The 68,603-nt window shown below is 59.9% G+C and overlaps 3 protein-coding genes across 3 annotated transcripts; 1 reads left to right on the forward strand and 2 right to left on the reverse strand.

The window, feature by feature from the left end:
• The first annotated feature begins 284 nt into the window (after positions 1-284).
• On the forward strand, positions 285-8,320 carry CNN1 (calponin 1). The gene is made up of 7 exons (XM_007525972.2): positions 285-450; positions 2,411-2,532; positions 5,064-5,130; positions 5,214-5,351; positions 6,326-6,436; positions 6,796-6,942; positions 7,818-8,320. Exons 1-7 carry the CDS (start codon positions 388-390, stop codon positions 8,058-8,060), a joined length of 891 nt encoding a protein of 296 aa, XP_007526034.1. The 5' UTR covers positions 285-387; the 3' UTR covers positions 8,061-8,320.
• A 1,970-nt stretch (positions 8,321-10,290) lies between these two features.
• Positions 10,291-16,304, reverse strand: ELOF1 (elongation factor 1). Its single transcript, XM_060181785.1, has 4 exons — positions 16,203-16,304; positions 12,037-12,170; positions 11,006-11,076; positions 10,291-10,852 (listed from the first exon to the last, which is right to left on the reverse strand). The coding sequence occupies exons 2-4, from the start codon at positions 12,150-12,152 to the stop codon at positions 10,788-10,790; spliced, it is 252 nt and encodes an 83-aa protein (XP_060037768.1). The 5' UTR covers positions 12,153-12,170; positions 16,203-16,304; the 3' UTR covers positions 10,291-10,787.
• Positions 16,305-24,397: 8,093 nt separating this feature from the next.
• Positions 24,398-31,213, reverse strand: ACP5 (acid phosphatase 5, tartrate resistant). Its single transcript, XM_060181786.1, has 6 exons — positions 31,198-31,213; positions 29,866-29,961; positions 28,682-28,942; positions 27,385-27,512; positions 26,293-26,638; positions 24,398-24,858 (listed from the first exon to the last, which is right to left on the reverse strand). Exons 3-6 carry the CDS (start codon positions 28,940-28,942, stop codon positions 24,616-24,618), a joined length of 978 nt encoding a protein of 325 aa, XP_060037769.1. The 5' UTR covers positions 29,866-29,961; positions 31,198-31,213; the 3' UTR covers positions 24,398-24,615.
• Positions 31,214-68,603: the final 37,390 nt, after the last annotated feature.

Raw genomic sequence — 68,603 nt, forward strand, 5'->3', positions numbered from 1 at the left:
GGGGGGGGGGAGGCTCCCCTCAAAAATTAGGGAGGAGGCCAGGAAGCTTGGTCTTTGTCTAGCCAAGACACCCCCTGCAATAAAATACAGACCCCCCCCCCAGAGCTGCCCCCCTGAGGTGGAAACAATGACACCATCGACTTCCAATACCAAGGCTCTGACATCACAGGGGGGGGTGGATGCTGGCTGAAGTTTGGGGGGGGCGCCCCGCCCCTGGGCCCGCCCCCCAGCCCGATGGGCCGGCAGTGGGAGAGGCCTGAGGCTGCCTCCAGAGCTTCAAAAACGTGCAGGAGGGAAGCGGGGCGCAGGGAGCCACCACCGAGCCGGGGTACCCTCCAGGTTGCTGCTTCTGCCCCTGTGTCAGCAGCCCCCCGTCCCCCCAACACCATGTCCTCCGCTCACTTCAACCGGGGTCCTGCCTATGGGCTGTCGGCAGAGGTCAAGAACAAGGTAAGCCTGGACGGGGTGTCCCCCCTGCACCCCATTCTTCCCCCTGTCCTGCCAGAGACTCTGCTTTTTTTTTTTTTGGAGGTGGGACGATGGTCTCCCCCCAAACCTCCCCTCTACATGTCCCTTTGAGCCTTGGACCCCAAAGCGGGGGTGCATGGACAAGTTTGGGGGTGCAAAGAACCCTCAGCTCTTTTTTTTGGGGGGGGGGAGGGTGCAGGGAGTGGAGGGCTTCTCTGTCCACCTGCTCCACTTCATTTGCAAAGACCCCGCCCCACCAGAATCTCCTCGTTAACCCTCCGTGATGGGACGCTGGCTGAGCCAGGGAGGGAGAGGTTTGGTCATTTCCCTTCCCTGCCCCCCCACTCACCCCCAACTTGGGTGCACTTAGAGCTTGGGGGGGTCCCGGATGGTGGGATCCAAGAAAGACGGGGGGTGGGTGGAGAGGGGAAGCGAGGCAGCTGGGGGAGGGGAGGCAGAGTGTGGGCATTTGGAGGGTGGAGGGCCGACCTTCGAGCCTTGCACGGATGGGTAAATTGAGGCACAGGCGGTGGTGGCGGGGGGGATCCAAGCAGCCTGCGGAGGGAGGGGGTGCTGGGAGGGGGCTGGCTGGTCACGCCAGGGCAGCTCTGAACTGAGACCCCCCCTTACATCCCCAGCACAGCCCCCCCATCCCGCAGGAAGGGCTCCCCTGTATGTGGGGGCGGGCACCCCGAGTTCACTTGATGGAGATCAAGGGGAGCCCCCCTCCCCAGGGCGCAGGTGGCTGATGTGAGAGGGGTTGGTCTGCAGGGTGGGGGGGTGCTGGGGGAGGGGACAGGTGGGGGGGGTCGGGGAGGCCCCGCGGCGCCCCCTCCCCCGCCGCCCGCGCCGAGCCGCCGCGCCTTATAAGGCGGCCTCGGGGAGCCCGGCCCGCGGCTATATAAGGCCCGGCGCGCTTTATAAAGCGCGGGAGAGGGGGGCCAGGTGAGGGGCGCCCCCGCCCCCCCAACAGCATCCTGAGCCCCCGGCAGCCGGGTTCCATCCCCCAACACTCCCTGGGTTGGGGCCACCAGACCTCACCCCCCACCCCTCCCCTCACACACATACACCCCAGGGTGGAGGTGCCCGGGTGGGGGGGGGTCTGCTTGGCATTTTTTTGGGGGGGACGGGGATATAGAGGGACCCTGAGAAAGAGGGGGGGCCATGGGGAGAAAAAGAAAGCAGAGAGACAGCTTCTGGGAGCTGGGGATGGAGGGGGAAGAGAGAGAAGAGAAATAAGGGGCTGGGTGGGGCGACCCCCACCCAACCAGAGAGGGCCCCTGCAGAGGCTGGAGCATCACGCCCACCCCAGAGAGGCCAGAAAGGACCCCCCCCAATAAGAACTGAGTATCTGAACACAAAGAGGGCCTCCCCCCAAAAAAAGCTCAGCTAGATAACGGGGTGTCTCCGAGAGCATGCCCCCAACCCCAGCACAGGTCCAACAGGACCCCCACCTCTGACACACCACAAGCAGATGGGGGTAGCAGGTCCTGAGCCAAATATAGAGTTGGGGGACAGAAGACAGGCAGAGGTGGGGTGTAGGGGGTGGTCCCCGAGACCCCAACAGAGAGAGGGTCCCCTGGTGGGCACAGCGAAGGTACCGCCCCTGCTGCTGGGGACGCCCAGTCTGCAGTGAAGCCCAAGTTTGGCCTGGAGCGGGCGGCCAGACGCCACCCCCACCCCCCAGATCCCAGCGCCTCCCCTCTGAGGAGTTCTGGTAGCAGACCTCAGAATGCCTGGAATGGCCCTTTGGCAGGTGCCCCCCCCAACTCTCCCCCACCCCAACATGCTCTGGGGCGAGATCGCCTTAGTTGGGAAGAGACGGAGAAGGAGGAGGGAGAGCAGACTGGGGAGCCCAGCCTGCACCCCCTCCCCTCACTGCCCTCTCTCTGCCCCCCCTCCCCGTCCCCCTGCACCGCCCCCCACCCCTGCTGCCCCCCAGCTGGCCCAGAAATACAACCAACATCGAGAGCAAGAGCTTCGTGAGTGGATCGAGGGGGTGACGGGGCGTCGCATTGGCCCCAACTTCATGGACGGCCTCAAAGATGGTATCATCCTTTGCGAGTGAGTGGGACTGGGGGGGCTTTCCCCCACAAACCTGGCGTCTCCTCTCTGCCCCTCGTCACACACACCCACGCGGACTGGGTGCTTGGAGCTGAGTCCTGCAAAGCTCCCGGCCAGGCCAAGCACTCAGCTGTCGTAACGGAAACTTCTAGAACCCCAAGCCAGACTCTTTCTCTCTTTCTTCTTTCTCTTTCTTTTTTACTTTTTAAAAAATTTATTATTGGGGCGGGGGGGCAGGTGGTAGGGCAGCGAGTAAAGGTGGCACAAAGCACAGGACTGGCATAAGGATCCCGGTTCGAGCCCCCGGCTTCCCCTCCTCTCTCCATCTCTCTCTGTCCTCTCCAACAATGGCAATAGCAACAATAAGAGTAATAACGACAACAAGGGCAACAAAAATGGGAAAAAAAGATGGCGTCCAGGAGCAGTGGATTCATGGTGCAGGCACCCAGCCCCAGCAATAACCCTGGAGGCAAAAAAAAAAAAAAATATATATATATATATAATTATAATTATTATTATTGGGTAGAGACAGAAATTGAGAGGCGGGGGAAATAAATAGATGGCAGATAGATTGACAGAGACAGACAGACAGAGACACGCTGCAGCCCTGCTTCACCACTCCTGAAGCTTTCCCCCTACATTTGGGGACCGGGAGCTTGAACCTGAGTCTTTAACCTGGTAACCACCACCTGGCCCCCCTCTTTTCCCTCTCTCTCCCTCTCTCTCTCTTTTGTGTGTGTATACGAGAGCATTGCTAAGGCTGATATTTCAGAGACAAACAGAGAGAGCGAGAGGGAGAGAGAAGTCTGGGAGGTGGTGCAGTGGCTAAAGCTTTTTACTCTCAAGCATGAGGTCTTGCGTTCAATCCGCAGCCCTAACCTGCCTCGCAAACAGGGCAAAGCAACTTACTGTCCAGGTGAGCTATTCTGTCACATTTAAAAAATATTATTATTATTATTATTATTATCATCATTTCAGGGCCCTGCTCAGCTCTGGCTGATGGTGGTGCTGGGGACTGAACCTGGGGCCTCAGACAGGAGAGTCGCTGCAGAGTCATTATGCTGTCTACCCTGCCCCCACTTTTTCCTTCTCTTTCTTCCCCTTTTCTCTTTTATTTTTTAAAAATATTTATTTATTTGTTCCCTTTTGTAGCCCTTTTTATTGTTGTAATTATTATTATTTTATTAATATTTATTTTATTTATTTATTCCCTTTTGTTGCCCTGGTTGTTTTTTTTATTGTTGTAGTTGTTACTGTTGTTGTCGTTGTTGGCTAGGACAGAGAGAAATGGAGAGAGGAGGGGAAGACAGAGAGGGGGAGAGAAAGACAGACACCTGCAGACCTGCTTCACCGCCTGGGAAGCGACTCCCCTGCAGGTGGGGAGCCGGGGTTCGAACCGGGATCCTTATGCCGGTCCTTGTGCTTTGCGCCACCTGCGCTTAACCCGCTGCGCTACAGCCCGACTCCCTATTGTTGTAATTATTATTGATATTGTTGTCATTGTTGGATAGGACAGAGAGAAATGGAGAGAGGAGGGGAAGACAGAGGGGGAGAGAAAGACAGACACCTGCAGACCTGCTTCACCGCCTGTGAAGCGACTCCCCTGCAGGTGGGGAGCCGGGGGCTCGAACCAGGATCCTTGCGCTTTGTGCCACGTGCGCTTAACCCGCTGCGCTACCGCCCGACCCCCATGATTTATTTATTAAAGGGGGGGGAGCAAGCATCATTCTGGGACCGGCAATGCTGAGTTTAGAACTTGTGACGGCACACACAAAGTTGGCCACTTCACCACCTCCCAGGCCACAGCAAATAAATCTTAGGAGAAAAAGAGATGAGGGCCTGGCTGTGACGAACCTGGTCAAGTGCACATAGTCTGAAGCACAAGGACCTGGGTTCGAACTCCCGGCTCCCCACCTGCGGGGAGGGGGGGGGTCGATTCACAAGCAGTTAAGCACAGCATCAGGCGTCTCTCTGTCTCTCTCCCTCTCTATCTCCCTCTCCTCTCTCAATTTCTCTCTGTCCTGTCCAATAAAATGGAAAAAAATTGCTTCCAGGAGCAGTGGATTCGTAGTGCTGGCACTGAGCCCCAGTGATAACCCTGGAGACAAAAAAAGGGGGGGCACAAAGCACAAGGACAGGCGTAAGGATCCCAGTTCGAGCCCCCGGCTCCCCACCTGCAGGGGAGTCGCTTCCCAGGCGGTGAAGCAGGTCTGCAGGTGTCTGTCTTTCTCTCCCCCTCTCTTTCCCTCCTCTCTCCATGTCTCTCTGTCCTATCCAACAACAACAACAACCATAATAATAACTACAACAATAAAACAACAAGGGCAACAGCAGGGAGAATAAATACATAAAAATATGAAAAGACTCTCCAGCCTGAGGCTCTGAGGTCGGAGGTTCCATCCCCAGCCCCACCAGCAGCCAGAGTGGAGCAGGGCTCAGGGGGTCGGGGGTGGGTTGCTGAAAGCAGATGGCCGCTGCAGGATGTGGGGGTGCCCCTCCGCCACCCAGATGGCCCCCCCGACCCCCGCCAGGTTCATTAACAAGCTGCAGCCCGGCTCCGTGAAGAAGGTGAACGAATCCACCCAGAACTGGCACCAGGTGAGCCGGGCGGGAGGGTCCCCTGGGAGCCCCGCCCCGCGCCCCTCCGGGGACTGACCCCCACTGCCCCGGCCCGCACGCAGCTGGAGAACATCGGCAACTTCCTCAAGGCCATCACCAAGTACGGCGTGCGGCCGCACGACATCTTCGAGGCCAACGACCTGTTTGAGAACACCAACCATACGCAGGTGCAGTCCACGCTCCTGGCGCTGGCCAGCATGGTGAGTGGGGGCGGGGGCACGGATGGACAGGGACCAGCGCCCCCCTGGCCCCCAGTTCCTACTACCCCCCGCAGACCACTCCCCTGAGTTCCCCTCAGTCCCTGACCCCCAACTCCGGAGCCCTCTGCCCTATGTCCCCTGTCCCCCCAGTTCCTACTACCCGCCCTGGCAGCCCAATCCCCCTAGTTCCCCAGTTCCTACTACCCGCCCTGGCAGCCCAATCCCCCTAGTTCCCCTCAGTCCCTGGCCCCCACCCCGGAGCCCTCTGCCCTACGTCCCCTGTCCCCCCAGTTCCTACTACCCGCCCTGGCAGCCCAATCCCCCTAGTTCCCTTCTGTCCCTGGCCGCCCACCCTGGAGTCCTCTCTTGACAGCCACGCCCCAATATATTGGAAGCCCCGCCCCTAGAGAGCTCTCCCCTGTCGGCCACGCCCCCAAGTCCCTCTAGGCCCCGCCCCAGGGCCCTCTCCCCTGATGACCACGCCCCCAACCAGCCCATCCCAAGACTCTGGAAGCCACGCCCCTACGCCACGCCCCGAAGTCCCTGGAGGCCCCGCCCCCAGACCCTCTTCCCTAACAGCCACGCCCCCAGAGACCTCTTCCCTGTCAGCCCCGCCCCCAAGCCCGTGGAAGCCCCTCCCCAAGTCGCCTGACGACCACGCCCCCAATCAACCCGTTCCTGGGACCCTGGGAGCCCCGCCCCCAGACCCTCTTCCCTAAGGGCCATGTCCCCAGAGCCCTCTCCCCTGTAAGCTACGCCCCCAAGTCCCCGCCCTAGGGTCCTCTCCCCTGACGACCACGCCCCCAATCAGCCCTGCCTAAGACTCTGGACACCCTTGGCCCCCAGGGGCCCTCTTCCCTAACAGCCCCGCCCCCAGGATCCTGGAAGCCCCGCCCTCTAGGCAGCCCCTCCTCTCCTGTGCCCCCCCCCCCACGTACACACACTCCAGTCCCCTCGCCTCACCTCCCCCCCAGGCCAAGACCAAAGGGAACAAGGTGAACGTGGGCGTGAAATATGCAGAGAAGCAAGAGCGCAAGTTCGAGCCGGAGAAGCTTCGAGAAGGGCGCAACATCATCGGGCTGCAGGCAGGAGCCCCCCACTTCTCTCCCTCCCGGGCGATGGCGGGAGGGAGGTCGAGGAAAAGGGGCGGCATCCGGTCCCTGCAGGCCAGGGTGGGGGGGTAGACAGCAGAGTGGTTTTGCAAACAAGACTCTCCTGCCTGAGGCTGAGAGAGAGAAAGGGGGAGAGAGAGGGGGGGGGGTCTATCTGCATGGCGTGCCCATGTGATGCTGGGGCTCTACTAGATGAGATAATATTATTATTATTGTGATGATTATTTCTGAGTGTTTCAGAGAGGAGGGCTGCTCAGCTCCAGCGGTGCTGGGGACTCAGCCCGGCCTCCGGGTCTTGTACTCTGACGCTGAGCCGCCTGTCGCCCCCCCAGATGGGCACCAACAAGTTCGCCAGCCAGCAGGGCATGACGGCCTACGGCACCCGGCGCCACCTCTACGACCCCAAGCTGGGCACCGAGCAGCCGCTGGACCAGGCCACCATCAGCCTACAGATGGGCACCAACAAGGGTGCCAGCCAGGTGGGGGCGGCGGCCTGGGGCCTGACGCTCTTGCTACCCCCCACCCCGCTCCACCCCTTGATGGCGCCAACCCCTTTGCAACTCGCTGCCTTCCAGCCGACTCCCCCCCCCCCCCCCGTTCCCCACTTCGGAGGACCCTCCACAGCTGAGCCCCCACTGATCACCTTCTGACTCCTGTCTGCTGACCCCTCCCGCCCTCGCCCCCCCCGGGTCCGACTCTGTCCCCCACTTAGGCCTCTGTCACTGACCCCGCTCCCTGGCACACTGACCCCGCCCATGGGGAAGCCCCTTCGTTGGCTGCCCCTTATGACCCCCCCTCACTGACCCCACCGCCACTAGCCCCGCCCCTGCTGCCCCCCACCACTAGCCCCGCCCACACCTGTCATTCCCTCCCGCCCCCTGCTGGCCCCACCGCCACTAGCCTCGCCCCTCCGATCACGTCACTGGCCCCGCCCACCCCACCTGGCTGACACCTGTCATTCCCTCCCGCCCCCACCGCCACTAACCCCGCCCCTCCGATCACGTCACTGGCCCCGCCCACCCGCCCCGCTGACACCTGTCATTCCCTCCCGCCCCCTGCTGACCCCACCACCACTAGCCCCGCCCCTCCGATCACGTCACTGGCCCCGCCCACCCCACCTGGCTGACACCTGTCATTCCCTCCCGCCCCCACCGCCACTAACCCCGCCCCTCCGACCACGTCACTGGCCCCGCCCACCCGCCCCGCTGACACCTGTCATTCCCTCCCGCCCCCTGCTGACCCCACCGCCACTAGCCCCGCCCCTAATGTACGTCACTGACCCCGCCCCCATCACACCGTCACTCGCTCCCGTCCCGCCCCTGCGATGACGTCACTGACCGCCCCCGCCCCCCAGGCGGGCATGACGGCGCCGGGCACCAAGCGGCAGATCTTCGCGCCCGCGCTGGGCATGGAGCACTGCGACTCGGGCACCGTGAGCCTGCAGATGGGGAGCAACAAGGGCGCCTCGCAGCGCGGGATGACGGTGTACGGGCTGCCCCGCCAGGTCTACGACCCCAAGTACTGCCTGCACCCCGACCTGGAGCTGGGGGACCCCGCCCACAACCACGTGGGCCACGGCTACTACAACTCCGCCTAGGGGGTCCCCACCCCACCCCCCCGCATGGCGACACCCCGCGAGGGCGTCAGACTCACCGGACCCCCCCAGCCCCACGCCGCTGCCCCCTCCCAGCACCCAGGAGCAGAAGCCCACCCCACCCCCAGCGAACTCCCCTCCCCGAGCCCCCTCCCCGGGTGCCCCAGGCGGCTCGGATGGCGGGAGGTGACTGAGGGCAGCGACCCGAGCGGAGCGCTTTCTTTTTCTATTTCACTGGAGCACAAATAAATGGTAGCAACATCTTTAGAAAGGGGGTCTCCTGGGGGTCTGGCGCGGCCATACACACCGGGTCCCCCACTTCCGGAGGTCCGGAGGGGGGCGCCGTGGGCTCTCAAGGGTCCCCCTCCTTCCTGTTTTGTTAATATTCAAGGATAAATATGGGGCGGGGGGGTAGGTAGCATAATGCCAATAGATTCTCCTGCCTGAGGCTCAGGAGTCCCAGGTTCAGTCCTCTGCACCAGCAGAAGCCAGAGCTGAGCAGGGTTCTGGTAAAAAAAAAGAAAAGAAAAAAGAACAATGCAGTTATTGGCTAGAGACAAGTTGAAAGGGAAGGGAGGGAGAGAGAGAGAGAGAGAGAGAGAGAGACGCTAGATACCTGCTCAGCTCTGCTTTCTGGAGATTCAACCTTAGAGCGTCAGGGAGAAGTCTGCTTGCAAGAGAATTAATAATAATAATGACAATTATTAGAACCCCTGTGCTGTCTCCCCAACCCCATTTTATATTATGATGACCCTCTCCTACAAGCCAGTGACTTTAGAAAAAAAGAGAAAAAGATGGGGGCCGGGTGGTGGTGCACCGGGTCAAGTGCAAGGACCCATACAAGGATCTGGGTTTGACCCTCCGGCTCCCCACCTGGAGGGGGAAGCTTCACAAGCGGTGAAGCAGGGCTGTGGGTGTCTCTCAATTTCTCTCTACGTTCCTTCTCTCAATTTCTCTCTGTCCTATCCAATAAAATGGAAAAAACGACCACGGAGGGGGGATCCGCTTCCCAGGCGGTGAAGTAGGTCTGCAGGTGTCTGTCTTTCTCTCCCCCTCCGTCTTCCCCTCCTCTCTCCATTTCTCTCTGTCCTATCCAACAATGACAACATCAATAACAACAATAACTACAACAACAATCAAAAAATGACCACAGGAGCAGTGGATCTGTAGTGTCAGCACCACACCCCAGTGATAACCCCAGAGATAAAATAAATTCATTTATTGTTTGATAGACACAGAGAGAGAAGCAGAGCCCATATGCTGGTGGAATTCAAACTCAGGACCTCAGGCTTGAGGACTCTCTACCACGCCCTGTTCCCAGGCTTCGAGTGTTTGGATTTTTCTGTAGCTCTGGGCTCAAGTTGAGCTTCTGGGGTTGCAAGGCTGTGGCTCCCCAAAGCTGGGGATGAGACTGGAATGACCGACCCCAGAGGATCCCAGACACGTTCGCAATGCCTGGGTGCGTCACAGACCAGATTCCAGGCGCTCTTGGCTGGGTTATTGCTGAACCCCGAACCCCAATTCCCAGGGCTGCTGGGCTGGGACCCATCCAGGGCTGACTCAGGGCCCCGCCTGCTGGGGAGATGGGGTGCCAGGGGACTGAGCCCCCCCCCCCCCAGCCTGGAGGGGGACTGCCCCCGCAGCCAAATTAAGACTCACCACCTAGTGCCCCGGAGAGGTCTCTCCCTGCGGGTGCAGACCAGGGGTTTGAACCCTGGGTCCCTGTGCAAGGCGACATGTGCACTGTACAAGTGCACCACTGCCTGGCTTTTGTCCTTTTTAGTGAGAGGGACGGAGGACAGACAGACAGAAGTGGAGCCTCACTCCAGAACAGGTGATGCCCAGATTTGAACCCAGGACCTCAAGCTTGTTCACGAGACCAACACTTTATCAGCTCGTGGTGGGGCTGTGGGGACTCCAGGGGAGAAGCAGGCAGAACTCAGGCAGGGCAGTGCCTCCTCCTCCAGGAAGCCTTCCCTGACCATTCCGGCCCTCTCCGTGTGTTTTTTCCTCATTGTCACAGCTGAAAGGCTTGACCCGAAGCCAGTAGTTTTGTGGGGTCCTTGGTGCCCCGCCCTGCCCTTCTAGGCCATCCCAAATATGTCTGTCCTTCAAAATGACTGGACACCCCCCCCCAATCCTGGTGGCCTGCTGGGCTCACTCTCCCCTCTTGTGATTTCTTTCTTTCATTTTTTTTTGCCCCCAGCGCCAGGAATCCACCGGCAGCCAAGAGTCCTGTGGGTACACTTTATTGAAAGGCGCGTGACACATTCGCAGACCCCCACCCCACCCCATCCCACCCCGTTCCTACAAAAGTGATTAAAATGCCCTGCCCGCAGCCCTGCAGAGGGAGAGGGCAGCGCCAGGAGCTTGGTCTCGGGTGACTCGCCTCCTAGGAAGACGGGATCCCCCTCTTGGGGTCCTCCCCACAGCCGGAAGTGCGGGGGGAGGGGAACCGCAGGAGGAGGGAGCGTCTCAAAAGGCTTTTGGGGGGTGGTGGGCCAGGAGAGGCAGCTCCGGTGTTCTGGGGGTGTGGGTGTCACCGCCAGAAAGTCACCCCCACAGGCATCGCAACACACACATGCACACACACGCTCACACACATGCACACACACACTCACACACATGCACACACACGAATGCGCACACACACACACTCACATGGACCCACCCCCCACAGGTGGAGTTCCCGGTGGGCGGGGCCTCAGAGGGGGCGGGTCCTCGCAGTCGCTACTGATTGGCCGCCTCGCAGGCGTCTATCCAATCACTGTAGACGTCCACCGGCTCTGACAGATCTGGGCGTGGCCGTCAAGGAGGCTAGCGCGGTCGGTCGTGGGGTCAGGTGCCGGCCCAGAGCCTCCAGCTCAGGCCGGGGTCCCAGGTCCCAGGCCCGGTTCCCTCGCCCTCTCCCACCCCCCGCCCCCCAAAGCCGCGATCCCCAAGGATACAGGTGATGGGCGTCTGGAATTCCTCCAGGCACACGGTGCAGGAGATGACTCCGGTGTTCCGGGCGCGGTCCCTGGGGGGCGGGGGGCTTAGGGACGCGGAGACGGGGCCCCCCCACGCTGACTCCGCCCCGTATCGTATCCGGGGATCATTAGAGTTGAGACAGAGACAGAGCGACAGAGGCACAGAGCAACCGCAGCCCCCCCCCCCCCCAGCTTCCTGCACAAGAGGGGCCCGGGTCACAGCACACGGCAAAGCAGCGAGAGTTAGTCTAAGGGACCCACTTTGCCAGCCCGTTTAAATGCGTTTTTGTCGTTGTTTTAAACATATATATATATATATATATATTTGCCGTTTTGTTTTATATTTTTTTAAAGTACTGGAGAAATGTTTTAGAATCTTTTTATTATCATTATTTGTTGGCTAGAGGCAGCCAGAAAGCGAGGAGGGAGGGGGAGATAGAGACAGAGAGACACCCGCAGCCCCGCCTCACCCCTCGGGATGCTGTCCCCTGCAGGCGGGGATGGGGGCTCGAACCCGGGTCCTTGTGCACTCAACCAGGTGCACCAGTGGCCTGGCCCCCCGATTATTCTATTTTTGGTGACTGCCAGGCCCTCACTTCTCTGGATTGACCTGAGAACTGGAGGATATTGGAGAGAGAGAGAGAGATGGAGGGAGGGAGGGAGGGGTGCGAGCCTGGCCGCGCAGGAGGTGCAGTGGATGCAGTGCAGGATTTTCAGCTTGACGTCCTGAGTTCCATCCCCCGCACCGCGAGTGCCAGAGGGAGGCTTGCTTCTCTCCATCTCTCTCTCTCAACTATTAAATAAATAGATATGGTGTGGGGGGGAGGCTTTCCCTTTCTCCCTTTCCTCCTCTCTCTTAATAAGTAAACACATCTTGAATTAGAGAGAGAGACAGGGAGGGGGAGAGAGAGAGAGAGAGTGGGGAGGAGACGCACCCAGCGCACTGAGCTGCCCACCTCGCTGTGGGGCTCCTGTATGGGGTTGCCGGCAGGCGCCCGCCCCCAACTCACATCTTCACGTCGCAGGACTTCTCGTGGTTACAGAAGGGGCAGGTGAACTGGGTCTCCAGGGTGCCCGTCATCTTCTTCTTGGGGGGCGGTTTCCGCTTGGACTTCCTGCGCCCCATGTCTGTGGGAGGGTGAAACTGGGGTGGGGGCGAAGGGTGAGTGGCAGGCTGGGCACCAGCACCCTCCCGCCAGCCGGGGGAGCGCTGCCCCCACAGGAGAGTCAGCTTGCAGAATAACAGTTACTGCGATTGGTTCCTTCTATTATTTCCCCCAGAACCCTGCTCAGCTCCGGCTGATGGCGGTGCTGGGGGTTGAACCCGGGATCTCGGAGCCTCCGCTGGGAGCGTCTGTTTGCAGAACCGTCATGCTGGTTCCCCAGCCTTCTCATTTCTTTCCTTTCGCCTCGTGTGTGGGTTCTATCAACCACTCCCGGGCTGATTTCTCTCCTCTGTTTCGGGGTGGGGTGGGAGAGGGAGAGATATCCCAGCGAGGGATCTTCCCCCAGTGCTGCGGCCCAGCCATGTGGTGCCCGGCTTTGAGCCCGGACTGCGTCCTGGTAAGACACGGGCCCTGGCCAGTGAGTGGCCTCTAGCTCCTTCTCATCTTGAACCGAGACACTTATTTGACCTCTTGTTTCCTGCCGTTCTCGGAGCAGCGCTAATTTATGTGTGGAGGAGAGAGGGAGAGAGAGGAGCGGAGCCTCCCTCTGGCACCTGCGATGCCTGGAGCCCAGCGCTTTCTCCACTGTGCCCCTCCTGGGCTGCTATTCCATTTTCTATATTTGTCAGACAGAGACAGAGAGAAATCGAGAGAGGAGGGAGGGAGAGAGGGAGGAAGAGAGAGAGAGACACCTGCAGCCCTGCTCCACCGCCCAGGAAGCTTCCCCCCCTGCAGGTGGGGACCAGGGGCTCGAACCCGGGTCCTTGCACTCAGCAGGTGCGCCTCCCCCACCCCCACCCCCGCGTCCCAGCTCCTGCCCCTGCCCCGCTCCCGCACCCCTGTAATTACACCTGCCTCTGCCCGCGGTGCCTCCCTGTCGCCCCAAGTCTCCCGAGGGCTGAGTCAGCGCGGGGCCTCGCCCACACGCTCAGCTACCCCAGCTCCTGGGCCCTGCGAGGGGGTGCAGAGGTGGGGTGCAGGCCCCCCGCAAGCACCAGGCTCTGAGGTCCCGGGTTCGATCCCCAGCACCACCAGCAGCCAGCGCTCAGCAGGCTGTGGGCTCTCTCTGTGCATCTTTCTCTTTCACTGGGTGACAATGAAGACACAGGCTCTCAGAACACTGGGGACCCGGCTAAGCCAGTACTGAGAGGGGCACATCAGGCAGCAAGCAAAAGCTCAAATCAACCGCCTGACCGCACACCTCGAAGACTCAGAAGAGGAGGAACAAAGGCACGCAAAAGCCACCCGAAGGAGAGAGACGACTAAAGTCAGGGCAGAAACACCTAACACTGAGAATGAGACACCCATCCAGAAGATCAACGAGAGGAAAGGAAAGGAAAGACTACTTCCGAAGAGTGAACAGAACTGACAGACTCTTTCAGCCAGACTCGCGAAACAAAACAGGGGAGATGGCCCAAATCAGTCGGGTCCAAATGAACGAGGAGACACGGAGTCGTGGGCGAGTCGCTAGGTACCTAAAACTTCCCAAAGGAAGCAACCAGGAGCCGGTAATATGAACAGGCCCCTCACAGCCGAAGCAACCAGAACAGTGATCAGAAACCTTCCCAAGAATAACAGTCCTGGACCACATGGTTTTACAGGTGAATTCTACAGGGAGACGGGGGGTGGCGCAGCGGGTTAAGCGCAGGTGGCGCAAAGCACAAGGACCTGAGTAAAGATCCCGGTTCGAGCCCCCGGCTCCCCACCTGCAGGGGAGTCGCTTCCCAGGCGGTGAAGCAGGTCTGCAGGTGTCTGTCTTTCTCTCCCCCTCTCTGTCTTCCCCTCCTCTCTCCATGTCTCTCTGTCCTATCCAACAACGACGACATCAATAACAACAATAATAACTACAACAATAAAACAACAAAGGCAATAAAAGGGAATAAATATTTTTTAAAAATTCTAGCTGTCTCTATCTAATAAATAAATATATAAAAAGAGAGCAAGCCAGCCAATCCGTCTCATCCTTAATGCCCACGACTTTGATCTTCTTTTATTATTGTAATATTTTTATATTTCCTTTTATGTTGTTTATGTTGCCCTTGATGTTTTTATTGTTGTTGTTGTTGGGTAGGACAGAGAGAAATGGAGAGAGGAGGGGAAGACAGAGAGGGGGAGAGAAAGACAGATGCCTGCAGACCTGCTTCACCGCCTGGGAAGCGACTCCCCTGCAGGTGGGGAGCTGGGGGCGCGAACCGGGATCCTTCCGAGGGAAGGGGAAGAGAGAGACAGAGACACACAGACACCCGCAGCCCTGCTTCACCGATCATGAAGCTCCCCCCCCCCCCGCAGGTGGGGACGGGGGCTTGAACCCGGGTCCCAGTGCCGGCTGACGTGTGTGTGCTCAACGGGTGCCCACCGCCCTGCGGAGGCTCCCTTCTTTCTGGCTCTCCTCTCCGCCAGCCCTGAACCCGGGGCCAGTTCGCCCCCCGGTACCAGGTGCTCTGCCCGACCCCAGATCCAGCTTTTCCGCGGAGCCGCTGCCAGGGGATGCGCCCTGCTGCCCCCTCATCCCTCAGCAGCAGCTAAAGAGTCCTGGGGGCGGGCACAGCAGCATGGCTCTGAGGCCCGGGTTCCATCCCCACAGGGCACCAGGAGCCCAGCCAGGGGGTGAAGACAACAACAACAAAGTAAATAAATAACCCTTCTGCTAGTCCCGCTTCTTTCTCTCTCTGTCCCCAGGCTGAGTAAACACTTTGGGGAGGTAGGGGCTGGAAATGACAGCCACCAAGGCTGCATGAGAGATAGACAGACAGACAGACAGAAGTCGGGGTACGGCTGGGGCGCTCTGTGCTTGTCCACGTTCAGGCCTCGGGAGCACCAAGCACAGCACCCACCGGGGGAAGCTCCGCCAGTGACCAGTGACGAGGCGGTGCCCTAGCGCCTCTCTCCTTTCACCAGCTCTGCCTGGCCGCTGTCATTGAAAAGAAAGAACAGGAGGAGAGGGAGAGAGAGAGAGAGAGAGAGAGAGAAGAGAGAAGAGGGGGGGGAAGGGCTGGGGAGACAGCAGGACGGTTCTGCAGAGAGGCTCTGAGGTCCCAAGTGCAATCCCCAGCAGCCAGAGCTGAAAATAATAATAATAATAATAATAATGAGGAGGAGGAGGAGGAGGCTGGGGACGCAGCACAGGGGCTCTGCAAACAGACTCTCCCGCCTGAGGCTCTGAGGTCCCGGGTTCCATCCCCAGCACCGCCAGCAGCCGGAGCCGAGCAGGGCTCTTTGCCCCCCCCTCTCTTTCTCTCTCTCTCTCTTTCTCGCTCTCTCTCTCTCTCTCTCTCTCTTTCTCGCTCTCTCTCTCTTTCTCTCTCTCTCTCTCGCTCTCTCTCTCTTTCTCTCTCTCTTTCTCTTTCTCGCTCTCTCTCTCTCTTTCTCGCTCTCTCTCTCTTTCTCTCTCTCTCTCTTTCTCGCTCTCTCTCTCTTTCTCTCTCTCTTTCTCTTTCTCTCTCTCTCTCTCACGTAGACCCGCAAAGCCGATGGGGTCTGTACACGTTGAGAAGTCAAAGCAATCGATCCGCCGACGCCTCCCCCAGCCGGGGTGGACGGGCTGCCAGCTGGCAGGGAGCCCCCTCATCTTGGGGGCATTTCCAGACTGCTCCCCCAATGCGGCTTTGGGGCCCCAACCCGCCCACCCCCCCCCCAGCGCCCCGACCGCCCGGCCCGCACCTGCGCCCCGCAACTACATGTTGCACGAGGAAAATGGAGCCTTTCCCTGCACCCCGATCCTCGCTCCCTCCCCCCCAACAACAACAACAACAGTAAAGATGGGGGGGCGTGTGGATTGCAGAGACTCGCGGGGCCCCGAGCCTGCGGACCCGCTCACCGCGGCGGCGGCGGCATCGCCTCCCGAGGGCCGGGGGCCGGGGGCGCCCTGAACCCCGGGAGCCCGGCCCCCGCAGCCGGGAGCGCTCGGTGTCTCCTCCAAGGCGACGGGGTGCGACCCACCCCCCACCCCCCCCCCCCCCACGGCCGCCGCTCCCCTCCCCCCACCCCAACGGCCCGCCCCGCGCGCTCACCTGCACCCGCCCGACTCGCTCGCGGCCGCCGAATGACTGGCGGCGCCCGAGACCGCGGCCTTAAAAGCCGGAGGAGGAGGAAGCGGAAACCCCTCCCCTCGCGCGCACGCCCCGCCCACCGCGCGGCCGGCCCCGCCTCCTTCAGCTCGGTTGTATTCAGGCGTCCCGGCTGGCGCGGTGGCACTGCGCATGAGCCAGACGGCTGGACGGCTATTGGGCGATTCAGACAGGTGGGCGGGGCCACTGTGAGGATGGGCGGGGCCTCGCTCTAAGATAACCACGCCTATTGGTGAGCAGGGAGGTGGGCGGGGGCACGGCGGCTTTTTAAACGGTGGCCGCGCTCTGTTTGGCTGCTGGGGGGGGGCTGTCTCCCATCTGTGTAGGGGGTCGTGTGCGTGTCCACAACTTCGGATGCATTTTAATGTCATGGAGCGGGCTGGGGAGACAGCACAGTGGCTCAGCAAAAAGCTTTTTTTTCCAGTCTGAGGCTCTGGAGGCCCCAGGTTCAATCCCTAGCACCACCTTCTGTTACAGCTGAGCAGGGCTCTGGGGAAAGAATGATGAATTATTATTAGGTTATTATTATTCATTATTACAATGAATGGGGCTGGGGAGACAGCACAATGATTCTGCGAAGAAAAACACAAAATGACTCTCCTGCCTGAGGCTCTGAGATCCCAGGTTCAGTCCCGAGCACCATCGTCAGCCAGAGCCCTCTCTATCGCCCTCTCCCCTCTCAATTTCTGACTGTCCCTACCGAAGAAATAAAAATTTTTAAAAAATGGGGGGCGGGAATCAGGCGGTAATGCAGTGGGTTAAGTGCAGGTGGCACAAGCGCAAGTCCGGTGTTAGGCTCCCGGTTCAAGCCCCCGGCTCCCCACCTGCAGGGGAGTCGCTTCCCAGGCGGTGAAGCAGGTCTGCAGGTGTCTGTCTTTCTCTCCCCCTCTCTGTCTTCCCCTCCTCTCTCCATTTCTCTCTGTCCTAGCCAACAATGATGACAACAATATCAACAACAATAACTACAACAATAAAACAACAAGGGCAACAAAAGGGAATAAATGTTTAAATTTTTTTCTTTCTTTTAGAACTTGGGGAAATAGCATAATGGTTGTGAATCAAAAAGCCTTTCACATCTGAAACCCCAAAGCTCCCAGAGCTGAGTGGTGCCCTGGTGGGGAAAAAAAAAGAACATTAATTTCTTGTTTAGATTTATTTATTTATTTATTGCCTCCAGGGTGAACGCTGGGGCTCCATGTCAGCACTATGAATCCGCTGCTCCTGGAGGCCATTTTCTCCATATTTTTGCCCTTGTTGTTGTCGTCGTTGTTGGATAGGACAGAGAGACATGGAGAGAGGAGGGGAAGACAGAGGGGGGCAGAGAAAGACAGACACCTGCAGACCTGCTTCACCGCCTGGGAAGCGACTCCCCTGCAGGTGGGGAGCCGGGGGCTCGAACCGGGATCCTTATACCAGCCTTGCACTTTGTACCATGTGCGCTTAACGTAATATGCTATTGCCTGGCCCGTATTTATTTATTTATTTATTTATTTATTTATTTATTTATTTATTTATTATCAGAGCCCTGCTCAGCTCTGGCTCATGTTAGTGCTGATGATTGAACCTGGGATCTTGAGCCTCTGGCATGAAATCGTAAGATCACAGGGGTACAATTCTACATAATTCCCACCGCCAGAGTTCCGTATCTCATCCCCTCCATTGGAAGCTTCCCTATTCTTTATCCCTCTGGGAGTGTGGACCCAAATTTTTTATGGGGTGCAGGAGGTAGGCATTCTGGCTTCTGTCATTGCTTATCTGCTGAATAAGGGAGTTGGCGGGTGGATCCACACTCCCAGCCTGTTTCTGTCTTTCCCTAGTGGGGCAGGGATCTGGGGAGACGGGTTCCAGGACACACTGGCAAGGTCGTCTGCCCAGGGAAGTCAGGGTGACATCATGGTAGCACCTGGAACTTGGTGGCTGAAAAGCATTAAGATATAAAGCAGAACAAACTGTTTAATAATCAGGAACCTAAAGGTAGGACTAGAGCAAATGAAGGTAGGGGTCTTCATGCGGGAAGAAGCTAGGAAGTCTGTTTTAGATATGTTCCTAGGGGCCCATGGCTTTAGTCATTTTTGCCTGAGCCTGACAGCTAACATGCAGGTGGGCTAAAGGTATTGTCTGGGGAGATGATGTCAGAGTTGAGAACAGGGCCTAGAAAGCTGGATCAGGGCAGAGAAGGTCCCTAATATGGTAAAAGTATATAAATACTTTTAATTGCAAACTCCATTTATCTGACCCAGGGCCCACGTCTATTTACATTCAACCCAGGAGCCCATGTGACCTCTGAGTCCCTGTCACTCTGAGCTCGCATGCCATGGTCACAGCTGGAGACATTCTAGGCTGCTCTCATGTCAGGCCCCGTCTTCCCCGAGGGGCAGAGTGGGCTGACCCAGCCTCCCTTCAGAGTGGGGGTGTCCCCACCATGGCTGCTCTCCAGTGAGGGCCAGAGCCTGGAGAGTATATATAATATAGTGAACCCCCACGAGAGGGTTCACTATATTCCTGATGGACATGACCAGTGATGGTGGAGAGACCAGTCTGTTAGAGGTCTAGGCCCATCAAATATATAATTTTTTTTTTTGAAAGACAGGAGAGCGGTTAGCTGCGTCATCTGTGGCTGGGAGCCGTTGACTTTCACAAGTATTGCATCACTGGCGCAATGATTGAAGTCCCACCCTCACGGTAAAGATAATATTTAACTTGATCCCTCCTTAAGTGGTGTTGCCAACTGACTGCTCCCCAGTGTGGCCACCAGAGGGCAGTGTAGCCCCAGGATCGCCTCTGCTGGTCTCTGCTCAGCTCTGGCTTGCGGTGATGTTAGGGCTTGACCCTGGGACCTTTTAATAACTCAGGCAGGAGAGGTTATTTATTTTATTTATTTATTTATGCCTTCAGGCTTATCACTGGGGCTCTGTGCCGGCACTACGAATCCACTGCTCCTGGCGGACATTATTTATTTTCTTTTTATGTTGCCCTTGTTTTTATCATTGTGGTGGTTATTATTATTGTTGTTATTAATGTCATTCTTGTTGGATAGGACAGAAAGAAATGGAGAGAGGAGACAGACACCTGCAGACCTGCTTCACCGCCTGGGAAGCGACTCCCCTGCAGATGGGGATCCGAAGGCTCGAACCGGGATCCTTACACCGGTCCTTGCATTTCACGCCACCTGTGCTTAACCCGCTGCGCCACCGCCCGACTCCCCGTGGGCATTTTTTAATTACATTCTATTGGATAGGACCGAGAGAAATTGAGAGGGGAGGAGGGAGAAAAAAAGAGACATATGAAACCTTGCGTCACTGCTCATGAAGTGTCCCCTTTGCAGGGAGGAGTACGGGGCTTGAACCTGGATCCTGGCACGGGTCCTTGTGCTTAGTCTTATGTGTGCTTATCTGGCACACCACCTCCAGACGCCTGGGAAAGCTTTTTTTTTTTTATTTAAATTTTTTATTTAAGAAAGGATTAATGAACAAAAACATAAGGTAGGAGGGGTACAACTCCACACAATTCCCACCACCCAATCCCCATATCCCACCCCCTTCCATGATAGCTTTCCCATTCTCTAGCCCTCTGGGAGCATGGACCCAGGAGGGTCGTTGAGGGTTGCAGAAGGTAGAAGGTCTGGCTTCTGTAATTGCTTCCCCGGGAAAGCTTTTTTAAAATTATCATTATACTATCTTCCCTGGCTCTCTTTCTTTTATTCTGCTATTATTTTGATAGAGACAGAGATATTTAGGGAAGGGGGAGATAGAGAGGAAGAGAGACAGAGACACCCACAGCCCTGCTTCACTGCTCATGAAGCTTCCCCCCTGCAGGTGGGAGCCAGGGGCTCGAACCCAGGTCCTTGTGCACTGTGATGTGAGCGCACCAACACCTGGTCACAGCTTTAATCTTTATATTTATCTATGAAAAAGAGATAAAGAGGGGGCCGGGTGGTAGTGCAGCCGGTTAAGCACACATGGCACCAAGCGCAAGGACAGGCCGAAGTATCCTGGCTCCCCACCTGCAGGGGAGTCGCTTCCCAGGCGGTGAAGCAGGTCTGCAGGTGTCTGTCTTTCTCTCCCCCTCTCTGTCTTCCCCTCCTCTCTCCATTTCTCTCTGTCCTGTCCAGCAACGACAACATCAATAACAATAACAAGAAGAGCAACAAGGGCAACAACAATGGGGAAAAAATGGCCTCTAGGAGCAGTGGATTTGCAGTGCTGGCACCAAGCCCCAGCAATAACCCTGGAAGCAAAAAGTAAAAAAAATAAAGAGATAAAGAGATAGAGGAGGTGGGGAGAGGAGGTGGGGAGACAGAGAGACAGACAGAGAAGCGGTGGCAGGGAGGGAACTCAGGACTTCAGGCTTGAGGGTCCAATGCTTTGTCCACTGTACGCCATCACTATTTTTTTTCTTCCCCACAGCCCTGCTCAGCTCTGGCTGCTGGCGGTGCTGGGGATGGAACCTGGGACCTCAGAGCCTCAGGCAGGAGAGTCTCTTTGGAGAACCTTCATGCTCTCTGTCTCTCTCCCCCACCTCCATCTCTCTATGTGTCACTGTATATATATCTATGTATATATATATATATATTACTCTGTATCTCTCTCTCTATATCACTGCTACGTAATAAATACAACACGTTTTTTGAAGATTTTATTTATTTATGAGAAAGAGGAAAAAAGAACCAGACATCACTCCTGGTCCATGTGCTGCCAGGGACCAGACATAGGACCTCATGCTTGAGAGGCCGATGCTTTATTCACTGCACCACCTCCCGGACCACAGTACAACACATTTTTATTGGGCTGGGGAGACAGCACAGCGGTTTTGCCACAGACTCTCCCCCCTGAGGCTCTGAGGTCCCAGGTTCAATTCCCAGCACCAGCAGCAGCCAGAGCTGAGCAGTGCTGAGAGCGAGAGAAAGAAAGAAAGAAAGAAAGAAAGAAAGAAAGGAAGAATGAAAGAAAGAAAGAAAGACAGACAGACATTGTAACAGAGACCAGGGCCCCATTCTGCTCCATGTGGTGCTTGGGGATCGAACCAGGAACTTCAGAGGTGCAAGTCTGCTGCCCTACCCACTGAACTGTCCTGCCCTCACCGTGGCTGGACGCTGGCTGACTGACCTTGACCCCAGCACCCAGTATGTCCACACAGAAGCAGCAGGGGGCCTTTCTCCCTGTGGAGGAGGGGCTGCGGGGGACAGCCCCCCATCTTTGTCGCTCTCCCCCCACACCCCAGGGCCAGCTTTGAATGTGTCACTTCCCCTTTCCACTTGGGGTCCCTGTGAACCCAGATGGAGGGCTGGCTCCACGCTCCGCGTCCCCTGAGTCAGACTCCAGCCTGGCCCGTGCCCCTGAGTCAGGTTTTGGGGACCCCCAGGACTCACACGGTCAGGACGAGGGGTGACCGCTTCCTGGATGTCACCTCGGGTCCACTGGTCAGCGTCTGTGGCGTCTGGGGGGATGGGTGGCAGGGGGACATGCTTCTATGCTTAGATACCGGTTCATTTATTTTTTGGAGTTTCTCTGGAATAGGAACAGAAACTGAGAGGGAGTAGGGAGATAGAGAGACAGAGAGACAAAGAGATACAGCCCTGCTCCACCCTGCAGATAAAAAATTGGGGACTTGAACCTGGGGCCTTGAGCACTGTGAGGTGTGCTCTACTGACCTTACTACCTTCCAGCCTCACCATTTCCTTATTAATGAGAGAGACTGGGAGAGACAGAGAGACAGAGAGAGACATGAGACCAGAGCCAGCCCTACTGAGCTCTGGCTGATGGTGGTGCTGGGGACTGAACCTGGAGCCTCAGAGCTTCAGGCAGGAGAGTCTCTGTGCAGAACCAACATGCTGTCTCTGTATTATTATTATTACCATTATTATTATTGTGAGTCACTAGCAGATTTGAACCTGAGACTTTGGGCCTTCAAGCCCGAGAGTCTTTTTTTTTCTAATTAAAAAAATTATCTTTACTTATTGGATAGAGACAGCCAGAAATCAAGAGGGTAGAGGAAGAGAGACAGAGAGATCCCTGCAGCCCTGTTTCACTGCTTGTGAAGCTTTCCTCTTGCAGGTGGGGACGAGGAACTTCAGCTTGGGTCCTTGTGCATCGTAACATGTGTGCTCAACCAGGTGCACCACTGCCTGGCCCCCCTGCTTTTTTTTTTTTTTTGGCTTTTTCTTTCTTTTTTAAATATTTATTCTCTTTTGTTGCCCTTGTTGTTTTTAGTGTTGTAGCTATTATTATTGTTGTTATTGATGTTGTCGTTGTTGGTTAGGACAGAGAGAAATGGAGAGAGGAGGGGAACAGAGAGGGGGAGAGAAAGACAGACACCTGCAGACCTGCTTCACCGCCTGGGAAACGACTCCCCTGCAGGTGGGGAGCCGGGGGCTCGAACGCAGATCCTTCGGCCGGTCCTTGCGCTTTGCACCACCTGCGCTCAACCCGCTGCGCTACCGCCCGACTCCCTTTATTGGCCTTTTCTATCAAGGTCGTTATCGCTGGGGCTCAGTGGTAGCACCACGAACCCACCATCCCCAGTGGTCTTTCCTCCATCCATCATTTTCCTTAAAGAAACAGACATGGGCAGAAGGGGAGAGAGAGAGAGAGACAGAGAGACACCTGCAGCTCTGCTTCCTGGGTCCTTGTGCACGGTGCTGTGTGGACCACCACCACCCCTTAAAATTAATTATCTTCTGGGAGTCGGGCGGTAGCGCAGTGGGTAAACACACATGGCACAAAGCACAAGGACCGGCGTCAGGATCCCGGTTCACGCCCCCGGCTCCCCACCTGCAGGGGAGTCGCTTCCCAGGCGGTGAAGCAGGTCTGCAGGTGTCTATCTTTCTCTCCCCCTCTGTCTTCCCCTCCTCTCTCCATCTCTCTCTGTCCTAGCCAACAAGGATGGCATCAACAATAATAACAACAATAGAAAACAAGGGCAACAAAAAGGGGAAACTAAAAATAAAAAATTATATTCTTTCTTTTTATTTGCTTATTTATTTTTACCAGAGCCCTGCTCAGCTCTGGCTGCTGGTGGTGCAGGGGATTGAACCTGGGACCTCAGAGCCTCAGGCAGGAGAGTCTGTTTGCAGAACCATGATGCTATCTTCCCCACCATTAATTGTCTTTTTGAAACATCAAAGCCCTGCTCAGCTCTGGCTGCTGGTGGTCCTGGGGATTGAACCTGGGGCCTTGGAGCTTCAGGCGGGACAGTCTTTTTGCAGAACCCCTGTGCTGTCTCCTGAGTCCCCAAAGGATTTATTTACTTCTTTATTTTAGAAAGCTGTCTGAATGGCCTGGGGGTGGGGGGTGGCACAGTGGATAAAGCACTGGATAAAACCTGTGGTCCCGAGTTCCATCCCCAGCATCGCAGGTGCCTGAGGGTGGACACTGTGTTTCTCTCACGAATACACAGAGAAATATTAAATTTTCAAAGCAATGAAACCCTCGTCTGAAGCTGGCTGGCTGTAGTTGGGGATTTGTACAGAAAGACCAGTTTTTAGAAAATCATTTACTTATTGGCCAGAGAGAAATTGAGAGGGAAGGGGGAGATAGAGAGGGAGACAGAAACACCTGCAGAATGCTTCACCACTGGTGAATCTTTCCCTCTGCAGGTGGGGACCAGGGGCTCGACCTTAGGTCCTTGCATGTGGTTAACACATGTGCTCTATATCGAGTGTACCACCACCCACCCACCCACCCAGCCTCATGAACCCAGTTTTTTTTTGGGGGGGCCGCTGGTGGAGCCTCGATATTTAATAACCCAGGTGACATGGTTTAAGACAAGGGGGTTGAGCGGTAGCGCAGCGGGTTAAGCACACGTGGCGCAAAGCACAAGGACCGGCATAAGGATCCCGGTTCACGCCCCCGGCTCCCCACCTGCAGGGGAGTCGCTTCCCGGGCGGTGAAGCAGGTCTGCAGGTGTCTGTCTTTCTCTCCCCCTCTGTCTTCCCCTCCTCTCTCCATTTCTCTCTGTCCTACCCAACAACAACAATAATAACCACGACAAGGCTACAACAACAAGGGCAACAAAAGGGGGGGGGATGGCCTCCAGGAGCACTGGATTCATGGTGCAGGCACCGAGCCCCAGCAGTAACCCTGGAGGCAAAAAAATAATAATAAAAATAATAAATAAATAAATGACAAGACAAGCGACAGTTTCAGAGGTTCTGCACCTGTTCCTTTATTGATTTTGACTCCAAGTGGGTGTGTGGGGGAGGGCCCCACACCCAATCTCAGGCCCTAGGATGGGGGCCCCCCATAGGCCCTCTGGCCGGGTCCCCCATATTTGCTTGACTTTGTTCTTGGCGCCCAGGTCACCGCGCTCTGTCCGCAGATGTGATTCCCCTTCCTGACTGGGGGGGGGGGGGCTGCGCTCAGGTCCTGGGGCGTCGAGGCAGCTTGGTCTTGTAGAGGGACTTGCCTGAGGCCTCCAGGTAGGTGACGGCCATCTCTTTGGGGGTGATCTCCACATGCACGAAGCCGCCCAGAGAAGTCTCCTCTCCATAGTGGAAACGCAGGTAGCCTTTGGGGACCTTCCGGGCATGCTTCTTGGAGGGGTCCATGAAGTTGCCTGCCCCGCTCAGCACGAAGCCCAGGCCCTGCTCGTCCTGCAGGAACTGTAGGGGTGACAGGGGGCCCCACACCCCAGGACCCCGTCAGACGATTTTGTATTTTGTGATCATGGGAGGAGAGACGGGGGTTGGGGGGGAGGCTTCACTACCCTGGGATTCACTTTCCTTTTTTCTTCTGATAGAAAGCGAAAGCGTGGCGGGAATGAGCTTCCCCAGGTGCTGCGGGGCCTGGGTTGGGACCTGGGTCTCAAAGGAAGTGGAATCCTTAGGTGAGCTATTTCGCTGGCTGTCCTTTGCTCTCTCTCTTTTACTGGGTGTTTTGTCTTTATTTTCCAGAGAAAAGAGAAATTGAGAGCAAAGGGGGGGGGTAGAGAGGGTGAGAGACAGAGACCTCCCCAGCCCTGCTCCACCGCTCACGAAGCTTTCCCCCGGGGCAGGTGGGGACCAGGGCTTGAACCCGGGTTCTTGTGCACTGTGACCTGTGCTCAACCAGATGTGCCACCACCACTAGGTTGCTCTTGTAAAGATTTGTATTTAATCGTGGGGGGGGAGAGAGACAGAGAGGGAGAGAGAGACCCCAGAATGCCATTCTGGTACATGTGGTCCTGGGGAATTGAACCAGAAATCTCAAAATGTATTTTTTTCTTAATTTTTAAAAATTTATTTATTTATTCCCCTTTGTTGTCCTTTCCTTGTTGTTTTTTACTGTTGTAGTTATTGTTGTTATTGATGTCATTGTTGTTGGATAGGACAGAGAGACATGGAGAGAGGAGCGGAAGACAGAGAGGGGGAGAGAAAGACAGACACCTGCAGACCTGCTTCACCGCCTGGGAAGCGACCCCCGTGCAGGTGGGGAGCCGGGGGCTCGAACCGGGATCCTTACGCTGGTCCTTGTGCTTTGCGCCACGTGCGCTTCACCCGACTCCCCTACTATGTAAGTTCTGGCCTCCGGCAGTGGGACTCTGTCTGCCGTCCATCCATGTCAACTGTCTTTTCTTTTCTTTCCTTCCTCGCTTCTTTCTTTTTTAAAAAAATTTTTATTTATTTTTTTATTTTTGAGAGAGATGCAGAGAGAGAGACACACAGAAACACCAGAGCCCTGCTCAGCTCCGGCTTATGGTGGTGTGAGGGATTGAACCTGGGATTTAGGAGCCTCAGGCAGGAGAGTCTGTTTGCAGAACCGTGATGCTGTCACCCCCACCCCCTTCTTCCCGCCTCCCTCCAGGGTGATCGCTGGGGCTTGGTATGGGCATTATGAACCCACTGCTCCTGGAAGCCGTTGTTTCCATGAGCAAGGACCCAGGTTCCAGGCCCCAGCAGCCCCCCGGAAGCCCACCATCCCCAGGGAACCTGTTCCCATGCACCCCCAGCCCATCCCCCAGCCCCCTAGCCCATCCCCCTGCACCCCAGCCCCCCCAGCCCATCCCCCTGGCACCCCAGCCCCCCCAGCCCAGCCCCTGCGCCCCCGCCCCCGCCCACCTGCAGGTTGTGGTCGTGTCCGCACAGGTAGGCCGTGACGCGGTGCTGGGCGAGCAGGGGCAGCAGGCGACGCTGCAGGCAGTGGGTGGGGCCGTGCTCGGCCACCGACCACACCGGGTAGTGCCCGGCCACCAGCACGAAGTCGTCGCGGGCCGCCGCCAGCTGCGCCCGGAGCCAGGCCCACTGTGCGCGCGCCGCCTCGGGGCTGCGGGGTCCGCGCGGGAGGCCGTCGGCGAAGTCGTCGGAGACCCCGCACAGCGACACCGTGTCCAGCAGCAGCAGCGACACGGACGCGTTGGAGCTCGGGACGCGGGCGCGCAGCCGGTAGTACAGGCTGGGGAAGTGCCTGGGGGAGGGGGCGGGGGCGGGGGTCAGGGGGATGGGGTGCAGGGGGATGGGGTGCAGGGGGATGGGGTGCAGGGGGGATGGGGTTTGCAGGGGGATGGGGTGCAGGGGGGATGGGGTGCAGGGGGATGGAGGTACAGGGGGATGGGGTTTGCAGGGGATGGGGTGCAGTGGGGATGGGGTGCAGCGGGATGGAGGTATAGGGGGATGGGGTGCAGTGGGGATGGGGTTTGCTGGGGGATGGGGTGCAGGGGGATGGAGGTACAGGGGGATGGGGTGCAGTGGGGATGGGGTTTGCAGGGGAATGGGGTGCAGTGGGGATGGGGTGCAGCGGGATGGAGGTACAGGGGGATGGGGTGCAGGGGGATGGGGTGCAGGGGGGATGGGGTTTGCAGGGGAATGGGGTGCAGTGGGGATGGGGTGCAGGGGGGATGGGGTGCAGTGGGGATGGGGTTTGCAGGGGGATGGGGTGCAGTGGTGATGGGGTGCAGGGGGGATGGGGTTAGCTGGGGGATGGGGTGCAGGGGGGTGGCGTGCAGTGGGGATGGGTTTTGCAGGGGATGGGGTACAGTGGGGATGGGGTTTGCAGGGGGAGGGGGTGCAGTGGGGATGGAGGTACAGGGGGTTGGAGGTACAGGGGGATGGGGTGCAGTGGGGATGGGGTGCAGGGGGATGGGGTACAGTGGGGGTGCCTGGGGTAAGCCTGCTGTGGGGAGGGGCTGCAGGGGGGATGGCGGTCGCACTCACCAGCGCCTGGACACCTTGGAGTAGGCCATCTGGGCGGAGACATTACCCAGGTGGTCGTGGTTCCCTGCCAGCACGTACCAGGGCACGTTGCGAAGCGCAGGGTCCGAGAACACATCCTCAAAGGTCTCCTGCAGGGGCGGCCGGCCGTGCTCAGCGGGGGCCTGGGTTCAAGCCCCGGCACCCCGTGGGGGCATCACCAATGACGGGGAGGGGGGGGCCTCCACACAGGGTGAGTGGTCTTGTTCCTATGTCTCTCACCCCAAGTCAAAAAAAAAAGGGGGAGAGGTCATCCCCCCAGCACCAAATAATCGTGAAAAGGGTAAAATGTGTGTGTGTGCTTGTGGGGGACTGCCATCCAGCAGTGGCACAGCTGGCTGAATGATATGTCACTGTGCGCAAGGACCCGAGTTCGAGCCCCCCCGGGCCCCACCTGCAGGGGGAAAGCTTTGTAAGCAGTGGAGCAGGGCCGCAGAGGTCTCTCTCTCTCCTCTCCCTTTCTTTTTAAATTTCCTTTTTTTTTAATTATCTTTATTTATTGGCTAGAGACAGCCAGAAATCAAGAGGGAAGGGGTGATAAGACAGGGAGAGAGACAGAGAGACACCTGCAGCCCTGCTTCACCACTCGTGAAGCCTTCCCCGTGCAGGTGGGGGACCGGGGGCTCGAACCCGGGTCCTTGTGCACTGTGACCTGTGCTCTCCAAACAGGTGTGTCACCACCTGACCCTTGGATTTCTCTGTCTCTATCTAAAATACATACAGTCTTTTTTCTTTTGAGGGGCCCACCAGGGTTATCGCTGGGCTCGGTGCCTGCACCATGAATCCACCGCTCCTGGAGGCTGTTTTTTCCCCTTTTGTTGCCCTTGTTGTTGTACTGCTGTTGTGACTATTATTATGGTTATCATCATTGTTGGCTAGGACAGAGAGAGATGGAGAGAGGAAGGGGAGACAGAGGGGGAGAGAAAGACAGACACCTGCAGACCTGCTTCACCGCCTGGGAAGCGACTCCCCTGCAGGTGGGGAGCTGGGGGATCGAACCAGGATCCTTGAGTCGGTCCTTGCGCTTCTGCCACCTGCGCTTAACCCGCTGCGCTTCCGCCCGAGACTCCCCATTCAATCTTTTAAAAAATTTCTTCACTTATTATAATAAAAGGGGGGGAGAGAGACAGACACATCCCCACTAGAGCGCTGCTCAGCTCTGGCTGCTGGTGGTGCTGGGGCTCCAACCTGGGGCCTCAGAGCCTCCGGCAGGAAAGCATTTCCCACACCCCTCCCCCCGGCCGTCCCCCCGACTCCCCACCTGGAACCTCTTGTCCTCAGCATCCCTCACGCCCGTGAAGTAGAAGTTGTCGCCCAGGGAGAGGATGAAGTCAGCCCCCAAGTTCTTGACGGCTCTGGCCATCTCCTTGGCGTTGGCCGTCTCCCGGGCGGTGTAGTAGGGGGCGTTGGGGACCCCACCCCAGTCCCCCACGGCCAGGAAGCGCAGAGCGGGGGTCAGGGGGTACCCCAGGGCCAGACTGGCCTGTAGGAAGAGCAGCACCAGTGCCGTCCAGGGCAGCATCTGAGGCAGGGAGAGGGATGGTCCTGTTGCAGGGGTGGGTGGGTGCCCCAGAACCCCCTGGCTGGGCTCCCCAGACCCCCTGGTGGACACCCCCAGACCCCCCTGGGTGGATGCCCCCAGACCCCCTGGTGGACACCCCCAGACCCCCTGGTGGACACCCCCACACCCCCTGGTGGACACTCCCTCACCCCCTGGGTGGATACCCCCAGACTCCCTGGTGGACACCCCCACACCCCCTGGTGGACACCCCCTCACCCCCTGGTGGACACCCCCAGACCCCCTGGCTGGGCACCCCCAGACCCCTTGGGTGGACACCCCTAGATCCCCTGGGTGGGCTCCCCAGACCCCCTGGTGGACACCCCCAGACCCCCCTGGGTGGATACCCCCAGACCCCCTGGGTGGATACCCCCAGACCCCCTGGTGGACACCCCCAGACCCCCTGGTGGACACCCCCACACCCCCTGGTGGACACCCCCTCACCCCCTGGGTGGACACCCCCAGACCCCCTGGCTGGGCACCCCCAGACCCCCTGGCTGGGCACCCCCAGACCCCCTGGTGGACACCCCCACACCCCCTGGTGGACACCCCCTCACCCCCTGGCTGGACACCCCCAGACCCCCTGGCTGGGCACCCCCAGACCCCCTGGGTGGGCACCCCCAGACCCCCTGGTGGACACCCCCAGACCCCCTGGTGGACACCCCCTCACCCCCTGGGTGGACACCCCCAGACCCCCTGGTTGGGCACCCCCAGACCACCTGGGTGGGCTCCCCTAGGGCCCCAACTCTAGCAAGAGGAGGGACACAGCCCCTGCAGGGCCAGCCTGCCGGAACCCCAAGGTCCCCCAGTGCCCGAGGCCCTGGGCGGGGGTGTGGGGGGTCCCCAGCAGAAAGCCCAAGTGACACCCAACTGTCCCGGCCACTCACTCTGCTGGAGACCGGAGCTGGTCAGTCGTCCAGTCCAGGGGACCCTCCGAGGCAGGTGAATGCCGGCCAGCCAGGTCACCCCGATTTTATTCCCTGCTGGGGGGGGGGGAGTTCAGGCTGGAAGTGGATCACTGATGGGGGGTGGGGTGGGTGATGTGTTTTTTCCAGGGAATATTCCAGAAGCCACCCTCCTGGTCATGCTCCAGGGTGGGGGGTGGTGGGCAGTGGCCCCTGCCTCCCTCCTGCTGTCCCCATCGCCGGGCATGCAGGCAGGCGGGGGATGGGTGGGACACCCCGTTATCTGTGTGTCCCAGACACGTGCGTGGGGGGGCCCTTTCTGTGGGGAGGGGCCTGTGTGTGGGTGTGACCGTGTGACTTGCAGCTTCCTGGGTGCAGCCCGGACTGTCTCGCGGCCCTGTCACATGTCTCCCGAGAGCTGAGGGGCCTGGAGCCGTGTTGTGTCTGTGTGTCCTGCGCTGGGGGTCATGTGGCCCCTGAGAACGGGGTGACCCGGACCCCTGTCCTCCCTGTCTGTCCTGCTGAGTCACACGTCCCCTGAGAACGGGGTGACCTGGACCCGTCCTGTGTGGCTGTCTGTCCTGCCCTGGGCCACACATCCCCTGAGAACTGAGTGACCCGGACCCGTCCTGTGTGTCTATGTGTGTATCTGTCCTGCCCTGGGTCACATGTCCCCTGAAGACGGGGTGACCTAGACCCATCCTGTGTGTCTGTGTCTGTCTGTCCTGCCCTGGGTCACACATCCCCTGAGAACTGAGAGACCCGGACCCGTCACGTGTGTCTATATGTGTGTCTGTCCTGCCCTGGGTCACACGTCCCCTGAAGACGGGGTGACCTAGACCCGTCCTGTGTGTCTGTCTGTCCTGCCCTGGGTCACACGTCCTCTGTGAACTGAGAGACCCGGACCCGTCCTGCGCTCCCACATTGGTCTGACCTTAGTCCCTGTGCCCCCAGTGTGCCCCCCACAATCTGGGGTGTCACGCCCCTTGCAGACAAGGATCAAGAGGAAGTGCCCCTCCCCCCAGTCACCCCTCCACCTCCCCCCAACCAGAAGGCTGCCCCTTTCCAGGAAGTCGTGCCCGCTCCCACGGGGGTGGGGGTGGTGGTAGGGGGCTGCGGCAGCCCCATGGGAACCCAGACTTTTGACTCAGCTTGACCTGGCGCTCATCCAGCCCCGGGGTAGGGGGGGCAGTATTATTATTTTTGGGGGGGCTGTCTTTTCTCCATTTCTCTGGCCACTCACAAGTGGGCGTGGGCGGCAAGGAGAGGGGGACCCATCTCAGCCCTCCCCCCATCACCCCCAGGGTCTCTCACCTGCAGGCGGCCCCAGGTTCGAGGCCCACCCAGTGCTGGTCTGGAGGTCGGGCGGCTGTCACTGGAGGCGGCAACTCAGTTCGCTGCTGCACCCCCAGGGCCCCAGACCGGCCCGGCCTGCTCAGCAAAAATGCCGGGTGGGGCACCCCCTCCCTCAGCTGGGTGGCTGCTGCTGAGTCCCTGCAGGAGGGGCCCCACTTCCGGCCCTGCCCCCAGGCACCCGTGCGGCCAGCTGCACCTGCTGAGCACAGCTGTGGCTGCCACCCCCACCCCTGAAAGTGAGCGTGTAGCTGGCTGTGCAGTTCTTCCCCAAAACCGGCTATCTAGGGCTGGAGATACAGCACAGGGGGTCTGCAGACAGACTCTCCAGCCTGAGGCTCTGAGGCCCCAGGTTCCAGCCCTGGCACCACCAGCAGCCAGAGCTGAGCAGGACTCTGGGGAAAAGATAAATGGATTTTATTTCTTAAATCAGAGAAAAGAGAATCCGAATGCTTCTCTCCTCCCATGTGGGATGCTGGTGTGTGTGTGTGTGTGTGTGGACTCAGGACCTTGTGCTTTCACTTACTGGAATAATCCCCAGCTCTGGCTGATGGTGGTGTATTATTATTATTATTATTGAGACAGAGAGGAAGAGAGAACGAGAGACCCCAGCCCCGAAATTCTGTCCTGTGTGGTGGGGTCTGAGCTTGAACCTGGGGCCTGCACACTACCCAGAGCAACACACTACCCGAGGGAGCCACTTTAGCAGGCCCCATTTCCTTTTTGATGGCTGTGTAGTGCTCCACCCAGCCCCCCCCCCCATGCCTTGGCCACCTGGCACAGCACACAGCGTGAACAGATCTTTCCAGAGAACTGTCTTCGCGCCTTTCCGCTGGGCCCTCACAAGTGGAATTGATGGGTCACGGGGTGACTCAAGTTTTAAGTTTGTTATTTTGAGGAACCTTCGATTCTTTTCAGAGTGGCCGTACCAGTTCATACAGCTCTCCCCCAAGGGTGACCAAGGCTTCCCTGGATATTGAGAAATAACTGTAGAGGCTGTGTGTGTGTGATTAAAAATAATAAAGTGTATGTGGTCCGGGAGGTGGCGCAGTGATAAGGCTTTGGACTCTCAAGCATGAGGTCCCGAGTTCAATCCCCAGCAGCACATGTGCCAGAGTGACGTCTGATTCGTTCATTCTTTCTCCTCCTGTCTTTCTCATTAATAAATAAAATCTTTTTTAAAAATTGTGTTGTTTGACCAGCGCTCTGGCTGACGGTGGTGTGGGGGACTGAACCTGGGACTTCAGAACCTCTTACGGGGGGGCTGGGTGGTGGTGCACACACAGCAAGAAGCCCAAGGACCCGCGTAAGGATCGGGGTTCGAGCCCACAAGCGGTGAAGCAAGTCTGCAGGTGTCTCTCCTCCTCTCTCAGTGTCTCTCTGTTCTGTCCAGTAACATGGGAAAAATGGCCACCAGGAGCAGTTGGCTTTGTAGTGTTGGGACCAAACCCATGATAACCCTGGAGGCCAAAATAACAACAATAATAGTAACACTCGGGGGACTCCCTCCGCCCTCCCCAGGCTCCTGAACCGCCCTCTGCCGCCCCCGTGTGGCGGCTGTGCACTGCAGCAGGCTGCACCCACTAGGGGCACCGCCTCCCCCCCACGTGTGTGTGTGTGGGGGGGGCCTGTGTGAGTGTGTGTGTGTCTGTGTGTGTGTGAGTCTGTGTGTGTAAGTCTGAGTGTGTGTGAGTGTGCCAGTCTGTGTGTGTGTGTGTCTGTGTGTCTGTGTGTGTGTGTGGGGCCGACTGTGCGGTGGGCTCATGACAGACCCTCAGGAACACCCAGGGAAGGGAGAAGGGCCTTCTTCCTTCTTCCATGTACGCAGTGCAGGTGGCCGTCAAGAAGCGGCTGCAACCTGGGTCTGCCCCCCGAGACCTGCAGGGGGTGGGTCTCTGCATAGAGACCTCATTTGTTTGCTTTACGTATGGCCTGGAGAGACAGAGAGATCCAGAGGGAGGAGAGAGGGAGAGACAGAGATCCAGAGGGAGGAGAGAGGGAGAGACGGTGAGATCCAGAGGGAGAAGAGAGGGAGAGAAAGGGAGAGACGGTGAGATCCAGAGGAAAGGAGGCAGAGACAGAGATCCAGAGGGCGAGACAGAGAGACCCCTGCAGCCCTGCTTCACCACTTGGGAAGCTTCCCTTCCCCCCTGCAAGGTGGGGGAGCAGGGGCTTGAACCCCAGTCCTCCTGCTGTAATGTGTGTGCTTCACCAGGCTGTGCCACTGCCTGGCCCCAAATCAATAAATCCAATAAATAAAATTATAAAATAATAAAAGAAAAAAAAAAGAAAACACGCCAGGCAAGGGAACGGGAGTCATCAGGTATTTTATTAACAGCAGAACAATTTGCAGAATGAATCAAAGATCGCTCCATTATTTTTCCACTGTTTGAACACAAAATGTATCACTAGCGGTCACAAGCCAACGACCTTGTTCCAGCAGTCTTTGTAGCGTTCTCTGGAAACACGCCCGCACACCTTTTCTTACAGAAATCTAACATCTTGAGGGGAGAGACCGATCAGAGGGGAAAAAATCCACCAGGTCGGGGCAAGACTGCCATGCCCAGGATCGAACCCGGGGCCTCGTGGCACCTGCCGGTTGACTCTGCCAGAGTCCAGGCAGTCCAAGGACTTTGACGCCCACCTGCGCCCATGTCTGGGCTCCCCCCGCTGGCCGGGGCTGACTCCCTTCTGGGGGGTGGGGGTGGGGGGGCAGCTGCCAGGGGCCGGCAGAGGTCGCCGGGTTGGCAGAACCAGGCAGAGAAATCAAGGGGGGCATGGAGGGGGGGAGGAGAGGAGGGGCCTCAAACCCGGGTCCTTGGGCGGGTTAATGTGTGCGCTCTACTGGGTATACCACCTGCCCAGGTCCCCAGACATTTTTGTGGTTGGCTGCTGCCAGGGCTTCAGAGTTTGGGCCTGATTATTAATAATAATAATAATCCACTTGTTCACTTATCAATGAGAGAGAGAGAGAGAGAGAGAGAAAGGGAGGGAGAGGAGCCCCCGGAACATCACTGTCCCCACATCCTTCCTTTTCCTGTTTGTGACTGACTACCCAGAATGCCCTGCTCCTGGGCAGCCACTTTTCTTGGCTACCCTGAGACACCATGGAGAGGGTGCGACCCAGCAGCGTGGCCTCGTGCCCCTGTGCACCCCCCCCCCCCCCGCTCCCCAGGCTGGTTTTATTTTCTCTTCTTGGACACAGAGACAGACACCGCGGCGCCAAGCTTCCTCCCCCAGGCATTTGGGGGGGAGGCTGGGCTTGAACCAGGGCCTGCACCACAGCAAAGCACCGCTCCTTGCGAGCCCCGGTTCAATCCCCCGCACCGCCAGAGGTCAGAGCTGAGCGGGGCTCGGATGGGACAAAGGGCAAGGAGACCCCAGCGCCAGTCAAAGCTGCCACCGCAAAGTGCGCCAAGGATTCCGGGCCTTTTTTTTACCCACTCCTGATCTCTCGGGCTCATGGCTGTCCAGAGGGTCACAAACCACGACTCCAGCCACCCCTCTGCAGATCTGTGGGCCTCTGAGCTCTCCAGGGCTCAGTGGGGGTGTGTCTGTGTGTGGGGGGGCCCAGGGGGGTCCCCGAGGAAGGACGGGAAGCCAAGTGACCTGGGGACCCACAGCGCCAGCCCCATGTGGGGTCTGCCACGACAAGAAGAGTGCCACACCTGTCAGCAAGAACTGGTGTCCCTGCCGCCCCTACCCCCCAACCCCCCAACCGCCTGGGGCCCGGCTGATTTTCTTGTTGATTTCTAAACACTCTTTACATATGCACGCTGTTTTCTTTTCTTAAATTGGGAGCCCCGCTCAACTCTGGCTGCTGGTGGTGCTGGGGACTGAACCTGGGGCCAGAGCCTCAGGCAGGAGAGTCTCTTTGCAGAACCCCTGTGCTGTCTCCCCAGCCCCCCGCCCCAGTTTCCAGTCTAAAAGGCAAGATTTAGACTTCCTCTTGCCCTCCAAACCAAAGATCTGAAGAAAAAAAAAAAATATATATATATATATATTTAACTTGTCCTCATGGCGGGGGAGGGGTCTCTTCACTCTGACCTGACTTTCAGAGAGACAGAGAGAGATCTCTCACAGCAACAAAGCTCTCCTCAGTGCCCCTCTCCCTTGTGGGGGGCCCAGGAGCTAGGATCTGGGTGCAAAAGTCTCCACCTCAAGGGGTAAACCTTCCTGAGTGTCAGGGCAGGGCTGCAGGAGTCTCAGTCTCTCACTCTCCACCTCTCACCCTCTCTATCAATAGGGCACAGCCACGACAGCAGGGAGCGGGGCTCACAGGATGCGGGGACTGAGTCCCAGCACTGCCCCTGAGCACCAACACTGAGCCCCATCTCCAGCACGACACAGGTGAGGCCCCTGCTCAGAGCATCCCCCGGTGGGGGCGTCCCCCTGAACCCCAACTCTGACACGGGCCGCCCACTCTCTGAGGGGCACAGCTCCTGGGGGGCATCTGGGGGCCACACTGGCATGAGGGGAAGCAGCAGTGAGCACCCATCTGTCCATGGGGGACCCCACAGAGGGGAGCTGCGGGGGGTGGGGGTCGAGGCGGGTGTCTCCCTGTCTGTCTGTCTCAACATGCCTTCCGGCTGCAGAGATGAGCCTGCTGGGAAGAGATTCAGGGACTGAGCAACAGCCAGGACCCAAGGAGGGAAAAAGAAAAAGAAACATTTCCCCAGGGGTCAGACAGTGGAACTAAGCCCAAGGACCTGGGTTCAAGCCTGGGCTGCAGGTGTCTGTCTGTCTGCTGCCCATAGGGGGGCTCTCTGATGAGAACAGCCCCCTTCCCCCAAGTTCCCCAGGCATCAAACCGGGTGTTTCCTGCACTGCCTGTGTCCCAGGACAAGGACCTGGCCAGGTTCCCGGTCAGGAGGCCGCTCTGGGCCCCGCCCCCAGCCAGGTCGTCCCCAAGGGTCCAGCAGCCCCAAACAGAACAGTCTGGGTGAACAGCTCAGGGTCCGGCCTGCTCGAACCTGCAGCTTTGGACACTGTAACAGGAGCGCTCAGCCGGGGCGCCCCCAGACAGCCCCCTCGCCCCCAGCGGGGAAGAGCCTATGAACCTGGCCAAAAGGTTTTGTTTTTTTTTCTGTTCCCTCTGACAGGATGGCAGCACTGAGCCCCCAGACCCCCATTCCCAAGCAGCCTGTGGAGAGTGAGGGTCCCGAGGTCCCCCCCAACACACACACACACAGAGCCTGTCCCAGCAGCTCAGGGCCCGAGGGCCCCACATTCTCAGCGACCCCTCACCCCACGTGAATGCTGGGCTGGGTCCCCTGTGCCATCTGCTGTGATCTCCTAAGGGGTCATTTTCATAGAGGGGCAGATGGAGGGGCCCACAGGCCTCCCTGCACATGGACGGTCGCTGCTTCTTCCCCTGAGGCCACTGTGGCCACGTGAGGGTCTGAGGACGAGGAGCTTCTTTTCAGAGGACAGTGACAAGCGCAGAGGGCAGAAGTCAAGGCTCAGCCAGAAGAGCCCACAGTGGCTACTGGGGGTGGAGGGGGGGAAGGGAATATTCAGGGCCCCCAGTCACAGACTCCTGGGGCTCAGCACAGACCCCGAGGGAGAAGGTGCCAGAAGGCCTGTCCGCCCACACATGGCCCTGCTGGCCCTGCGCACAGACTCGGAGCTGCTCCTCGGGGCATCTGGAGCACCTGGACCACAGGTGGCTGACCCCACCACTCAAGGTCACCCCAGAGACGCGGCCCTGCCTGGGGACAGTCCAAACGGGGAGGGGACTGCGGACCAAGAGGAGGGAGTACACCCCAGGGCCCTCACTTCCCAGAGTGGGGAGCACTGCTCTCCCTGTCACAGGTCAGCATGCACAATCACAGGTCAGCATGCACAAGGACCCGCATTAAAAGCAGTAGCTGAGCAGGAGAAGGAGGAGGAGCATAAGAAGGAGAAGCAGGAGGAGGAGGAGGGTGGTCCTGCAGGAGGCCGAGCCCAGGAGCTCCCCGAAGCCTCTGCTGACCTGAGAGGTGCCCCGGGCACCCCGACTCCTGCCAGGCTGTGAGTCTACTGGCTTCCAAACCACCAGCCGGGACTGTGTGGCCTCCCGCTCTGGTCACGGCCCGAAAGATGCTCGTGAGTTTTTATTGTGCTCAGGTCTCCATCTCGTCTCGGGGGCATCGGGGGCTCAGTACCCGCTCTACAAACCCACTGCTCCTAGAGGCCGTTTGTTCATTTGACTGGACACGACAGAGAGAGACAGAGAGGAGGGGGGACAGCAAGCCAGACCTGCTTTACCTCTTGTGAAGCGACCCCCCTGCAGTGCGGATCCGGGGGCTCGAACCGGGATCCTCGGGTTCTGGGACATGAGCACAGGAGCAGATGCACCCCCACTGGGCCCCCTCCCCGCTCTGTTTGGGAAGAGCCAAAGTAACCTGATTTTCCAAATCACCTCTGACCGGGGCCTCCCACTCTCCGAGGGGCTCAGCTCCTGGGGGACCTCCCTGGGGCCACGCTGGCATCAGGGGAAGAAGCAGCGAGCGCCCATCTGTCCACAAGGGGACTGGAGTTGGGGTTAGGGGGGTGTCCCAGGCAGGCTGTGCCCGAGGGTCCCGCAGCCCCCACCCACACGCGCAGACACACAGGAGAACAGTCCAGATGACCAGCTCAGGGCCCGGCCGGCTTGAACCCAGAACTTTGGACACTGGAACATGAGAGCTCAGCCAGGGGCGCCCCCTGACCCCCTTCCCCCAGCTCTGGCTGGGAAGAGCCTAAGGAACCAGGCCATTTCCCAAACCACAGAAGTTTTGGGGGGTTTTCTAGTTTTTTCCTCTGACACTATGGCAGCACCGGGCTCCCCGAAGCCTGTGGAGGGTGAGGGTCCCGCAGCCCCCAACACACACAGAACCTTAAAGCCAAGGTGGTTTGCGGCGAGTCAAACAATGCAGCAGCAGGAGAAAGACACAAAAAGTTGCCAGAGAGCTCCGAGTGGAAGGGCTGCGACCCAGACAGGGTCCCCGCCTCACTGCCGCCTCCTGGCCGAGCCCCCACGGCTCCACAGCTGACCCTGCAGGCCAAGGAAGGACCGCGCGTGCAGCTGGCTCAATCAGGCCAGAGGCTGGCCTGCTTTCCCATGACTCCTCACCACCTGGGGCTCTAGTCGGGAGCCCTGGGGTTTCACACAGCCGGGCCTGGCCACCACCTCTCACAGAGCCCTCCCACCACTGCAGGCTCACCGTCATTCAGCCATCTGTTCGGCTGTCTGTCTGAACTCTGTCTGAACTCTTTGCCGGAAACCAGGTTCCTGATGCCACCGTGATGCCAACCAGACTTCCCTGGGCAGACGACCCCACCAGTGTGTCCTGCAGCCCCGTTTCGCCAGGGCCCGGCCCCACTCGGGAAAGAGAGAAGCTGCTGGGACGGTGGATCCACCCGTCAACGCCCGTGTCCAGCGGGAAGCAATTCCAGAACCCAGGCCCCCCGGGGGCCACGTGATTTATGCCTCCTAAAGAATCCTGCACCCGGGGCCAGGTGGTGGCGCACCTGGTAGAGCGCACATGTTACAGTGCGCAAGGACCCAGATTCGAGCCCCTGGCCCCCACCTGCAGGGGGAAAGCTTTACAAGTGGTGAAGCAGGGCTGCAGGCGTCTCTCTGTCTCTCTCCTTCTCTATCATCCCCTTCCCTCTCAATTTCTGACTTTCTCTATCCAGCAAATAAAGATTAAAAATTAAAATAAAAAGAGCCCTACACCCTCAGAGGCCCCCATTCACACTGTCCCCCTCCCCGGCTCATACACTGCGACCCCTGGGTGCTGGCCTGTGCCATCTGCTGTGATCTCCTAAGGGGTCATTTTCATTGAGGGCGGATGGAGGGGTCCCCTGCGTCTACGTGCACATGAGTGGTCGCGGCTTCTTCCCCTGAGGCCACTGCGGCCACAAGAGGCCCTGAGGACAAGGGGCTTCGGGTCAGTGAATGGCATCTGGGTCAGAGAGCAGAAGGCAGAGGGCGGGGCTCAGCCAGCACAGCGAGCATGGACACTGGGGTGGGTGGGGGGACAGGGGCCACCAGTCACAGACTCCAGGCTCCATCCCCCAGGGCTCAGCACAGACCCACAGGGAGAAGACGCCAAAAGGCCTGTCTGCCCACCCATGGCCCTGTGCTCAGACTCTGAGCTGCTCCTCGGGGCATCTGGAGCCCCTGGATCCAGACCACAGACGCAGCCCTGCCCAGGGGACAGTCCACACAGGGAGGGGACAGGGACCTGAAAGAGGGGGACACGCCAGCGTCTCTCACTTCCCAGAGTGGGAGCCCCGCACTCGAGGTTACAGGTCAGCATGCACAAGGACCCAGGTTCAAAACAGGAGCCCAGCAGGAGCAGAAGCAGGAAGAGGAGGGTGGTCCTGCAGGAGGCCAAACCCAGGAGCTCCCCGAAGCCTCTGCTGACCTGAGCGGTGCCCCGGGCACCCCGACTCCTGCCAGGCCGTGAGCCCTACCGGCTTCCAAACCACCGGCCGGGACTGTGTGGCCTCCCGCTCTGGTCACGGCCAGAAAGATGCTCGTGAGTTTTTATTGTGCTCAGGTCTCCATCTCGTCTGAGGGTCATCGGGGGCTCGGTGCCCGCGCTACAAACCCACCTGCCCCTGGAGAGCCACTGCAGGGTCACCGTCACTCAACCATCTGTTCGGCTGTCTATGTGAACTCCTTCTCCAGAAACCAGATTCCAGATGCCACCGTGATGCCAATAGGATTCTCTGCGCAGACGACCCCACCAATGTGTCCTGCACCCCATTTCCCCAGGGCCCAGCCCCACTCAGGAAAGTGGGAAGCTGCTGGGAGGATGGATCCACCCGTCAACGCCCGTGTTCACTGGGGAACCAATTTCAGATCCCAGACCCCACACTCTCCTGCCCAGGGGACTCGTGATTTATACCTGTTAGAGAACCCTGGTTTTCCTGTCTTAACTGACTTATTGGGTAGAGATAGAAAGTGAGAGAGAAGGAAGGGGAGACAGAGAGTGAAAGAGACAGAGACCCCAGCAGCCCTGCTTCACCGCCCCCAAAGCTTGCTCCCTGTAGGTGGGACCCGGGGGCTCGAACCTGGATCTTTGGACACTGTAACACGAGCGCTCAGCCAGGGTGTCACCAGGCAGCCCCTCGCCCCCAGTTGAGAAGAGCCTAGGGAACCTGGCCATTTTCCAAACCACAGAAGGTTTTCTTTCTCCTTCTCCCTCTGACAGGATGGGAGCACTGTGCCCACAGCACCCCCACACCAGGCAGCCTGTGGAGACTGAGGGTCCCGCAGTCCCCCAAACACTCACACAGGACAGCCTGGCCCAGCAGCTCAGACCCCGCAGACAGGATCCGGGGGAGATTCAGGAAGGGGAGCAGAGACCACTCATCCCAGTCTGCGCCCGGAGGGCCCCCACATTCTCACTGTCCCCTTCTGTGGCTCACACACTATGACCCCTGGGTGCTAGCCTGTGCCATCTGCTGTGACCTCCTAAGGGGTCATTTTCATGAGGGGCGGATGGAGGGTCCCTGGGTCGCACTGCACATGACCGATCACGTCTTCTTCCCCTGAGGCCACTGTAGCCACAAGAGGCCCTGAAGATGGGGGGGGGGCAGCTTCTGCTCTAGTGATGGCATCCGGGTCAGAGGGCAGAAGGCGGGGGGCATGGCTCAGCCAGCAGAGCGAGCATGGACACTAAGTTGGAAAGACAGGGGTACCCCAGGGCCCCCCAGTCACAGACTCCAGGCTGCTCCTCAGGGCATCTGGAGCCCTGGACCCCAGGTGGCTGACCCACCACTCAAAGTCACCCCAGAGCCTCAGGGTTCAGTAGTCCCAGCAGGAAGGCTCCGAAGGTCAGGGCCTCAGACAGGGGCAGACCAGAGCCTAAGCCCTGCCCGGGGGACAGTCCCCAAAGGAGGAAACAAGGACCTGGAGAAGAGGGACATCCCAGCGGCTCTCACTTCCCACAGTGGGGAGCACTGCACTCGAGGCCACAGGTCAGCATACATAAGGACCTGGGTTCAAAACAGGTGCTGAGCAGGAGGAGAAGGAAAAGCAGAAGAAGCAGGAGAGGCAGGAGGAGGAGGGTGGTCCTGGAGGAGGCCGAGCCCAGGAGCTCCCCGAAGCCTCTGCTGACCTGAGCAGTGCCCCAGGCACCCTGACTCCTGCCAGGCCGTGAGCCCTACCGGCTTCCAAACCACCGGCCGGGACTGTGTGGCCTCCTGCTCTGGTCACGGCCAGAAAGATGCTCGTGAGTTTTTATTGTGCTCAGGTCTCCATCTCGTCTCGGGGGCATCGGGGTGGCGGGGCTCGGTGACCGCACTAGAAACCCACTGCTCCTGGAGGCCATTTGTTCATTTGATTGGACATCACAGAGAGAGACTGAGAGAGGAGGGGGGACAGCAAGCCAGACCCCTGCAGACCTGCTTCACTGCTTATGAAGTGACACCCTTGCAGGTGGGGAGGCAGGGGCTGGAACCTGGATCCTTGTGTGGCGCTGGGCCATGAGAACGGGAGCAGATGCGGCCCAGATCCCCCTCAACACCAGGGGTGGGAAGAGTCGAAGGAACCTGGGTTTTTCCAAACCTCCTCAGACAGGGGCCGCCCACTCTCCGAGGGGCTCCATTCCTAGGGGCCTTCTGGGGGCCACACTGGCGTCAGGGGAAGAAGCAGCGAGCGCCCATCTGTGCACGGGGGACCCCACAGGGGGTAGCTGCTGGGGTGTTGGCATGTGTCATGTTGGTTTGCTCTCCTTCCCCCCACCTCTGAGAGAACTGGTTTGGCCCTTTTTAGTTTCCCGCCCCTCTTTCTCGAACAGGGCTCGAACAGGGATCCTCAGATGCTGGGCCATGAGCACTGGAGCAGATGCAGCCCCGACAGGCCCCCCTCCGTGCTTGGTTGGGAACGTGGCGATTTTCCAGATCACAGAAGCGTTTGGGTTTTGCTTTTTCCCTCTGACACTGTGGCAGCACTGTGCCCCGGCACCCCACCCACACAGCCTATGGAGGGTGAGGCTCCTGTATCCCCCCCCAACACACACAGTGCTGGGCTGGCCGCAGAATTATGGGGGCGGGTACTGATTCAGGAAGGGCGCCCCCACATAATAGGTGTGTGTGTGTCCCCCCCCCCCCCCCCGCTCACCTCATGAGAGCTGGGCAGGGTCCCCCCTGTGCCATCAGCTGTGATCTAAGGGCTCATTTTCATAGAGGGGCGGAAGAGGGGTCCCCCGGGTCTCCCTGCACATGACCGGTCGCTGCTTCTTCCCCTGAGGCCACTGTGCTATGGGAATGTTGGGGGGTGGCGTCCGCTCACTGGACAGGCGGCCGTGTCAGAGGTGCCACACCAGCCCGGGTAGGTCACTGTACGCTCCCAGATCCCCACAGGCCCTCGCCGGCTCCCTCCTGCTCTGGACGCCTAGGGTCCCTCTGAACGGCACGCCACAGCTCCGGCCTCTGTCCTGTCCTCTCCGGGTGATCTGAGCCCTCCCATCACCAAGCCGCACCCTCCACCCAGATGACTGACTGTCTGACCCCTTGTAGTCAGAAGACCCTCAAGACCCTGTGGCCTAGACCGCCCGGTGAAGGGGAGCAGGTGTGACTTGTGACTGTTCTGATAGGGACCCCAACACTGAGCAATGTGAGGGGCTCTCCAGACTGTGTGGCCTCCCGCTCTGGTCACGGCCAGAAAGATGCTCATGAGTTTTTATTGTGCTCAGGTCTCCATCTCGTGTGGGGGTCCTCAGGGGGCTCGGTGCCTGCGCTACAAACCCACGGCTCCTGGAGGCCGTTTGTTCATTTCATTGGACACAACAGAGAGAGACTGAGAGAAGACAGGGACAGCAAGCCAGACCCCTGCAGATCCGGGGATTTGGGGGCTCAAACCAGGATTCTTGGGTGCTGGGCCATGAGCACAGGAGCAGATGAACCCCGCCGGGCCCTCTCCCCGCCCTGGTTGGGAAGGGCCAAAGGAACATGGTGATTTTCCAAACCGCCTCAGACATGCACCGGCCGCTCTCTAAGGCGCTCAGCTCCTGAGGGCCTTCTGGGGGCCACACTGGCATGAGGGGAAGCAGCAGTGAGCGCCCATCTGTCCATGGGGGACCCCACAAGGAGGACAGAGTGAGGGGTGCCGGTCCAGGTTGTCCCCCTGTCTCTCTATCTTACTCGCTTGCTGCAGCTTCAGAGATGAGGCTGCCGGGAAGAGATTCAGGTGTGGAGCCCCGGCCAGATTGCAGGTGGGGTGAGCGGAGCCCCTGTCCCCCTGCACCCCGACTAGGGCAGAGACAACAGTCCTGGGGGCATCTGGAGCCCCCGAGCCCCAGATCACCCGCCAAGTCACACCAGCTGGCACACAAGCCCTCGCTTCTCCCGAGAGGAGAGACAGAGGCGTAGGGAGAGACGCAGAGACTACTGGGCCCATCATGGGATGCCCATCCCGGAGAGGACCGGGAGCCCCTGCTCAGAGCATCCCCCAGTGGGGGCGTCCTCCAGAACCCCGCCTCTGACACGGGCCGCCCACTCTGAGGGGCACAGCTCCTGGGGGGGGGCATCTGGGGGCCACACTGGCATTGGGAAGAAGCAGTGAGCGCCCATCTGTCCATGGGGGACCCCACAGAGGGGAGCTGCGGGGGGTGGGGGTCGAGGCGGGTGTCTCCCTGTCTGTCTGTCTCAACATGCCTTCCGGCTGCAGAGATGAGCCTGCTGGGAAGAGATTCAGGGACTGAGCAACAGCCAGGACCCAAGGAGGGAAAAAGAAAAAGAAACATTTCCCCAGGGGTCAGACAGTGGAACTAAGCCCAAGGACCTGGGTTCAAGCCTGGGCTGCAGGTGTCTGTCTGTCTGCTGCCCACAGGGGGGCTCTCTGATGAGAACAGCCCCCCTCCCTCAAGTTCCCCAGGCATCAAACCGGGCGTTTCCTGCACTGCCTGTGTCCCAGGACAAGGACCTGGCCAGGTTCCCGGTCAGGAGGCTGCTCTGGGCCCCGCCCCCAGCCAGGTCGTCCCCAAGGGTCCAGCAGCCCCAAACAGAACAGTCTGGGTGAACAGCTCAGGGTCCGGCCTGCTGGAACCTGCATCTTTGGACACTGTAACAGGAGCGCTCAGCCGGGCGCCCCCAGCCAGTCCCCTCACCCCCAGCCGGGAAGAGCCTATGAACCTGGCCAAAAGGTTTTGTTTTTTTTTCTTTTCCCTCTGACAGGATGGCAGCACTGAGCCCCCAGACCTCCATTCCCAAGCAGCCTGTGGAGAGTGAGGGTCCCGCAATCTCCCCCCAACACACACACACACACACACACACACACACACACACACACACACACACACACAGGCAGCCTGTCCCAGCAGCTCAGGGCCCGAGGGCCCCACATTCTCAGCGACCCCTCACCCCACGTGAATGCTGGGCTGGGTCCCCTGTGCCATCTGCTGTGATCTCCTAAGGGGTCATTTTCATAGAGGGGCAGATGGAGGGGCCCACAGGCCTCCCTGCACATGGACGGTCGCTGCTTCTTCCCCTGAGGCCACTGTGGCCACGTGAGGGTCTGAGGACGAGGAGCTTCTTTTCAGAGGACAGTGACAAGCGCAGAGGGCAGAAGTCAAGGCTCAGCCAGAAGAGCCCACAGTGGCTACTGGGGGTGGAGGGGGGGAAGGGAACATTCAGGGCCCCCAGTCACAGACTCCTGGGGCTCAGCACAGACCCCGAGGGAGAAGGTGCCAGAAGGCCTGTCCGCCCACACATGGCCCTGCTGGCCCTGCGCACAGACTCAGAGCTGCTCCTCGGGGCATCTGGAGCCCCTTGACCACAGGTGACTGACCCCACCACTCAAGGTCACCCCAGAGACTCAGCCCTGCCTGGGGACAGTCCAAACGGGGAGGGGACTGGGGACCCAGAGGAGGGAGGACACCCCAGCGGCCCTCACTTCCCAGATTGGGGAGCAGTGCTCTCCCTGTCACAGGTCAGCATGCACAATCACAGGTCAGCATGCACAATCACAGGTCAGCATGCACAAGGACCCGCATTAAAAGCAGTAGCTGAGCAGGAGGAGGAGGAGGAGCATAAGAAGGAGAAGAAGTAGGAAAAGCCTGAGGAGCAGGATGGTCCTGCAGGAGGCTGAGCCCAGGAGCTCCCCGAAGCCTCTGCTGACCTGAGCGGTGCCCCAGGCAACCCGACTCCTGCCAGGCCGTGAGCCCTCCGGGCTTCCAAACCACCAGCCGGGACTGTGTGGCCTCCCGCTCTGGTCATGGCCAGAAAGATGCTCGTGAGTTTTTATTGTGCTCAGGTCTCCATCTCGTCTGGGGGTCCTCAGGGGGCTCGGTGCCTGCACTACAAACCCTCTGCTCCTGGAGGCGGTTTTTTCATTTGACTGGACACGACAGAGAGAGACTGAGAGAAGATGGGGACAGCAAGCCAGACCCCTGCAGACCTGCTTCACTGCTTGTGAAGTGACACCCCTGCAGGTGGGGAGGCAGGGGCTGGAAACTGGATCATTGTGCGGCGCTGGGCCATGAGAACGGGAGCAGATGCGGCCCGGACCCCCCTCAACACCAGGGGTGGGAAGAGTCGAAGAAACCTGCGTTTTTACAAAACTCCTCAGACAGGGGTGCTGCCCACTCTCCGAGGGGCTCCATTCCTAGGGGCCTTCTGGGGGCCACACTGGCATCAGGGGAAGAAGCAGCGAGTGCCCATCTGTGCACGGGGGAACCCACAGAGGGGAGCTGCTGGGGGAGCGTCAAGGCAGGTGTCCCAGGCAGGCTGTGCACGAGGGTCCCGCAGCCCCCACCCACACGCGCAGACACACAGGAGAACAGTCCGGATGACCAGCTCAGGGCCCCGCCTGCTCGAACCCAGATCTTTGGACACTGGACCATGAGCGTTCAGCCAGGGGTGCCCCCATTGCCCCCCCTCCCTCAGCTCTGGCTGGGAAGAGCCTAAGGAACCAGGCCATTTCCCAAACCACAGAAGTTTTGGGGACTTTTCTAGTTTTTTCCTCTGACACTATGGCAGCACCCTGAACTCTGAAGCCTGTGGAGGGTGAGGGTCCCGCAGCCCCCAACACACAGAGAACCTTAAGCCAGGGCGGTTTGCGGTGAGTCAATCATGCAGCTGCAGGAGAAAGACGCCAGAGATCACCGACAGTCAGCCATCTGTTCGGCTGTCTGTCTGAAATCTTTGCCGGAAACCAGGTTCCTGATGCCATCGTGATGCCAACCGCACTTTCCTGAGAAGACGACCCCACCATTGAGTCCTGCAGCCCCATTTCGCCAGGGCCCGGCCCCACTCGGGAAAAAGAGAAGCTGCTGGGACGGTGGATCCACCCGTCAATGCCCGTGTCCAGCGGGAAGCAATTCCAGAACCCAGACCCCCCACTCTCCTGCCCGGGGGCCACGTGATTTACGCCTACTAAAGAATCCTGCACCCGGGGCCAGGTGGTGACACACCTGGTAGAGCGCACATGTTACAGTGCTCAAGGACCCAGATTCAAGCCCCTGGCCCCCTCCTGCAGGGGGAAAGCTTTACAAGAGGTGAAGCTGGGCTGCAGGCATCTGTGTCTCTCCTTCTCGATCACCCCCTTCCCTCTCAATTACTGACTTTCTCTATCCAGCAAATAAATAAAGATAAAAAAATTTTTAAAAAAACAACCCTGCACCCGCAGGGACCCCCCATTCACACTGTCCCCCTCCCCAGCTCACACACTATGACCCCTGGGTGCTGGCCTGTGCCATCTGTTGTGATCTCCTAAGGGGTCATTTTCACTGAGGGCGGATGGAGGGTCCCCTGCGTCTACGTGCACATGAGCGGTCGCGGCTTCTTCCCGAGGCCACTGTGGCCACAAGAGGCCCTGAGGACAAGGGGCTTCAGATAAGTGAATGGGGCCGGGTCAGAGGGCAGAAGGCAGAGGGCGGGACTCAGCCAGCACAGCGAGCATGGCCACTGGGGTGGGGGCACAGGGGCACCCCAGTCACAGACTCCAGGCTGCTTCCCACTGGGGCTCAGCACAGACTCACAGGGAGAAGGCGCCAGAAGGCCTGTCGCCCACCCATGGCCCTCTGGCCCTGCACTCAGACTCGGAGCTGCTCCTTGAGTTATCTGGAGCCCCTGGACAACAGGTTGCTGACCCACTACTCAAGGTCACCCCCAGAGCCTCGGCCCTTCCTGGCGGACAGTCCTAACGGGGAGGGGACTGGGGACCAAGAGGAGGGAGGACACCCCAGCGGCCCTTACTTCCCAGAGTGGGGAGCAGTGCTCTCCCTGTCACAGGTCAGCATGCACAAGGACCCGCGTTAAAAAAGGAACTGAGCAGAAGGAGGAGCATAAGAAGGAGAAGAAGAAGTAGGAAAAGCCTGAGGAGCTGGATGGTCCCGGAGGAGGCCGAGCCCAGGAGCTCCCCGAAGCCTCTGCTGACCTGAGAGGTGCCCTGGGGACCCCAACTCCTGCCAGGCTGTGAGCCCTACCGGCTTCCAAACCACCGGCCGGGACTGTGTGGCCTCCCGCTCTGGTCACGGCCAGAAAGATGCTCATGAGTTTTTATTGTGCTCAGGTCTCCATCTCGTCTCGGGGTCATCGGGGTGGGAGGGCTCGGTGCCCGCGCTACAAACCCACTGCTCCTGGAGGCCATTTGTTCATTTGACTGGACAAGACAGGGAGAGACTGAGAGAGGAGGGGGCACAGCAAGCCAGACTCCTGCAGACCTGCTTCACCGCTTGTGGAGCGACCCCCCTGCAGGTGGAGAGCTTGGGGCTCAAACAGGGATCCTCAGATGCTGGGCCATGAGCACTGGAACAGATGCGGCCCCGACAGGCCCCCTCTGTGCTTGGTTGGGAACGTGGCGATTTTCCAGACCACAGAAGCGTTTGGGTTTTGCTTTTTCCCTCTGACACTGTGGCAGCACTGTGCCCCGGCACCCCACCCACACAGCCTGTGGAGGGTGAGGCTCCTGTAACCCCCCCTCCCAACACACACAGTGCTGGGCTGGCCGCAGACAGAATTATGGGGGCGGGTACTGATTCAGGAAGGGCGCCCCCACATAATAGGTGTCCCTCCCGCTCACCTCATGAGAGCTGGGCAGGGTCCCCCCTTGTGCCATCTGCTGTGATCTAAGGGCTCATTTTCATAGAGGGGCGGAAGAGGGGTCCCCTGGGTCTCTCTGCACATGAACGGTCGCTGCTTCTTCCCCTGAGGCCACTGTGGCCACGTGAGGCTCTGAGGACGGGGGGCTTCTGCTCAGTGGACAGCACCCGGGTCAGAGGTCAGGGTCCAGCCAGCAGAGCCCAGCATGGTTGCTGTGGAGTGGCAGCGACACCCCCTGGTCCCCCAGTCAGACTCTGGGATGCTGCCCCAGCGGCTCAGCTGACCCCAAGGGAGAGAAGGCGCCAGCGGTGCCCATGTCCGCCGGCCCATGGCCCTGAGCTCCACTCTGAGCGGCAACTCGGAGGATCTGGAGCCCCTGCACACACAGGAGGCTGACCCACTACTAAAGATCACCCCAGAGCCTCAGGGCTCAGTGAGTCCCGGCAGGAAGGCTCCCGGGGGTCAGGGCCTCAGGCAGGGCCAGACCAGAACCTCAGCCCTGCCCGGGGGACAGTCCACATGGGGAGGGACAGAACCCGGCCGACAGGGACACCTCAGCGGCTCTCACTTCCCAGAGTGCTGACAGTGCACTCGAGGTCACAGGTCAGCATACACAAGGACCTGGGTTCAAAACAGCAGGCCAGCAGGAGCAGGAGGAACAGGAGAAGCAGGAGGAGGAGGAGTAGGAGGAGGAGCAGGATGGTCCTGCAGGAGGCCGAGCCCAGGAGCTCCCGGAAGCCTCTGCTGACCTGAGCGGTGCCCCGGGCACCCCGACTCCTGCCAGGCCGTGAGCCCTACCGGCTTCCAAACCACCGCCGGGACTGTGTGGCCTCCCGCTCTGGTCACGGCCAGAAAGATGCTCGTGAGTTTTTATTGTGCTCAGGTCTCCATCTCGTCTCGGGGGCATCGGGGTGGGAGGGCTCGGTGCCCGCACTACAAACCCACTGCTCCTGGAGGCCATTTGTTCATTTGACTGGACAAGACAGGGAGAGACTGAGAGAGGAGGGGGCACAGCAAGCCAGACTCCTGCAGACCTGCTTCACCGCTTGTGGAGCGACCCCCCCTGCAGGTGGGGAGCTTGGGGCTCGAACAGGGATCCTCAGATGCTGGGCCATGAGTACTGGAGCAGATGCGGCCCCGACAGGCCACCCACTTTCCAAGGTGTCAGCTCCTGGGGGACCTCCCTGGGGCCACGCTGGCATCTGGGGAAGAAGCAGTGAGCGCCCATCTGTCCACAAGGGGGATGGAGGTGGGGTTAGGGGGTTGTCCCAGGCAGGCTGTGCCCGAGGGTCCTGCAGCCCCCACCCACACGCGCAGACACACAGGTGAACAGTCCGGATGACCCACTCAGGGCCCCGCCTGCTCGAACCCAGATCTTTGGACACTGGAACATGAGCGCTCAGCCAGGGGCCGCCCCCTGTATCCCCTTCCCCCAGCTCTGGCTGGGAAGAGCCTAAGGAACCAGGCCACTTCCCAAACCACAGAAGTTTTGGGGGGTTTTATTGTGTTTTCCTCTGACACTATGGCAGCACCGGGCTCCCCAAAGCCTGTGGAGGGTGAGGGACCCACAGCCCCCAACACACAGAGAACCTTAAAGCAAAGGCGGTTTGCGGCGAGTCAATCATGCAGCAGCAGGAGAAAGACGCAAAAAGACACCAGAGGTCGCTGACAGTCAACAATCTGTTCAGCTGTCTGTCTGAACTTTTTTCCGGAAACCAAGTTCCGGGTGCCACCGTGATGCCAACCCACTTCCCTGGGCAGACGACCCCACCATTGTGACTTGCAGCCCCGTTTCACCAGGGCCCTGACCCACTCAGGAAAAAGAGAAGCTGCTGGGAGGATGGATCCACCTGTCAACACCCGTGTCCAGCGGAAAGCAATTCCAGAACCCAGACCCCCCACTCTCCTGCCCGGGGGCCACACATTCTCTGCCTTTTAAAGAACCCTGGTTTTCCTATCTAAACTGACTTACTGGATACAGACAGAAAGTGAGAGAGAGGGAGGGGGAGATAGGGACAGAGAGCAGCTCAGGCCAGGCTAGCTCAGCGCCCTTCAGACAGGATCCTGGGGTGGGGTGATGCAGGAAGGGAAGCAGAGACCAGTCACCCCAGTCTGCACCCGGAGGGCCCCCACATTCTCACTGTCTCCCTCCACCAGCTCACACACTGTGCCCCCCGTGATGCTGGCCTGGGTGCCCTGTGCCATTTGCTGCGATCTCCTAACGGGTCATTTTCATTGAGGCGGCGGATGGGGGGGTCCCCCGGATCTCCCTGCACATAACTGTCTCGGCTTCTTCCCTTGAGGCCACTATGGCCACAAGAGGCCCTGAGGATGGGGAGGGGGGGCTTCTGCTCAGTAGAAGGCATCAGGGTCACAGGGCAAAAGGCAGAGGGCAGGGCTAAGCCAGCAGAGTGGGCATGGCTGCCCCCAGGGCTCAGCACAGACCCTCAGAAAGAGAAGGCGCCAGAAGGCCTGTCCGCCACCGAGGCCCTGCGCTCAGACTCTGCGGTGCTCCTCAGGGCATGTGGAGCCCCTCGACCCCCAGGTCAGCGTGCACAAGGACCCAGGATCAAAACAGGTGCTGAGCAGGAGGAGAAGGAGTGGCAGGAGAAGCAGGAGGAGGAGGGTGGTCCCGGAGGAGGCCGAGCCCAGGAGCTCCCTGAAGCCTCTGCTGACCTGAGCGGTGCCCCGGGGACCCCGACTCCTGCCAGGCCGTGAGCTTCCAAACCACTGGCTTCCAAACCACCGGCCGGGACTGTGTGGCCTCCCGCTCTGGTCACGGCCAGAAAGATGCTCATGAGTTTTTATTGTGCTCAGGTCTCCATCTCGTCTGGGGGTCACCAAGGGGCTCGGTGCCCGCGCTACAAACCCACTGCTCCTGGAGGCCGTTTGTTCATTTGACTGGACACGACAGAGAGAGACTGAGAGAGGTGGGTTGACAGCAAGCCAGACCCCTGCAGACCTGCTTCACTACTTATGGAGCGACCCCCCTGCAGGTGGGGAGCTGGAGGCTCAAACCAGGATCCTTGTGGGGCGCTGGGCCATGAGCACTGGAGCAGATGTGCCCTTGCCCAGCCCCTTCCCCGCCCTGGTGGTGAAGAGCCCAAGGAAACTGATTTTCCAAACCGCCTCTGACACAGGCTGCACACTCCCCAAGGAGCTCAACACCTGGGGGGCTTTCTGTCGGCCACGCTGGCATCAGGGGAAGAAGCATCGAGTGCCCATCTGTGCACGGGGGACCCCACAGAGGGAGCTGCTGGGAGGGTCAAGGCAGGTGTCCCAGGCAGGCTGTGCCCGAGAGTCCCGCAGCCCCCACCCACACGCGCAGACACACAGGAGAACAGTCCAGACAACTGGGGGCCACGTGTTTTAAGCTTTTAAAGAACCCTGGTTGTCCTGTTTTAACTGACTTATTCGATAGAGACGGAAAGTGAGAGAGAAGGGTAGATAGAGAGCGAGGGAGACAGAGACCCCAGCAGCCCTGCTTCACCGCCCCCAAAGCTTGCTCCCTGTAGGTGGGACCCGGGGGCTCCAACCTGGATCTTTGGACACTGTAACACGAGCGCTCAGCCAGGGTGTCACCAGGCAGCCCCTCGCCCCCAGTTGAGAAGAGCCTAGGGAACCTGGCCATTTTCCAAACCACAGAAGGTTTTCTTTCTCCTTCTCCCTCTGACAGGATGGGAGCACTGTGCCCACAGCACCCCCCACCCCGGGCAGCCTGTGGAGACTGAGGGTCCTGCAGTCCCCCCCCCACGCACACGGGACAACCTGGCCCAGCAGCTCAGACCCCGCAGACAGGATCCGGGGGGGGGATTCAGGAAGGGGAGCAGAGACCACTCATCCCAGTCTGCGCCCGGAGGGCCCCCACATTCTCACTGTCCCCCTCTGCGGCTCACACACTGCCACCCCTGGGTGCTGGCCTGTGCCATCTGCTGTGATCTCCTAAGGGGTCATCATTTTCATTGAGGGCGGATGGAGGGTCCCCTGTATCTCCGTGCACATGAGCGGTCGCGGCTTCTTCTCCCGAGGCCACTGTGGCCGCAAGAGGTCCTGAGGACAAGGGGCTTCAGGTAAGTGAATGTCATCCGGGTCAGAGGGCAGAAGGCGGAGGGCGGGGCTCAGCCAGCACAGCAACCTTGGACACTGGGGTGGGGGGACAGGGGCACCCCAGTCACAGACTCCAGGCTGCTTCCCCCCAGGGCTCAGCACAGACCCACAGGAAGAAGGTGCCAGAAGGCCTGTCTCCCACACATGGCCCATGGCCCTGCTGGCCCTGCACTCAGACTGTGAGCTGCTCCTCAGGGCATCTGGAGCAGTTGGACCCCCAGGTGGCTGACCCACCACTCAAGGTCACCTCAGAGCCTCAGGGTTCAGTGAGTCCGGCAGGATGGTCCTGTAGGAGGCGGAGCCCAGTAGCTCCCTGAAGCCTCTGCTGACCTGAGCGGTGCCCCGGGCACCCTGACTCCGGCCAGGCCGTGAGCCCTACCGGCTTCCAAACCACCGGCCGGGACTGTGTGGCCTCCCGCTCTGGTCACGGCCAGAAAGATGCTCATGAGTTTTTATTGTGCTCAGGTCTCCATCTCGTCTCGGGGGCATCGGGGTGGGGGGGGCTCGGTGCCCGCACTGGAAACGCACTGCTCCTGGAGTCCATTTGTTCATTTGACTGGACACGACAGAGACAGACTGAGAGAGGAGGGGGCACAGCAAGCCAGACCCCTACAGACCTGCCTCACCGCTTGTGGAGCGACCCCCCTGCAGGTGGGGAGCTTGGGGTTGGAACAGGGATCCTCAGATGCTGGGCCATGAGCACTGGAGCAGATGCAGCCCCAACAGGCCCCGCCCCCGTGCTTGGTTGGGAACATGGCGATTTTCCAGACCACAGAAGCATTTGGGTTTTGCTTTTTCCCTCTGACACTGTGGCAGCACTGTGCCCCAGCACCCCACCCAGACAGCCTGTGGAGGGTGAGGCTCCTGTACCCCCCCCCCCAACACACACAGTGCTGGGCTGGCCACAGACAGAATAATGGGGGTGGGTACTGATTCGGGAAGGGCGCCCCCACGAAATAGGTGTTCCCCCCGCCGGCTCATCTCATGAGAGCTGGGCAGGGTCCCCCCTGTGCCATCTGCTGTGATCTAAGGGCTCATTTTCATAGAGGGGCGGAAGAGGGGTCCCCCGGGTCTCCCTGCACATGACCGGTCGCTGCTTTTTCCCCTGAGGCCACTGTGCTATGGGAATGTTGGGGGGGGGCATCCGCTCACTGGACAGGCGGCCGTGTCAGAGGTGCCACACCCGCCCTGGTAGGTCACGGTACACTCCCAGATCCCCACAGGCCCTCGCCGGCTCCCTGCTGCACTGGACGCCTGGGGTCCCTCTGAACGGCACGCCACAGCTCCGGCCTCTGTCCTGTCCTCTCCGGGTGATCTGCACCGGGGCCCGCACCCTCCACCCAGATGACTGTCTGACCCCTTGTAGTCAGAAGACCCTCAAGACCCTGTGGCCTAGACCGCCCGGTGAAGGGGAGCAGGTGTGACTTGTGACTGTCCTGATAAGGACCCCAACACTGAGCAATGTGAGGGGCTCTCCAGACTGTGTGGCCTCCCGCTCTGGTCACGGCCAGAAAGATGCTCATGAGTTTTTATTGTGCTCAGGTCTCCATCTCGTGTGGGGGTCCTCAGGGGGCTCGGTGCCTGCGCTACAAACCCACGGCTCCTGGAGGCCGTTTGTTCATTTCATTGGACACAACAGAGAGAGACTGAGAGAAGACAGGGACAGCAAGCCAGACCCCTGCAGATCCGGGGATTTGGGGGCTCAAACCGGGATTCTTGGGTGCTGGGCCATGAGCACAGGAGCAGATGAACCCCGCCGGGCCCTCTCCCCGCCCTGGTTGGGAAGGGCCAAAGGAACATGGTGATTTTCCAAACCACCTCAGACATGCACCGGCCACTCTCTAAGGCGCTCAGCTCCTGGGGGCCTTCTGGGGGCCACACTGGCATGAGGGAAAGCAGCAGTGAGCGCCCATCTGTCCATGGGGGACCCCACAAGGAGGACAGAGTGAGGGGTGCCGGTCCAGGTTGTCCCCCTGTCTCTCTATCTCACCGCTTCCTGCAGCTTCAGAGATGAGGCTGCCGGGAAGAGATTCAGGTGTGAAGCCCCGGCCAGATTGCAGGTGGGGTGAGCGGAGCCCCTGTCCCCCTGCACCCCGACTAGGGCAGAGACAACAGTCCTGGGGGCATCTCGAGCCCCCGAGCCCCAGATCACCCGCCAAGTCACACCAGCTGGCACACAAGCCCTCGCTTCTCCCAAGAGGAGAGACAGAGGCGTAGGGAGAGACGCAGAGACTACTGGGCCCATCATGGGATGCCCATCCCGGAGAGGACCGGGAGCCCCTGCTCAGAGCATCCCCCAGTGGGGGCGTCCTCCAGAACCCCGCCTCTGACACGGGCCGCCCACTCTGAGGGGCACAGCTCCTGGGGGGGCCTTCTGGGGGCCACACTGGCATGAGGGGAAGCAGCAGTGAGCGCCCATCTGTCCATGGGGGACCCCACAGAGGGGAGCTGCGGGGGGTGGGGGTCGAGGCGGGTGTCTCCCTGTCTGTCTGTCTCAACATGCCTTCCGGCTGCAGAGATGAGCCTGCTGGGAAGAGATTCAGGGACTGAGCAACAGCCAGGACCCAAGGAGGGAAAAAGAAAAAGAAACATTTCCCCAGGGGTCAGACAGTGGAACTAAGCCCAAGGACCTGGGTTCAAGCCTGGGCTGCAGGTGTCTGTCTGTCTGCTGCCCACAGGGGGGCTCTCTGATGAGAACAGCCCCCCTCCCTCAAGTTCCCCAGGCATCAAACCGGGCGTTTCCTGCACTGCCTGTGTCCCAGGACAAGGACCTGGCCAGGTTCCCGGTCAGGAGGCTGCTCTGGGCCCCGCCCCCAGCCAGGTCGTCCCCAAGGGTCCAGCAGCCCCAAACAGAACAGTCTGGGTGAACAGCTCAGGGTCCGGCCTGCTGGAACCTGCATCTTTGGACACTGTAACAGGAGCGCTCAGCCGGGCGCCCCCAGCCAGTCCCCTCACCCCCAGCCGGGAAGAGCCTATGAACCTGGCCAAAAGGTTTTGTTTTTTTTTCTTTTCCCTCTGACAGGATGGCAGCACTGAGCCCCCAGACCTCCATTCCCAAGCAGCCTGTGGAGAGTGAGGGTCCCGCAATCTCCCACACACACACACACACACACACACACACACACACACACACACACACACACACACACACAGGCAGCCTGTCCCAGCAGCTCAGGGCCCGAGGGCCCCACATTCTCAGCGACCCCTCACCCCACGTGAATGCTGGGCTGGGTCCCCTGTGCCATCTGCTGTGATCTCCTAAGGGGTCATTTTCATAGAGGGGCAGATGGAGGGGCCCACAGGCCTCCCTGCACATGGACGGTCGCTGCTTCTTCCCCTGAGGCCACTGTGGCCACGTGAGGGTCTGAGGACGAGGAGCTTCTTTTCAGAGGACAGTGACAAGCGCAGAGGGCAGAAGTCAAGGCTCAGCCAGAAGAGCCCACAGTGGCTACTGGGGGTGGAGGGGGGGAAGGGAACATTCAGGGCCCCCAGTCACAGACTCCTGGGGCTCAGCACAGACCCCGAGGGAGAAGGTGCCAGAAGGCCTGTCCGCCCACACATGGCCCTGCTGGCCCTGCGCACAGACTCAGAGCTGCTCCTCGGGGCATCTGGAGCCCCTTGACCACAGGTGACTGACCCCACCACTCAAGGTCACCCCAGAGACTCAGCCCTGCCTGGGGACAGTCCAAACGGGGAGGGGACTGGGGACCCAGAGGAGGGAGGACACCCCAGCGGCCCTCACTTCCCAGATTGGGGAGCAGTGCTCTCCCTGTCACAGGTCAGCATGCACAATCACAGGTCAGCATGCACAATCACAGGTCAGCATGCACAAGGACCCGCATTAAAAGCAGTAGCTGAGCAGGAGGAGGAGGAGGAGCATAAGAAGGAGAAGAAGTAGGAAAAGCCTGAGGAGCAGGATGGTCCTGCAGGAGGCTGAGCCCAGGAGCTCCCCGAAGCCTCTGCTGACCTGAGCGGTGCCCCAGGCAACCCGACTCCTGCCAGGCCGTGAGCCCTCCGGGCTTCCAAACCACCAGCCGGGACTGTGTGGCCTCCCGCTCTGGTCATGGCCAGAAAGATGCTCGTGAGTTTTTATTGTGCTCAGGTCTCCATCTCGTCTGGGGGTCCTCAGGGGGCTCGGTGCCTGCACTACAAACCCTCTGCTCCTGGAGGCGGTTTTTTCATTTGACTGGACACGACAGAGAGAGACTGAGAGAAGATGGGGACAGCAAGCCAGACCCCTGCAGACCTGCTTCACTGCTTGTGAAGTGACACCCCTGCAGGTGGGGAGGCAGGGGCTGGAAACTGGATCATTGTGCGGCGCTGGGCCATGAGAACGGGAGCAGATGCGGCCCGGACCCCCCTCAACACCAGGGGTGGGAAGAGTCGAAGAAACCTGCGTTTTTACAAAACTCCTCAGACAGGGGTGCTGCCCACTCTCCGAGGGGCTCCATTCCTAGGGGCCTTCTGGGGGCCACACTGGCATCAGGGGAAGAAGCAGCGAGTGCCCATCTGTGCACGGGGGAACCCACAGAGGGGAGCTGCTGGGGGAGCGTCAAGGCAGGTGTCCCAGGCAGGCTGTGCACGAGGGTCCCGCAGCCCCCACCCACACGCGCAGACACACAGGAGAACAGTCCGGATGACCAGCTCAGGGCCCCGCCTGCTCGAACCCAGATCTTTGGACACTGGACCATGAGCGTTCAGCCAGGGGTGCCCCCATTGCCCCCCCTCCCTCAGCTCTGGCTGGGAAGAGCCTAAGGAACCAGGCCATTTCCCAAACCACAGAAGTTTTGGGGACTTTTCTAGTTTTTTCCTCTGACACTATGGCAGCACCCTGAACTCTGAAGCCTGTGGAGGGTGAGGGTCCCGCAGCCCCCAACACACAGAGAACCTTAAGCCAGGGCGGTTTGCGGTGAGTCAATCATGCAGCTGCAGGAGAAAGACGCCAGAGATCACCGACAGTCAGCCATCTGTTCGGCTGTCTGTCTGAAATCTTTGCCGGAAACCAGGTTCCTGATGCCATCGTGATGCCAACCGCACTTTCCTGAGAAGACGACCCCACCATTGAGTCCTGCAGCCCCATTTCGCCAGGGCCCGGCCCCACTCGGGAAAAAGAGAAGCTGCTGGGACGGTGGATCCACCCGTCAATGCCCGTGTCCAGCGGGAAGCAATTCCAGAACCCAGACCCCCCACTCTCCTGCCCGGGGGCCACGTGATTTACGCCTACTAAAGAATCCTGCACCCGGGGCCAGGTGGTGACACACCTGGTAGAGCGCACATGTTACAGTGCTCAAGGACCCAGATTCAAGCCCCTGGCCCCCTCCTGCAGGGGGAAAGCTTTACAAGAGGTGAAGCTGGGCTGCAGGCATCTGTGTCTCTCCTTCTCGATCACCCCCTTCCCTCTCAATTACTGACTTTCTCTATCCAGCAAATAAATAAAGATAAAAAAATTTTTAAAAAAACAACCCTGCACCCGCAGGGACCCCCCATTCACACTGTCCCCCTCCCCAGCTCACACACTATGACCCCTGGGTGCTGGCCTGTGCCATCTGTTGTGATCTCCTAAGGGGTCATTTTCACTGAGGGCGGATGGAGGGTCCCCTGCGTCTACGTGCACATGAGCGGTCGCGGCTTCTTCCCGAGGCCACTGTGGCCACAAGAGGCCCTGAGGACAAGGGGCTTCAGATAAGTGAATGGGGCCGGGTCAGAGGGCAGAAGGCAGAGGGCGGGACTCAGCCAGCACAGCGAGCATGGCCACTGGGGTGGGGGCACAGGGGCACCCCAGTCACAGACTCCAGGCTGCTTCCCACTGGGGCTCAGCACAGACTCACAGGGAGAAGGCGCCAGAAGGCCTGTCGCCCACCCATGGCCCTCTGGCCCTGCACTCAGACTCGGAGCTGCTCCTTGAGTTATCTGGAGCCCCTGGACAACAGGTTGCTGACCCACTACTCAAGGTCACCCCCAGAGCCTCGGCCCTTCCTGGCGGACAGTCCTAACGGGGAGGGGACTGGGGACCAAGAGGAGGGAGGACACCCCAGCGGCCCTTACTTCCCAGAGTGGGGAGCAGTGCTCTCCCTGTCACAGGTCAGCATGCACAAGGACCCGCGTTAAAAAAGGAACTGAGCAGAAGGAGGAGCATAAGAAGGAGAAGAAGAAGTAGGAAAAGCCTGAGGAGCTGGATGGTCCCGGAGGAGGCCGAGCCCAGGAGCTCCCCGAAGCCTCTGCTGACCTGAGAGGTGCCCCGGGGACCCCAACTCCTGCCAGGCTGTGAGCCCTACCGGCTTCCAAACCACCGGCCGGGACTGTGTGGCCTCCCGCTCTGGTCACGGCCAGAAAGATGCTCATGAGTTTTTATTGTGCTCAGGTCTCCATCTCGTCTCGGGGTCATCGGGGTGGGAGGGCTCGGTGCCCGCGCTACAAACCCACTGCTCCTGGAGGCCATTTGTTCATTTGACTGGACAAGACAGGGAGAGACTGAGAGAGGAGGGGGCACAGCAAGCCAGACTCCTGCAGACCTGCTTCACCGCTTGTGGAGCGACCCCCCTGCAGGTGGAGAGCTTGGGGCTCAAACAGGGATCCTCAGATGCTGGGCCATGAGCACTGGAACAGATGCGGCCCCGACAGGCCCCCTCTGTGCTTGGTTGGGAACGTGGCGATTTTCCAGACCACAGAAGCGTTTGGGTTTTGCTTTTTCCCTCTGACACTGTGGCAGCACTGTGCCCCGGCACCCCACCCACACAGCCTGTGGAGGGTGAGGCTCCTGTAACCCCCCCTCCCAACACACACAGTGCTGGGCTGGCCGCAGACAGAATTATGGGGGCGGGTACTGATTCAGGAAGGGCGCCCCCACATAATAGGTGTCCCTCCCGCTCACCTCATGAGAGCTGGGCAGGGTCCCCCCTTGTGCCATCTGCTGTGATCTAAGGGCTCATTTTCATAGAGGGGCGGAAGAGGGGTCCCCTGGGTCTCTCTGCACATGAACGGTCGCTGCTTCTTCCCCTGAGGCCACTGTGGCCACGTGAGGCTCTGAGGACGGGGGGCTTCTGCTCAGTGGACAGCACCCGGGTCAGAGGTCAGGGTCCAGCCAGCAGAGCCCAGCATGGTTGCTGTGGAGTGGCAGCGACACCCCCTGGTCCCCCAGTCAGACTCTGGGATGCTGCCCCAGCGGCTCAGCTGACCCCAAGGGAGAGAAGGCGCCAGCGGTGCCCATGTCCGCCGGCCCATGGCCCTGAGCTCCACTCTGAGCGGCAACTCGGAGGATCTGGAGCCCCTGCACACACAGGAGGCTGACCCACTACTAAAGATCACCCCAGAGCCTCAGGGCTCAGTGAGTCCCGGCAGGAAGGCTCCCGGGGGTCAGGGCCTCAGGCAGGGCCAGACCAGAACCTCAGCCCTGCCCGGGGGACAGTCCACATGGGGAGGGACAGAACCCGGCCGACAGGGACACCTCAGCGGCTCTCACTTCCCAGAGTGCTGACAGTGCACTCGAGGTCACAGGTCAGCATACACAAGGACCTGGGTTCAAAACAGCAGGCCAGCAGGAGCAGGAGGAACAGGAGAAGCAGGAGGAGGAGGAGTAGGAGGAGGAGCAGGATGGTCCTGCAGGAGGCCGAGCCCAGGAGCTCCCGGAAGCCTCTGCTGACCTGAGCGGTGCCCCGGGCACCCCGACTCCTGCCAGGCCGTGAGCCCTACCGGCTTCCAAACCACCGCCGGGACTGTGTGGCCTCCCGCTCTGGTCACGGCCAGAAAGATGCTCGTGAGTTTTTATTGTGCTCAGGTCTCCATCTCGTCTCGGGGGCATCGGGGTGGGAGGGCTCGGTGCCCGCACTACAAACCCACTGCTCCTGGAGGCCATTTGTTCATTTGACTGGACAAGACAGGGAGAGACTGAGAGAGGAGGGGGCACAGCAAGCCAGACTCCTGCAGACCTGCTTCACCGCTTGTGGAGCGACCCCCCCTGCAGGTGGGGAGCTTGGGGCTCGAACAGGGATCCTCAGATGCTGGGCCATGAGTACTGGAGCAGATGCGGCCCCGACAGGCCACCCACTTTCCAAGGTGTCAGCTCCTGGGGGACCTCCCTGGGGCCACGCTGGCATCTGGGGAAGAAGCAGTGAGCGCCCATCTGTCCACAAGGGGGATGGAGGTGGGGTTAGGGGGTTGTCCCAGGCAGGCTGTGCCCGAGGGTCCTGCAGCCCCCACCCACACGCGCAGACACACAGGTGAACAGTCCGGATGACCCACTCAGGGCCCCGCCTGCTCGAACCCAGATCTTTGGACACTGGAACATGAGCGCTCAGCCAGGGGCCGCCCCCTGTATCCCCTTCCCCCAGCTCTGGCTGGGAAGAGCCTAAGGAACCAGGCCACTTCCCAAACCACAGAAGTTTTGGGGGGTTTTATTGTGTTTTCCTCTGACACTATGGCAGCACCGGGCTCCCCAAAGCCTGTGGAGGGTGAGGGACCCACAGCCCCCAACACACAGAGAACCTTAAAGCAAAGGCGGTTTGCGGCGAGTCAATCATGCAGCAGCAGGAGAAAGACGCAAAAAGACACCAGAGGTCGCTGACAGTCAACAATCTGTTCAGCTGTCTGTCTGAACTTTTTTCCGGAAACCAAGTTCCGGGTGCCACCGTGATGCCAACCCACTTCCCTGGGCAGACGACCCCACCATTGTGACTTGCAGCCCCGTTTCACCAGGGCCCTGACCCACTCAGGAAAAAGAGAAGCTGCTGGGAGGATGGATCCACCTGTCAACACCCGTGTCCAGCGGAAAGCAATTCCAGAACCCAGACCCCCCACTCTCCTGCCCGGGGGCCACACATTCTCTGCCTTTTAAAGAACCCTGGTTTTCCTATCTAAACTGACTTACTGGATACAGACAGAAAGTGAGAGAGAGGGAGGGGGAGATAGGGACAGAGAGCAGCTCAGGCCAGGCTAGCTCAGCGCCCTTCAGACAGGATCCTGGGGTGGGGTGATGCAGGAAGGGAAGCAGAGACCAGTCACCCCAGTCTGCACCCGGAGGGCCCCCACATTCTCACTGTCTCCCTCCACCAGCTCACACACTGTGCCCCCCGTGATGCTGGCCTGGGTGCCCTGTGCCATTTGCTGCGATCTCCTAACGGGTCATTTTCATTGAGGCGGCGGATGGGGGGGTCCCCCGGATCTCCCTGCACATAACTGTCTCGGCTTCTTCCCTTGAGGCCACTATGGCCACAAGAGGCCCTGAGGATGGGGAGGGGGGGCTTCTGCTCAGTAGAAGGCATCAGGGTCACAGGGCAAAAGGCAGAGGGCAGGGCTAAGCCAGCAGAGTGGGCATGGCTGCCCCCAGGGCTCAGCACAGACCCTCAGAAAGAGAAGGCGCCAGAAGGCCTGTCCGCCACCGAGGCCCTGCGCTCAGACTCTGCGGTGCTCCTCAGGGCATGTGGAGCCCCTCGACCCCCAGGTCAGCGTGCACAAGGACCCAGGATCAAAACAGGTGCTGAGCAGGAGGAGAAGGAGTGGCAGGAGAAGCAGGAGGAGGAGGGTGGTCCCGGAGGAGGCCGAGCCCAGGAGCTCCCTGAAGCCTCTGCTGACCTGAGCGGTGCCCCGGGGACCCCGACTCCTGCCAGGCCGTGAGCTTCCAAACCACTGGCTTCCAAACCACCGGCCGGGACTGTGTGGCCTCCCGCTCTGGTCACGGCCAGAAAGATGCTCATGAGTTTTTATTGTGCTCAGGTCTCCATCTCGTCTGGGGGTCACCAAGGGGCTCGGTGCCCGCGCTACAAACCCACTGCTCCTGGAGGCCGTTTGTTCATTTGACTGGACACGACAGAGAGAGACTGAGAGAGGTGGGTTGACAGCAAGCCAGACCCCTGCAGACCTGCTTCACTACTTATGGAGCGACCCCCCTGCAGGTGGGGAGCTGGAGGCTCAAACCAGGATCCTTGTGGGGCGCTGGGCCATGAGCACTGGAGCAGATGTGCCCTTGCCCAGCCCCTTCCCCGCCCTGGTGGTGAAGAGCCCAAGGAAACTGATTTTCCAAACCGCCTCTGACACAGGCTGCACACTCCCCAAGGAGCTCAACACCTGGGGGGCTTTCTGTCGGCCACGCTGGCATCAGGGGAAGAAGCATCGAGTGCCCATCTGTGCACGGGGGACCCCACAGAGGGAGCTGCTGGGAGGGTCAAGGCAGGTGTCCCAGGCAGGCTGTGCCCGAGAGTCCCGCAGCCCCCACCCACACGCGCAGACACACAGGAGAACAGTCCAGACAACTGGGGGCCACGTGTTTTAAGCTTTTAAAGAACCCTGGTTGTCCTGTTTTAACTGACTTATTCGATAGAGACGGAAAGTGAGAGAGAAGGGTAGATAGAGAGCGAGGGAGACAGAGACCCCAGCAGCCCTGCTTCACCGCCCCCAAAGCTTGCTCCCTGTAGGTGGGACCCGGGGGCTCCAACCTGGATCTTTGGACACTGTAACACGAGCGCTCAGCCAGGGTGTCACCAGGCAGCCCCTCGCCCCCAGTTGAGAAGAGCCTAGGGAACCTGGCCATTTTCCAAACCACAGAAGGTTTTCTTTCTCCTTCTCCCTCTGACAGGATGGGAGCACTGTGCCCACAGCACCCCCCACCCCGGGCAGCCTGTGGAGACTGAGGGTCCTGCAGTCCCCCCCCCACGCACACGGGACAACCTGGCCCAGCAGCTCAGACCCCGCAGACAGGATCCGGGGGGGGGATTCAGGAAGGGGAGCAGAGACCACTCATCCCAGTCTGCGCCCGGAGGGCCCCCACATTCTCACTGTCCCCCTCTGCGGCTCACACACTGCCACCCCTGGGTGCTGGCCTGTGCCATCTGCTGTGATCTCCTAAGGGGTCATCATTTTCATTGAGGGCGGATGGAGGGTCCCCTGTATCTCCGTGCACATGAGCGGTCGCGGCTTCTTCTCCCGAGGCCACTGTGGCCGCAAGAGGTCCTGAGGACAAGGGGCTTCAGGTAAGTGAATGTCATCCGGGTCAGAGGGCAGAAGGCGGAGGGCGGGGCTCAGCCAGCACAGCAACCTTGGACACTGGGGTGGGGGGACAGGGGCACCCCAGTCACAGACTCCAGGCTGCTTCCCCCCAGGGCTCAGCACAGACCCACAGGAAGAAGGTGCCAGAAGGCCTGTCTCCCACACATGGCCCATGGCCCTGCTGGCCCTGCACTCAGACTGTGAGCTGCTCCTCAGGGCATCTGGAGCAGTTGGACCCCCAGGTGGCTGACCCACCACTCAAGGTCACCTCAGAGCCTCAGGGTTCAGTGAGTCCGGCAGGATGGTCCTGTAGGAGGCGGAGCCCAGTAGCTCCCTGAAGCCTCTGCTGACCTGAGCGGTGCCCCGGGCACCCTGACTCCGGCCAGGCCGTGAGCCCTACCGGCTTCCAAACCACCGGCCGGGACTGTGTGGCCTCCCGCTCTGGTCACGGCCAGAAAGATGCTCATGAGTTTTTATTGTGCTCAGGTCTCCATCTCGTCTCGGGGGCATCGGGGTGGGGGGGGCTCGGTGCCCGCACTGGAAACGCACTGCTCCTGGAGTCCATTTGTTCATTTGACTGGACACGACAGAGACAGACTGAGAGAGGAGGGGGCACAGCAAGCCAGACCCCTACAGACCTGCCTCACCGCTTGTGGAGCGACCCCCCTGCAGGTGGGGAGCTTGGGGTTGGAACAGGGATCCTCAGATGCTGGGCCATGAGCACTGGAGCAGATGCAGCCCCAACAGGCCCCGCCCCCGTGCTTGGTTGGGAACATGGCGATTTTCCAGACCACAGAAGCATTTGGGTTTTGCTTTTTCCCTCTGACACTGTGGCAGCACTGTGCCCCAGCACCCCACCCAGACAGCCTGTGGAGGGTGAGGCTCCTGTACCCCCCCCCCCAACACACACAGTGCTGGGCTGGCCACAGACAGAATAATGGGGGTGGGTACTGATTCGGGAAGGGCGCCCCCACGAAATAGGTGTTCCCCCCGCCGGCTCATCTCATGAGAGCTGGGCAGGGTCCCCCCTGTGCCATCTGCTGTGATCTAAGGGCTCATTTTCATAGAGGGGCGGAAGAGGGGTCCCCCGGGTCTCCCTGCACATGACCGGTCGCTGCTTTTTCCCCTGAGGCCACTGTGCTATGGGAATGTTGGGGGGGGGCATCCGCTCACTGGACAGGCGGCCGTGTCAGAGGTGCCACACCCGCCCTGGTAGGTCACGGTACACTCCCAGATCCCCACAGGCCCTCGCCGGCTCCCTGCTGCACTGGACGCCTGGGGTCCCTCTGAACGGCACGCCACAGCTCCGGCCTCTGTCCTGTCCTCTCCGGGTGATCTGCACCGGGGCCCGCACCCTCCACCCAGATGACTGTCTGACCCCTTGTAGTCAGAAGACCCTCAAGACCCTGTGGCCTAGACCGCCCGGTGAAGGGGAGCAGGTGTGACTTGTGACTGTCCTGATAAGGACCCCAACACTGAGCAATGTGAGGGGCTCTCCAGACTGTGTGGCCTCCCGCTCTGGTCACGGCCAGAAAGATGCTCATGAGTTTTTATTGTGCTCAGGTCTCCATCTCGTGTGGGGGTCCTCAGGGGGCTCGGTGCCTGCGCTACAAACCCACGGCTCCTGGAGGCCGTTTGTTCATTTCATTGGACACAACAGAGAGAGACTGAGAGAAGACAGGGACAGCAAGCCAGACCCCTGCAGATCCGGGGATTTGGGGGCTCAAACCGGGATTCTTGGGTGCTGGGCCATGAGCACAGGAGCAGATGAACCCCGCCGGGCCCTCTCCCCGCCCTGGTTGGGAAGGGCCAAAGGAACATGGTGATTTTCCAAACCGCCTCAGACATGCACCGGCCACTCTCTAAGGCGCTCAGCTCCTGGGGGCCTTCTGGGGGCCACACTGGCATGAGGGAAAGCAGCAGTGAGCGCCCATCTGTCCATGGGGGACCCCACAAGGAGGACAGAGTGAGGGGTGCCGGTCCAGGTTGTCCCCCTGTCTCTCTATCTCACCGCTTCCTGCAGCTTCAGAGATGAGGCTGCCGGGAAGAGATTCAGGTGTGAAGCCCCGGCCAGATTGCAGGTGGGGTGAGCGGAGCCCCTGTCCCCCTGCACCCCGACTAGGGCAGAGACAACAGTCCTGGGGGCATCTCGAGCCCCCGAGCCCCAGATCACCCGCCAAGTCACACCAGCTGGCACACAAGCCCTCGCTTCTCCCAAGAGGAGAGACAGAGGCGTAGGGAGAGACGCAGAGACTACTGGGCCCATCATGGGATGCCCATCCCGGAGAGGACCGGGAGCCCCTGCTCAGAGCATCCCCCAGTGGGGGCGTCCTCCAGAACCCCGCCTCTGACACGGGCCGCCCACTCTGAGGGGCACAGCTCCTGGGGGGGCCTTCTGGGGGCCACACTGGCATGAGGGGAAGCAGCAGTGAGCGCCCATCTGTCCATGGGGGACCCCACAGAGGGGAGCTGCGGGGGGTGGGGGTCGAGGCGGGTGTCTCCCTGTCTGTCTGTCTCAACATGCCTTCCGGCTGCAGAGATGAGCCTGCTGGGAAGAGATTCAGGGACTGAGCAACAGCCAGGACCCAAGGAGGGAAAAAGAAAAAGAAACATTTCCCCAGGGGTCAGACAGTGGAACTAAGCCCAAGGACCTGGGTTCAAGCCTGGGCTGCAGGTGTCTGTCTGTCTGCTGCCCACAGGGGGGCTCTCTGATGAGAACAGCCCCCCTCCCTCAAGTTCCCCAGGCATCAAACCGGGCGTTTCCTGCACTGCCTGTGTCCCAGGACAAGGACCTGGCCAGGTTCCCGGTCAGGAGGCTGCTCTGGGCCCCGCCCCCAGCCAGGTCGTCCCCAAGGGTCCAGCAGCCCCAAACAGAACAGTCTGGGTGAACAGCTCAGGGTCCGGCCTGCTGGAACCTGCATCTTTGGACACTGTAACAGGAGCGCTCAGCCGGGCGCCCCCAGCCAGTCCCCTCACCCCCAGCCGGGAAGAGCCTATGAACCTGGCCAAAAGGTTTTGTTTTTTTTTCTTTTCCCTCTGACAGGATGGCAGCACTGAGCCCCCAGACCTCCATTCCCAAGCAGCCTGTGGAGAGTGAGGGTCCCGCAATCTCCCCCCAACACACACACACACACACACACACACACACACACACACACACACACACACACACACACACAGGCAGCCTGTCCCAGCAGCTCAGGGCCCGAGGGCCCCACATTCTCAGCGACCCCTCACCCCACGTGAATGCTGGGCTGGGTCCCCTGTGCCATCTGCTGTGATCTCCTAAGGGGTCATTTTCATAGAGGGGCAGATGGAGGGGCCCACAGGCCTCCCTGCACATGGACGGTCGCTGCTTCTTCCCCTGAGGCCACTGTGGCCACGTGAGGGTCTGAGGACGAGGAGCTTCTTTTCAGAGGACAGTGACAAGCGCAGAGGGCAGAAGTCAAGGCTCAGCCAGAAGAGCCCACAGTGGCTACTGGGGGTGGAGGGGGGGAAGGGAACATTCAGGGCCCCCAGTCACAGACTCCTGGGGCTCAGCACAGACCCCGAGGGAGAAGGTGCCAGAAGGCCTGTCCGCCCACACATGGCCCTGCTGGCCCTGCGCACAGACTCAGAGCTGCTCCTCGGGGCATCTGGAGCCCCTTGACCACAGGTGACTGACCCCACCACTCAAGGTCACCCCAGAGACTCAGCCCTGCCTGGGGACAGTCCAAACGGGGAGGGGACTGGGGACCCAGAGGAGGGAGGACACCCCAGCGGCCCTCACTTCCCAGATTGGGGAGCAGTGCTCTCCCTGTCACAGGTCAGCATGCACAATCACAGGTCAGCATGCACAATCACAGGTCAGCATGCACAAGGACCCGCATTAAAAGCAGTAGCTGAGCAGGAGGAGGAGGAGGAGCATAAGAAGGAGAAGAAGTAGGAAAAGCCTGAGGAGCAGGATGGTCCTGCAGGAGGCTGAGCCCAGGAGCTCCCCGAAGCCTCTGCTGACCTGAGCGGTGCCCCAGGCAACCCGACTCCTGCCAGGCCGTGAGCCCTCCGGGCTTCCAAACCACCAGCCGGGACTGTGTGGCCTCCCGCTCTGGTCATGGCCAGAAAGATGCTCGTGAGTTTTTATTGTGCTCAGGTCTCCATCTCGTCTGGGGGTCCTCAGGGGGCTCGGTGCCTGCACTACAAACCCTCTGCTCCTGGAGGCGGTTTTTTCATTTGACTGGACACGACAGAGAGAGACTGAGAGAAGATGGGGACAGCAAGCCAGACCCCTGCAGACCTGCTTCACTGCTTGTGAAGTGACACCCCTGCAGGTGGGGAGGCAGGGGCTGGAAACTGGATCATTGTGCGGCGCTGGGCCATGAGAACGGGAGCAGATGCGGCCCGGACCCCCCTCAACACCAGGGGTGGGAAGAGTCGAAGAAACCTGCGTTTTTACAAAACTCCTCAGACAGGGGTGCTGCCCACTCTCCGAGGGGCTCCATTCCTAGGGGCCTTCTGGGGGCCACACTGGCATCAGGGGAAGAAGCAGCGAGTGCCCATCTGTGCACGGGGGAACCCACAGAGGGGAGCTGCTGGGGGAGCGTCAAGGCAGGTGTCCCAGGCAGGCTGTGCACGAGGGTCCCGCAGCCCCCACCCACACGCGCAGACACACAGGAGAACAGTCCGGATGACCAGCTCAGGGCCCCGCCTGCTCGAACCCAGATCTTTGGACACTGGACCATGAGCGTTCAGCCAGGGGTGCCCCCATTGCCCCCCCTCCCTCAGCTCTGGCTGGGAAGAGCCTAAGGAACCAGGCCATTTCCCAAACCACAGAAGTTTTGGGGACTTTTCTAGTTTTTTCCTCTGACACTATGGCAGCACCCTGAACTCTGAAGCCTGTGGAGGGTGAGGGTCCCGCAGCCCCCAACACACAGAGAACCTTAAGCCAGGGCGGTTTGCGGTGAGTCAATCATGCAGCTGCAGGAGAAAGACGCCAGAGATCACCGACAGTCAGCCATCTGTTCGGCTGTCTGTCTGAAATCTTTGCCGGAAACCAGGTTCCTGATGCCATCGTGATGCCAACCGCACTTTCCTGAGAAGACGACCCCACCATTGAGTCCTGCAGCCCCATTTCGCCAGGGCCCGGCCCCACTCGGGAAAAAGAGAAGCTGCTGGGACGGTGGATCCACCCGTCAATGCCCGTGTCCAGCGGGAAGCAATTCCAGAACCCAGACCCCCCACTCTCCTGCCCGGGGGCCACGTGATTTACGCCTACTAAAGAATCC

Source organism: Erinaceus europaeus, chromosome 23 (assembly GCF_950295315.1).
Source record: "Erinaceus europaeus chromosome 23, mEriEur2.1, whole genome shotgun sequence".
NCBI lineage: Eukaryota > Metazoa > Chordata > Mammalia > Eulipotyphla > Erinaceidae > Erinaceus > Erinaceus europaeus.

Bases quoted from the DNA above. Each gene is read 5' to 3' on its own strand.
- CNN1 (XM_007525972.2), top strand. From the start codon at position 388: ATGTCCTCCGCTCACTTCAACCGGGGTCCTGCCTATGGGCTGTCGGCA. The intron at 6,437-6,795 runs GCAGGAGCCCCC...TCGCCCCCCCAG, and splicing joins GCAACATCATCGGGCTGCAG to ATGGGCACCAACAAGTTCGC. The intron at 6,943-7,817 runs GTGGGGGCGGCG...CCCGCCCCCCAG, and splicing joins CCAACAAGGGTGCCAGCCAG to GCGGGCATGACGGCGCCGGG.
- ELOF1 (XM_060181785.1), bottom strand. From the start codon at position 12,152: ATGGGGCGCAGGAAGTCCAAGCGGAAACCGCCCCCCAAGAAGAAGATG. The intron at 11,077-12,036 runs GTGAGTTGGGGG...CCCGCCCCCCAG, and splicing joins AAGTCCTGCGACGTGAAGAT to GGACCGCGCCCGGAACACCG. The intron at 10,853-11,005 runs GTATCCTTGGGG...GGCCACGCCCAG, and splicing joins ATTCCAGACGCCCATCACCT to ATCTGTCAGAGCCGGTGGAC.
- ACP5 (XM_060181786.1), bottom strand. From the start codon at position 28,942: ATGCTGCCCTGGACGGCACTGGTGCTGCTCTTCCTACAGGCCAGTCTG. The intron at 27,513-28,681 runs GTGGGGAGTCGG...CCGCCCCTGCAG, and splicing joins CTGAGGACAAGAGGTTCCAG to GAGACCTTTGAGGATGTGTT. The intron at 24,859-26,292 runs GTGGGCGGGGGC...TCACCCCTACAG, and splicing joins GACACGACCACAACCTGCAG to TTCCTGCAGGACGAGCAGGG.